The following is a 56,577-nucleotide window of genomic DNA, read 5'->3' on the forward strand; positions in this document are numbered from 1 at the left end:
CGGTAGGTCACATTCAGGAAAGGGAAGGGGATTGTAGTTACGACGTAAACAATACGCACATTACAATTCAGTTCAAGAGAAGTCCGAGTCTGATGTCAGAAGATGTAACCAAAGAAAATAAACAAAATGACAATAATACATAAATAACATCAGACTACTAGCAGTTAACTGACATGCCAGCTCCGGACTTCAATTAAACTGATTGAAAAATTATGTCTTCATTATATGAATATCAGGCACAATCCTCCCCGTGAGGGGTTTAGTATCACTAGAACGTACACACCCGCGAAATCGCGGGCATTCAGAGCGTAGTTTAAATATGTAAAGTGTTGTTGGAAGAATTTTGTAAAATACAGAATGACTGGAGAATTTCAGCAAAAGTATCATAAATCATAGGTTATTGGGGACAGGAAAATGTTTTTTTACCCTCCACCTTTATTTCCAAAGTTCCCAATTTTTGGTTTTCTATCAATTTCACTATGAACATACATTTAGTATTTTTCTCGTTTGCATTGTTTTACATTGTCATTTCGGGCCTTTTGAAGCTGAGTATGCAGTAGGGCTTTGCTCTTTGTTGAAGGCCGTACGGTGACCTATAGTTGTTAATATCTGTGTCATTTTGGTCTTTTGTGGAGAGTTGTCTTAACATGGCAATCATACCACATCTTCTTTTTTTTATGTAATCAATGAATTTTGTAAAAGATTTAATGACTGGAGAATTTCAGAAAAAGTATCAAAAGTTCACATGAATAATTTTAGCGCTTATCGTTTGCATTGTTTTACATTGTCATTTCGGGCCTTTTGAAGCTGAGTATGCGGTAGGGCTTTGCTCTTTGTTGAAGGCCGTACGGTGACCTATAGTTGTTAATATCTGTGTCATCAGTTTTGGTCTCTTGTGGAGAGTTGTCTTAACATGGCAATCATACCACATCTTCTTCTTTTTTTTATGTAATCAATGAATTTTGTAGAAGATTTAATGACAGAAAAAGTATCAAAAGTTCACATGAATAATTTTAGCGCTTATCTGTATATTATGAACATTCATTACTATATAAATAAAGCGTATTTACTTTCAATTCTAAGTTTACTAATCGATCCATGGTGATCATTGATATAGTATACAGACCCTCTCTATTTAATAAACTCTGTGACCGCCGTGGATAGTAAACTTGAAAATGATAGCAGATAAAATTCTGAAAATACACTTTATTCGTAGTATATAGATATAGGAAGATGTGGTGTGAGTGCCAATGAGACAACTCTCCATACAAATAACAATTTAAAAAGTAAACCATTATAGGTTAAAGTACGGCCTTCAACACGGAGCCTTGGCTCACACCGAACAACAAGCTATAAAGGGCCCCAAAATTACTAGTGTAAAACCATTCAAACGGGAAAACCAACGGTCTAATCTATATAAACAAAACGAGAAACGATGTATGTTCAAAGTATACAGAAAAACGCAAACTGGAAGTCTAATCTGACTTAAAATTTCGTACAATGACGGGACAATATCCGGATGCCTTTTTTCTCGTTTTTCTCCTAAAATAACTCAATCTGAATAATCATATGAATGGATGACAAATGCGACTTTATGTAATCAATGAATTTTGTAAAAGATTTAATGACTGAAGAATTTCAGAAAAAGTATCAAAAGTTCACATGAATAATTTTAGCGCTTATCTGTATATTATGAACATTCATTACTACTAGTATATAAATAAAGCGTATTTACTTTCAATTCTAAGTTTACTAATCGATCCATGGTGATCATTGATATAGTATACAGACCCTCTCTATTTAATAATCTCTGTGACCGCCGTGGATAGTAAACTTGAAAATGATAGCAGATAAAATTCTGAAAATACACTTTATTCGTAGTATATGTATGTTCAAAGTATACAGAAAAACGCAAACTGGAAGTCTAATCTGACTTAAAATTTCGTACAATGACGGGACAATATCCGGATGCCTTTTTCTCGTTTTTCTCCTAAAATAACTCAATCTGAATAATCATATGAATGGATGACAAATGCGACTATGCACTGTACCTATAGGACACAGAAGCGTGTTGATTAATTTATTCTGGAAAGAAGAGAAGCGACACCAAAAATGAGGTCTTCTCGTTTAATAGTATAGATCTGACTTAAAATTTCGTACAATGACGGGACAATATCCGGATGGCTTTTTGTCTCGTTTTTCTCCTAAAATAACTCAATCTGAATAATCATATGAATGGATGACAAATGCGACTATGCACTGTACCTATAGGACACAGAGGCGTGTTGATTAATTTATTCTGGAAAGAAGAGAAGCGACATCAAAAATGAGGTCTTCTCGTTTAATAGTATAGATACCATCATAACATATATGAGAAGAACATAACCCGTGTTATGCCAACAACTGGTTTATTAATAATAAATGTGTTTAGTTCCGATGCAAAGAAATATTAACGCCAAAATATGCAATCTTTAATGACCTGACAACAACAGTATCGTAACTATATTCCTTCTTAATTAGTCTAGTTAGAGGTTTTGTTAGCTTCTGAGGTGAATACTGACATTTTTGAGCTTTATAAAGAATATTTCCATAAAATATTGGATGTGAAATACCTGAACGTATAAGAAGTCTGCATGTTGAGCTATATTTACGAATGATGTCCTTATACCGATGATAAAATTTAGTAAATGTTTTGACTAGTTTGTAATATCGAAAACCCTGGTGTAATAATTTTTCAGTAATACATACATTTCTCTCGTTAAAATCTAAAACATTACACGAGCGAATCGTACAAGTTGAGATATATAAAACCGTAAGATGGTGACAAGGGAACGTCACCATCTAAAAATGGATAATTAACGACAGGAAATGAGAAGTGATCTCTTTTATCATAAATTTTAGTATTAAGCTTTCCGTTATTGCATTCATATAAAATTATTCTAATTGAAGTTGTCTAGTCACGTTTTTTTTTTATAAATTATTAAGAATGCATAACGTAAATATAATCGAGAAATCTTATTCGTGTTATTTAATTCGATGATTGTTGAAAGAAAACTTTGACTGCTAACTAACATGAAGGTCTTGATATACATTCAACACTTATATCATTGAGCAGGTGAACAATAAGTGATGATTAAGCGGCTTTGTTTTTTTTTTTAAATAATTTTCCTTGTGTTCCGATTTTGTTAATTAAACTTTGGCACAACAGTTGTTGGATTCTTTGCTGCATTCATTTTTTTCGTTCTGAAACGGTTAATAATTTCATTAATTTTTGTTTAATTTTGTTTAATTTTTCTTCTCCACAGTTTTTGCTGTGTCACGTGTTACTTGGGATTGCCGAATTTATATTAAGATATGTCATGGATAACGTCATTGTTAACTGAAAAAAATGTATCTGAATATGATTACAAAAAGATAATACTTCAACAGCAGTGCATTTTCTTTAAAACAAAAGTCTGTATAAAGGTGTTTTGTAATAAAACTACCCTTTCATCTACAGGTTTAAAACATATCAATCTTTTATTAAATTTGAAGGATCATCAGACTAATAAACCAGTCAAAATAGTTCTTGTTTGCTATACAAGTAGGATGTTCAGCTATCTATAAAGGCTGATTCAATTTCAACCCTTTATTTCCTTAGGATAATACATGTACCTAGTCAGGAGTCTGGCAGATGTTTTCCATTCTTCCCATGAATGATGATAGTTTAACGTTTTATTATTGCAGGTTTTATGGATATTCCCCTTTTTGAATTAACCTTGGAGTAAAAAAGCATGTTCTTACTAATTTTGAATATTTTAATATTAATTTTTTTTATTTATACAGACATATTGCCCGCCGATGATGATATTGGCCAAATACAATCGACCTTTACTTTTTTAAAGTTGCTACGTTTACCCTTTCCTGATCTTTTCATTGTTTGAAGAATGCTGTATTGGTGCAAACAGTTCATAATTTAATTAAATGATTTTTGATAGGAAGATATTTTGCTAAAAGACTGGAGTGAGCTACTGCCATTTGTATTCGTCTGTTAGCTATGGCTAAATATAGAAAACACAAAGGAGGAATGTAATTCGTCTTTTGCATTTTAGCTCATTATCTTGAAAACTCTTAATTCACTCATCAAATATTAACAGGATTGGAATTTGTTTTTGTGCCAAACGCGCGTTTCGTCTACAGAAGATTTTCAAAGTTGAAGACCATCGGGTACCAAACGGACCGAAACTATGTACAGCAAAATCAACTAGTAATACTAGATATGCAATCAAGTCAGAATAGTTGAAATAGCCAATCAACTTATGGAGTAGTCGGAAGATGGTCGCTAGTGTGGTTTTCAGAGCTGTCTAGTATATGATCAAAGTTCATTAGAATTAAAGAGGCGTGTTCGATTATATTTCTATATTGAAAGCGGTTTTTTGTGCTAGAGTTGTACTTTAACTTGTTGTCTTGTAAAAGGGGGAAACATATTCCAAAATCGAGTAAACGGAAGAAATCAAAGGCAACAGTAGTTAACCGATGTTTAAATCCCAAAAAATCCATTTAGAAAATCCAAATCAAGGTAATAAAACATTGACTGCATGAATCGCATAAACTCCAAAAGATGCAAGACTAGAAGCGTTGGCATTGTATACGTCTCCTACGAAACGTATGTATTCATTACCCGACATGCAACTTCACAATTAGTCAAATAGTTAACAAAGAACACAATGGGTAAATCTACAGATCAGACAACCATTTTGTTATCTGAAGATCTATAATCGCGAAAGCATGTAGATATCCAGTTAAGTTACAGACACTTGGTCATCCACTCGAAATGATGAACAAAAAATGCAGTTTTGATACCGTTGTCTTTCTTATTACTATGTTGTTGATATCAACAGCAACTCAATAACCAGTGAGTGCAGATCCGACCGATATAGAGCGGAGATATCAAGCCAGGAAACAACACTCTTCAGTCTTAGCATCTCACAGATCACAGTGAACATGTCATTCAAGCCAGTACCGACACTATATCTTAATTGATACGTAACCTCGTGAATACTTTTCAATAGGAGGAGCCGCTGGATAATAACACTGCCCCTACAGAGTTATGAGTAAGAACGACTGAAATCAACACACAGATGTTTAACAGTCAAAATCAATTATTGGCTGACCGATGCAGTATTGAAAATTACTCCATGCCAATCTTGATCATAATTACTGTTAACCATCTTATTTTCGCGGATACTTTATTTCGCGTTTAGCCTTATCTAGTCAACTTCGCGGCTATTTAATTTCGCGATATTCTTATTTACTACAGTTGTTTAAATAAGGTAAGATCCAAGTTATACATATTCGCGACGATTTAAATTCGCGTCATTTTTCTAATCGCGAAAGTCGCGAAAAATAAATCGCTCGCGAAATTAAGTTGGTTTACAGTATTAAGAGGAAAACGTTTAAAAAAGGCATATATCATTCAGCTAAAAAAAAGCAAGCCCCTAACTTGAGGTAGGAAATAAAGGTTCAACTTTTTGGAAAAGAAAACCTCGTACAACTAATGTGCATTGTCATTTTAGCAATGAATAAACTATATTACTATTAGAGATATGTTGTGTTGATAGTTAATCTTTCTTATTTTAAAATGTCTTGCATAATTAGCATAGAATTTATTTGGTATGAGGCTATTTTGACCATCTCAGTTTGGATTTTTCGAAAGAAAGTTTTCAAAGTTTATATCAATTTTTTTTTATTATTTTACTTTCAATATAATTTACGAGATAATTTCAAATTCATACGAATAAGATTAATAATTTATTCACTCAATTGATGATTAATATGTACAACAATTAATATCAAAATCTAACATATATATATATATAAGATTCTTATTCAGTGTCATTGTCCGTTCAATGTTTGTAATTTTAAGATATGTTTATTACTCTTTGATCCACTGGCTTTCGACACATTATATTTAGTCTTAGACTTCTCAATTTTCTGTGAATATCTTGTAACTATGGAAACTATAACAATACACAGTACAGAAGTTACAAAGGCAAATGTTCGAAATGGAAAGTTTTGTCCAGTTTCGACATCATAGTCAGGATAAAAAATAAATGCTGGCAAGTTGATGGTAGGTTCTCCTGCACCGATCCGCAATGTCACACTCACGAGGTATCCTACAATAGCACCATAACTGTTCGTCCATTTAAAATGTACAGCACATAATAACTGGGGCAGTACAATCACAAAAACAATGTCGGCTGCTAAGATAAATAATCCGTACACAATTGGAACAAATATAGATATGACTGTTGCCAAGGATCCAACAAATAAAATGGCTAACCTCTGTATCCACAGTAACTCACTGTCAGATGCCTGAGGAGCAAACAAAACCAAATAGGTTAAAAATTATATCATATTAATTTTCAATTGTTAATTGACAGCAACTGAAATATTATGTAACACCTAAATTTACATCAATCCTTATTTTGTTATGCAAGTCTAAAACATTTCAATTTCCCAAAATTATTTTCAATATCAATGTTCGGGTCCTTTTTCTGTTGCAACCTAGAATGGCTTCGAAGCAAACTATAAAACATATTTTATTTTTACATCTGCAATAAACCATTGTTTAAAAATTAAGCGTATAAACATATAAAAAAAATCATGGTGAATATCCTACCTTGGTTCTAAACAGTTGAGCATAAATATTGTATGTAAACATTGAACTTGATCCTAAAATGGAACTGTCCATAGATGACATTACTGCAGCAGAAATTGCTCCTAGACCTGTTAAATAATTTGGTAATTAGTTGAAACCTGGTAAACGATTTTTTCACAGACTCCACATATGCTTTATAACCCACGTATTAAAATCACTGTGTTTGTTTGTCGTATTTCCTTTTCATTTATTATCTTAGCATATATCGGACAGATGGTATCCTTATTTAAAGTGTTTCGCATTTTCTTATGCCCTGACTGATTCGGTATGGCCTTGTTGAAAGACGAACGTTGACTTATAGTTGCTTACTTCCACGTTATTTGGAATCTGGAGGAAAGGTGTCTCATTGTGCATTGGCAGTACTACCATATTGTTTTGTCAAGCAATTCTTATTCACTTTTTTTTTTAAGGTTGTGAACTATGTAGTTATATAACTAGAGGCTCTAAAGAGCCTGTGTCGCTCACCTTGGTCTATGTGAATATTAAACAAAGGAAGCAGATTGAAAAATGACTACAAAGGTCGATAACTCCTACAGGGGTCAATTGACCATTTCGTTCATGTTGACTTATTTGTAGATCTTACTTTGCTGAACATTATTACTGTTTACAGTTTACCTATATCTATAATAATATTCAATATAATAACCAAAAACAGCAAAATTTCCTTAAAATTACCAATTCAGGGGCCGCAACCCAAAAACAGGTTGTCCAATTCATCTGAAAATTTCAGGGCAGATAGATCTTGACCTGATCTACAATTTTACTTCATGTCAGATTTTCTCTAAATTATTTGGTTTTTGAGTTATAAGCCAAAAACTGCATTTTACCCCTATGTTCTATTTTTAGCCCTGACGGCCATCTTGGTTTGATGGCCAGGTCACCGGACACATTTTTTAAACAAGAAACCCCAAAGATGATTGTGGCCAAGTTTGGATCAATTTGGCACAGCAGTTTCAGAGAAGAAGATTTTAGTAAAAGATATATAAAATTTACGAAAAATGGTTAAAAATTGACTTTAAAGGGCAATAACTCCTAAAGAGGTCAACTGACCATTTTGGTCATGTTGACTTATTTGTAAATCTGACCTTGCTGAACATTATTGCTGTTTACAGTTTACCTATATCTATAATAATATTCAATAATATAACCAAAAACAGCAAAATTTCCTTAAAATTACCAATTCAGGGGCCGCAACCCAAAAACAGGTTGTCCAATTCATCTGAAAATTTCAGGGCAGATAGATCTTAGCCTGATTAACAGTATTACCCATGTCAGATTTGCTCTAAATGCTTTGGTTTTTGAGTTATAAGCCAAAAACTGCATTTTACCCCTATGTTCTATTTATAGCCATGGCAGTCATCTTGGTTAGTTGGCGGGGTCACCGGACACAATTTTTAAACTAGATACTCCAATGATGATTGTGGCCAAGTTTCAAATAATTTGGCCCAGCAGTTTCAGAGGAGAAGATTTTTCTAAAAGATTACTAAGATTTACGAAAAATGGTTAAAAATTGACTATAAAGGGCAATAACTCCTAAAGTGGTCAACTGATCACTTTGGTCATGTTGACTTATTTGTAGATCTTACTTTGCTGAACATTATTGCTTTATACAGTTTATCTCTATCTAAAATAATATTCAAGATAATAACCAAAAACAACAAAATTTCCTTAAAATTACCAATTCAGGGGCAGCAACCTAACAACGGAATGTCAGATTCATCTGAAAATTTCAGGGCAGATAGATCTTTACCTGATTAACAATATTACCCCTGTCAGATTTGCCCTAAATGCTTTGGTTTTTGAGTTATAAGCCAAAAACTGCATTTTACCCCTATGTTCTATTTATAGCCATGGCGGCCATCTTGGTTAGTTGGCGGGGTCACCGGACACAATTTTTAAACTAGATACCCCAATGATGATTGTGGCCAAGTTTGGTTAAATTTGGCCTAGTAGTTTCAGAGGAGAAGATTTTTGTAAAAGTTAACGCCGGACGCAGGACGACGACGGACGACGACGACGGACGACGACGGACGCCGGACGCCAAGTGATGAGAAAAGCTCACTTGGCCCTTTGGGCCAGGTGAGCTAAAAAGAGATGAGATCACCACAAAAGAAGCGGTTAATCTTTTCCGACAGTGGATTCTTTCTTTTTGGAAAAAATACAAAAGTATAAAAAATAAAGTATGAATCTTGCCTATAGTATCAAATGGTTAAAATTTGTGGGATGGAGAAATGCATTTCCCAACTTATTCGGTATACAAGAGCTTGGAGCCCCATACATAGACTGTGTACAACATTCCAGTGTGTGCACAGCATGTTGATGAATAAAGGCAACAGTAGTATACCGCTGTTCAAAACTCATAAATCCATGGACAAAAAACAAACTCGGAGTAACAAACTATAACTGAGGGAAACGCATTAAATGTAAAAGGAGAACAACGACACAACATTAAAATGTAACACACACAGAAACGGACTAAGCATTAGACAAAATCCTATGAGAATAACAAATATAACATCAAAACCAAGTACATGAATTTGGGATAGATAAGTACCGTGACACGTTTTATAGTAATGTGAATTTACACTAAAAAATAAGAGAAAACAAACGACACAACGGAAACACAACGTTTAAATGTAACACACACAGAAACGAACTATAATATAACAATGGCCATATTCCTGACTTGGTACAGGACATTTTTAAAGGAAAAAATGGTGGGTTGAACCTGGTTTTGTGGCATGCCAATTCTCCCTCTTTTATGGCCCTGTGAAATATAACATTAAAATGACACCATTGTTTAAAATTTAAGCGTATGTAGTGTAAAAAAAACCATATAAACATGAAAACATATAAACATTAACCAGGGGTTTGCCAACGAACTAATCATCCTTTTTTCTTTTTAAAATTCATCGGAAGGTACCAAGACCATGTTGATAAATATTTTGTATCAACTTCTCAAATAATACTCGATGGTCTTGAAGTATAGATTCTTGATACTGACGTATTGTATCACTTTAATAACGTGCTATTGTTTTCTTTTATTTGTCTTTACGAATATTCCTTTACCGTTTAGTCTGTTTTGGATGATATCTATTTAATGTGGCTCTGTACTTATACATCTCGTCATTGTTTTATTGTTCTATGGTAAAATTTTGTATTCTTGTCTTTCATTTTAGCCAAAGTGATTTGTCTAAATGTCTTTTTGTGTTTCTTTGAAACATGATGTGGCTCTGTACTTATACATCCCGCCATTGTGTTATTGCGCTATTATATTCGTGTCTTTCATTTTTTTTTAATAAGCTTTTATTATATGCCTTTTGTGCCTCTTTTTCACATATGTTTGTTTTTATAGTGGTTAAGAACATAACACGATGTTGACTGTTGTACCCTTATTTTGACATATTTGCCTATTATGTCTGTTTATTTTGTTCACACATCGTTGTCAATATAGTGGAATTTTATGCGACTCTCATACAAGTTAGAGGTTTAGCTAGCTATAAAAACAGGATTAACTAACCATTTTCGTCATATTTCGTCATATTACAGTTGTTACCCATTCGTTTGGTGTGTTTGAGTTTTTGATTTAACCATTTGATTAGGGACTTCCCGTTTTGAATTTTCCATAAAGTTCACCTTTTTCGTGCATTTACGTTTTAGTGTTAGTTTATGTTCGCTTTCTACGTCACATAATAAGTGCCAACTGTTGCCCTAAACGTTTGAAGGTTTGTATTCCTTTGAGTTCTATACATATTTATAATCCCAAAACATAAATGTAAGTGGTTTCTGTAATTAATACATACCAATCACTGCTACAACATTTGGTGTAAAATTCTGTAAAACTAGGGGAAGTACCATACTGCCCTGGTTCAGATCCATAGGTGACTGTCCAAGACTTGTTTTATTCCAATCTTTAAATAGATTTTTACTGATAGAGATTGAAATAGGTTGGAATTACATTTTAAAATATTGTGTAACACTGCCTCATATTCATTTAAAGTCAGGAAACTCGTCAAAGTTTATTTTATGCTACACCTTAATGCTTTTCTTGTTTTGTTTTGTGTTATGTGCGTATTTCACTAACAAGAGTTTGGTTTAATAAAGGCAACAGTATATACCGCTGTTCCAAATTCATATATCGATTGAAAAAAAAAAAATTCGGGTTACAAACTAAAACTGAGGGAAACATCAAATATAAGAGGAGAACTACGACACAACAGAAACACAACATTAATTGTTACACACACAGAAACGAATTATAATATAACAATGGCCATTTTCCTGACTTGGTACAGGACATTTTAATAAAAAAAACTAGAGGCTCTAAAGAGCCTGTGTCGCTCACCTTGGTCTATGTGCATATTAAACAAAGGACACAAATGGATTCATGACAAAATTGTATTTTGGTGATGGTGATGTGTTTGAAGTTCTTACTTTACTGAACGATTTTGCTTCTTACAATTATATCTATCATGAACTTTGCCCATTAGTAACAGAGAACTATATTTGGTAAAAATTTACATAAATTTACCAAATTAATGAAAATTGTTAAAAATTGACTATAAAGGGCAATAACTCCTTAAGGGGTCAATTGACCATTTCGGTCATGTTGACTTATTTGTAGATCTTACTTTGCTGAACATTATTGCTGTTTACAGTTTATCTCTAACTATAATAATATTCAAGATAATAACCAAAAACAGCAAAATTTCTTCAAAATTACCAATTCAGGGGCAGCAACCCAACAACCGATTGACCGATTCATCTGAAAATTTCAGGGCAGATAGTTCTTGACCTGATAAACATTTTTATCCCCTGTCAGATTTCCTCAAAATGCTTTGGTTTTTGAGTTATAAGCCAAAAACTGCATTTTACCCCTATGTTCTATTTTTAGCGGTGGCGGCCATCTTGGTTGGTTGACCAGGTCACGCCACACATTTTTTAAACTAGATACCCCAAAGATGATTGTGGCCAAGTTTGGATTAATTTGGCCAAGTAGTTTCAGAGGAGAAGATTTTTGTAAAAGATTACTTTAATTAACGAAAAATGGTTAAAAATTGACTATAAAGGGCAATAACTCCTAAACGGGTCAACTGACCATTTTGGTCATGTTGACTTATTTGTAGATCTTACTTTGCTGAACATTATTGCTGTTTACAGTTTATCTCTAACTATAATAATATTCAAGATAATAACCAAAAACAGCAAAATTTCTTCAAAATTACCAATTCAGGGGCAGCAACCCAACAACCGATTGACCGATTCATCTGAAAATTTCAGGGCAGATAGATCTTGACCTGATAAACATTTTTACCCCCATGTCAGATTTGCTCTAAATGCTTTGGTTTTTGAGTCATAAGCCAAAAACTGCATTTTACCCCTATGTTCTATTTTTAGCCGTGGCGGCCATCTTGGTTGGTTGACCGGGTCACGCCACACATTTTTTAAACTAGATACCCCAATGATGATTGTGGCCAAGTTTGGTTTGATTTGGCCTAGTAGTTTCAGAGGAGAAGATTTTTGTAAAAGTTAACGACGACGGACGACGGACGCCAAGTGATGAGAAAAGCTCACTTGGCCCTTCGGGCCAGGTGAGCTAAAAAATGGTGGGTTGAACCTGGTTTTGTGGCATGCCAAAACCTCCCGCTTTTATGGCAATGTTAAATATAACATTAAAATGACAACATTACATGACAGGACTGCAGTACAAATAAATGGGAGAACATATAGGACAGAGAAACATACGAATAATTTAATACGCGTATTTCATCCACACAAGACTAACCAGTGACGCTTAGATGAAAAAAGTTCGAAAGCCAAAACAAGTACAAAGTTGAAGAGCACTGAGGTAGCAATACACAGTTAGAAGTTTAGTTTCGCATTATGACCATAGTGAATTTTTTAAATATGAAAGTTTTTGCACGATAACATTGATTTTTAGATGATTGAAGAATAATATAGCCTTCTTAGTGGGTTTATATGAAGATTTAGATTGTTTTAGCATGTTCTATATGCCATTTATCTGTTTGACAGTCCGTATTATCTTATCTGTACCGCCCATAGGCCCATAAATTATTGTAGTGTTTATCGACAAAGATTTTCCGCTCGATCTTTTCAATTCAATTTTATGAAAAAACGAGCAGAAATTCATATGATTGTTTTGGACCTCTTGATAGATATAAACCTATGGTTTCAGGAAAGGTACCACTGTAATTGATTGAAACTTTCCTTTGGACAAAATTTTGGAGACTTTGTGACATGTTCAACCCCCCCCCCCTTTTTTTGCAATATTTTGTATCAAAGAAATGCAGATTGTTGCCATGGTTACATCCAAAAGTGATTATACTTCACCATTATGACCATTAGAAATCAAATCTATAGAAGATTCTCTTTCTATGAATATGTACATGCATAACACAAATATTAAGCCTTATTTGTTAGAAAGGAAAGGAAAGAGGGTGTTTAAAAATTTTGAGTGTCAATTTTAAGTTTTTTTCCTAACTGTGTATTGCTACCTGAGGACCAACAGTTCAAAAAAGTTGTGCCTAATACGGCTTGGGGTTTCCGCCTTGGATAAGAACATCCTTATTATTTAGAATAATTCTTACTTTTGTAAACAGTAAATTGTTATAAAATGACTTTATAATAGATATACATGATAAAAACTGAAGTGGTGACTACTAAGTCCTAAACCAGCTCATAAAAATTCACAGCCGAGTTAGCCAAAGCTATCAACGCACAAAGTGACGTCACATTTGAAAATTCCCCAAAATAGGATGGATCTAGGATCGAATTCAAGATTAGATTTGTAATATTGATATAACATTTATTAATAACAATGAAAATTACAATAATATCAAATTGTGGTAGTAATTAGATAACTGATTGTATTATCTAGCTTTGTCGGTGTTTCTTCTGAACCAAACTGTAAACCAAATATATCGTATAAACTTAGTTGACACAAACTAAAATCTAATAAATGAACTGAGTGATTAATGATATTTACCATAACACACGAAAACAACAGAAAAAAATAAGATTTACAACTACAAACGATAGTATTTAATAGATTTGACAAAATCCGATGAGAATAACAAATATAACTGGTATGTTGTTAGAATTTAATTCTCAAATTCTAGAGATATACTACCTGCATTTGTAGCCACAGCTCCTATAATCACAGATGGAATCACAAGAATAACTGCACTGCTAGCTCCAACCACAGACAAGATCTGGGCCTGCCTTCCTGACCTCACTGATAGTACTCTCTGGAAGTATGACTGCCATGGAATTGTTCCCAGTGTCTACAAAAAATATACTAGATTTTGAGAAAGTTCATCGTCACAGCTAACAAGGGCGACCCATCTGTAATCAGGTGAGACCGTGATGGGTGTTATCTTAACTGTTTTGATGCTGCCTTACTGATAAAGACATCATTTCGATTTTTCCCCCATACAGTTTCATTTATATATTCAGTGAAGATGAATAAAAACTTTACATACGGTATCTATTACTTTACATGGAATATCCTTATGGGCCAGTATTTTCTCATTTGCATAAGTGTTGATGTCTTTGTCTTATGAAAAGGAGTAGGTCCGGTAAAGGCCGATTTTGGCCTCAAATTACAGGTTCATCTAACGAAAGTGTTGGGACACTTTTTATATTTCAATTGATTCGATTAGTTTATGTGAACGATTTTAACTGACTTCGTCATTAAAAACGCTCAAGCTTAAATATGCAACATCTACCAAATATGCCAAAAAACGTCACTTTTCAGATGGTTTTTGTCAAAAATGAAAGTGGCCGCATCCGTGTTCATCCTTAACCTTTATATATATTATGTATTATCATCAAACACAACTTATATTTTCATATTATGAATGAACACGAATGCGGCCACTTTCATTTTAGACGGACACCGTCTAAAATTTAACTAAAATGCTAAAATTGTGAAGATTTCAGTAATTTAGCATGACTTAATGATGCTAGTACGCGTAAATTTTGATCTTGGTAAAAAATGCTGGAAGAAGATTACTTTTGAAAATCAACATACTGCTTACTTTTAAGCATTGACCAGTACTTGTTAGCATTATTGGAGAGTAATAAAACATGACTTTAACACTACTAAATAAACTCATCATAGATACCAGGGTTGAATTTAGTATTTACGTCAGACGCGCGTTTCGTCTACAAAAGACTCATCAGTGACGCCCGAATCCGAAAAAGTTTTAAAGGCCTAATAAAGTACGAAGTTGAAGAGCATTGTGGACCAAAATTCTTAAAAGTTTTGCCAAATACAGCTAAGGTAATCTATTCCTGAAATAGAAAAGCCTTAGTTAGTTTTTCAAAAAATTAAAGGTTTTGTAAACAGTTAATTTATAAATATGACCATATCAATGATAATTCATGTCAGCACAGAAGTGAAAAGTTTTAACCAATGATAAACTAACTATTGACATAAGACAATAAATATTGCGAATATCAATAAGCTTTTTAATGGATACATATTTTTTTGCATTCAAGAACTCTATGTAAAATGCTTCTAGTATTTAATCTTACCATGGCAACAAAGAGATCCCACCACTGACCAGCAAATGAAATATCAAAAGTTCCAACCCAGGTATCAGCAGATTTGCTTATGTCTCCAACATTCTCATTGGTCAGTATAAATGGCAAACTGAGAACCTTAAACGGAAATTTTGATATACATAATTTTATCAGATCATTCCTGTTATTAATGTATACGAAATCTTGCAATTGCAAATACTTTTCAAAAGAATTTCGCACATATATATTATGTTTAAACAATGTTTACATTTATTGGATATTTATTACACTATGGGACTGAAAACCTTCACGTTATATATAATATGAATAATAAATAGCAAAGATAACACATAATGGGTTGTTCCTACGTATTTTCAAAGCATGCAGAGTCTGTTCAAATGGTTTAAGAATGTTGAAGATAGGACATAATTAATTAAGTTGCTGAAAATGTTCTTACCAATCCAAATGTAATAAATAGTAGTTGCACTATATCGGTATACGCTACAGAAATCATCTGACCAATCATGGTGTAAATTATAGTTACTGCTGAAGATGTGACTATAGCAACAGTCAGAGGAATATTGACAATCACACTTAAGCTTGTCCCTAAAATTGCAAAGACAATACTATTTGAAAAAGTCATAATTCAAATGTGATTAATCTATCGTAAGCTAACTAAGGTCTTTCCTTTTTCTATAAAGAAAGACCTTACTGTATTTCTTCTGATTATTATTATTATTCTTTCCGCCAAACTTTAACGACTTTTCCCAAAAAAAGTACCCGACATGTTAAAATGATATTAGGTATCTAGTATCGGTTGACCAAAAGCTATCTTGTGGTTATGGCACAACCCCGTAACATTTCCTTTATAGCGGTTATCTCCCCTAACACCGAAAACCTTGTTATCATTCTAACTCCATAACCATAATAGGTAGAATCAAAGAGCTGATAGCTCTGAAGTGGAAGAAGGTGAATAAAAGGTAACTTGAATTACCATAAAAGCAGCCCCACTTATCCAGGCTGCTTTGTTCCATTATCGTTTTTCTTCAAAGAAGAAAAGGTCATAAGTACATGGATTTCCCATCCGTACAATCATTTTCTATGTTCAGTTGACTATGAAAATTAGGTAAAATCTTTAATTTGGCAGTAATTAAGAAGATCATATCAAGAGGAGCACATGTGTACTAAGTTTCAAGTTGATTGGATTTCAACTTCATCAAAAACTACCTCGACCATAAACTTTATAACCAGAAGCAGGACGGACGGACAGACTAGAAACATATTGCCCATAAATGGAGCATAAAAATAGTAAGACTTGTTACATACCTGCCAACTATTGAAAGTTCCCATATGGGTTTTTACTGCACAACAATTTTAAAGGTTACAATTTTTAGCGACGTATTTTGCAAGATCTGGATTGTCTAGAAAAAGTGTCATATTTGTATGATGAACTTACATGCCTTTTCCTTAAGTCTGTTTGCATGATTCTAGTTATATATTAAATCGGTAGAAAAAATATATATGAAGCTAGCAGACCAGGGTTTATTTTCCAGATTAAGAATATTAGATGCTTGTTGAAATTTCCAATTTTGAATTATGCACAAAGATGGACCTTTAACAGGTTGGGAACAACACTCCAAATGAGGGTAACCTAACTGGAAGATCATCACAACCCACTGTAAAAAATGAACACAAAATAGAATTTTTCAATAAAAAGCTGAAAATAGGCTTTAAAGTATTAAAATGCATTGCAAAAAACAAATATTTCATTAAATAAATTTAAGTAGAATATTCCTATGATATTCCTTTTCATATTGGATACAAATTTTATTGAGTCTACTGCAGACACTTTGTAGTCAAAGTGTTTCAACTGAGGTACTACACAGGCGTCAAAAGGCGTCATTATGGAGTAAAGGGGGTGGCGTCAAAAAGCGTCATTATGGAGGAAAGGGTTAAGTACTGAATGGTCAAAACATCATGTTTTTTTATCGACATAAATTTTGTCATAAATGTAACCAAATGATGTAGAAATTGTGTTTTTTCTTCAAATTTCCATCAAATTGTAATGTTTATAGTTCCATTATTGCCTCTCTATTTGAATAAAATAAAATGATAAGAAGAATCTGTTTCTTGTTTTGTTTTGTTTTGTTTTTGACAAATGATTGTTCACTGCTAGCAAATGAATCATTATATTTATATATCTTATCTGTATATATTTTTGTTCATGTCTTCATCTCCTTATCATTTGTAAATGTATAGACAAATAAGAAAGAAATAAGCTCCACATGTATATTTGCAACATCGTAAATTAATTAAAATACATTCTATTGTAAACAAAATTATGATATAAACTTCAATTTAATCCTTGAAAGGAGGTCTAGATTGCTAAAATAATTTATAAATTTTAATTTTTTTATTTGTCCAAAATCATTTAAATTCATTTAATCAACATCCTTTTATGATTATTTGATTAAAATATTAATCATTTATAGTCTTTTTACAATTTACATTTTTAAAAGCAAAATAACTGAAAACAGGATAAAACAAAGGGAAGTAACAAAAAAGTATTTCAATATTCCCAATACACATCGTTTTGATAACACAACGGCAGTTAGCCGGAGGTAAACATCGTTGATTACCAGTATGTTTGACACCCAAGCTGTCAAGTGAAGCCATATAATTATACATCTTCTTTGATGTTCAGGTAAAATTTAACACAGGTGTCAATTACACCCGTACAGTAGTAAGAAATGATCAAATATGGCGTCTGAAAAATTTCATACACGGGAGTTTTTTCTCCTAAACGGGAGGTTCACATGTATGTTACGAAGGGCATCTAATTCACATGACAAAGGAATACCATGAATAAAGACAACACTTTATATATCCTTTTTATTTATATAAAAACAAAATCTTCTTGTCTGCAGGATTGCAAATTCGTAACTTCAAGGGCGAACTTGTAAACAGGGCGAGTTGTCCCGATACCAAATTCACGCATGCGTAATACAAATATCTACAGTTAAAACATCCTGTTACAAGTAAACAAATAACGTTCATGTGGATGAGATGAAATCTAATAATTTACATAAATAAAAGGGTCATATTTACGATAGTGATTGTTTTACAATCATAATTTACAAATTAAATGATTCAGATGCCTAATCATGTGTAAAAATCGGTGTCAGGAATCTAAGTTGTTTTGAAATTGTAATACACGAAATGAATGCGGCATACGGAGACTCAATGCCAATGGTCAGCCCCTTAAGTCTTCAGAAGACTTGACGTCTTCTTCCACTAAAAAAACGAAGGGTGGAATTTGTTCAGGAGCAGACCCTGGTTCTTCGTTACATTGGATCGAGAAGATTTAACCACTAATTGGTAGGGTTATGCACCTTTGAAAATTAACAAATGTCGGTTGGCCACTCAAACTCAAAAACCGTAAGTTGTAGCCACCTAGGATCTTCACCAATGATCATCAATTCACGTGACCATGAAAATTGACCTAAGGTCAAAGGTCAAGGTCATGACCTAGATTTTGACCTAAGCTTGTTATCGAATTTACTCAATAACCGTAAAAGATGGCTGATAAAATGTAACGGAGAAAATGTGTATCTTGTCGAGATAAACATTTGTTATGCGAGTCCAAAATTATTGGACCAACTATCATGGACCTAGGGCACCAAAACTGTTTTTCGGGTGATGGTTTTTTGCTTATAACTCAAAAGAGGTTAGAGATAGAAAGACACTTTGAATTGCAAAAATGTTCAGCATAATAAGATCTATTAAGTTAGGTCAAGGTCAGAGTTCAAGGTCCCTAGCAACGACATAAAACACCTTACCAACCTTATATTTTTGAACTTAGAAGGCTATGAATAATATAAATATGTATTTTTTTTAATACTGGAAATGACATTTTTGTCCCTAGCAACGACATATAAGTCCTTAGCAATCACTTATTTTTTTAACTTTAAAGACTATGAATAGTGCATATCACATTCATAATACTTGAAGTAATATTTTTATCCTTTGGAATGATTTTTGTCCTTAACAACCACTTGTTATGAACATAAAAAGTCCTTAGCAACAATATTATTTTTTTAACTAACAAGACTATCAATAAAAGGGAAAAGGAAAGACCTTTCAATTGTTCATGAACAATTGACTTTTGATTGAAAGTTTGTTCTTGTTCTTTTAGTAACTAACTAACTAGCTCACTAATTTTATTCAGTATAAAATCCAGTACAAAAGGATCATACATAAATACAATACATAAAAAACATAGAAAAACAAAACAAAAATAAAACATAAAGAGACAACAATTGTGACACTTATAACAAACAGTTGTAGACAAAACACCCACTTCAATATTATGCAGTTATTCCCACTGAAGAATTTCTAATCAAAATAAATTGGATATGTTTATAAGAAATCTGCTGAGAACATCAGTTTCCAAACAGTTCATTAAATATATAAATTTATCAAAATTAACTAAATTACCAAAACATGGTACAATATTAACAATGTCATCATTAAATTTTTCCCTCTCGTATTGATAGAGATAACATTCACATATAAAATGAAACTTTTTCATAAAAAAGAAGCATGTGGAACATGTATAACAGTTAAAACAAAGTGCAATGAGTCTTCTGGTATATAATCAGTCGAAAGGTAGATGTCCTTGTTATAGTTTGAAAAGTGGAAAATAGAATAGAATAGAAATATATCTATACTCGTCCAAAAAGTTAAATTACACAACAACCAAACCCCAAAAAAAATTCAAATAGGAACGTCTCTTATTAAATGGTAAATTCAAAAGTTCAAAATACATCAAACGAATGGAAAACATTAATCATATTCCTGACATGCTAAGGCATTTGTTTATATAGGAAATGATGAATTTACCTGGTTTTATAGCTCTATGACAGTTACAAAGGAGGGATCGTAGCATTTATTAGCATGTCTCCTTATTTTCTTTAATATGCATTTAACAAAGATCATGGTGCCTTATAATAATTCTAGCTAAGTGAACAACTAAATCAGTAAAAGATTCATAAACTGTCATAATAGTCATAAATCAATTTCTGATGTGTCTGTATCATTAGTGAAATAGTTCTTAAACTACCTTACCTAACGCTGATAAAATGGATGCAGTCCAAAAAACATCTCCACATAAGGATGCAAGGTACACCATAAACACCAAAGTATTACCATATACCTCTTGACAAGGGTCCAACATGGTCAGGTAATTATGGTCCCTCATTTTCTTGGCAAACAACAAACCACCTATTGAAAAGTACTATACGAATAATAAAGATATGAAATAACTTAAATGAAACAGAAACTAAAAACAAAGATATACAAAATGTATGATCTAGATCGATATCGCAAGTTCTCCCAAATAGGGCATACGCTAGATTTGAGGTATTATAAGTGCAACCATCTAGAGTATCCAACTACTGTTGCCTCTTATTTACAAAACTATTTGCATAATAAGAATACTTTCTAAAGAAGAAATGGTTTTTAATTGATTAAGATGATTATTTGATAGACGTCCAATGAAGAAAAGAAGTCAAAGGCAAATTGAATATAATGTTTCATTAATCAAATTCAGAACAATATGTAATCCCGCACGGACATGTGTCTGACGTACTTGTTCGTAGATGTTCAAAAGCTGTTCGGCACATTTTTTTTTTATATATTTAAACAGCAGGAAAAGGGTGCATTATAAGATTGAAATTCTCCAATAGACAACCTTTCAGATGACAGTTACAAAAAACGACTGCAGGCAGTCGGGAGTAAATGTCCAACGACACCAGAAGGCCAACAGTTCTTGAAACAAAATCAATAAACTTGAAACATAAATATAAAATAATAATAACAGTTTCAGTTGAAGATGATTCCAGAAAATGGATTAAAAGCGAAAAAAGAAAGGTAGATTGCTTGGTTTGCCAAATGCTCTACGAAATCTATTCCTATAGTATTAGCAAATATGTTTTAGCAATGAAAACTTGGTTTTAGGAAGAGTTCATGCATGGCTCCACAAGAAAAAAATCAAAGAAATCTAATATTCATTTGCAATCTGTTATATCTATAATACTAAAATCACTGGGGTAAAGATGATGAACGTAACTGCATTCACGGTCATCCCAAGATGTCGGATGAAAAATTAGGTCAGTTTCAGTATTGTCTGTTAAAGTGTTTCTATATCATTTTCTTTACAAATCATACATTGAAACGATGTAAATTTATAAAAGAATCACTCGGAAATCACTAATTACTTCCGAGAAATGTGCATGAAACGGGAAATTCGATTTGAAAAAATCGCCAAGATGACCGTAAATCATAATCAAAATATTTTCAAGATGACCGTAACATAAAACAAGGATGACCGTGATTGGTAAAAAGATGACCGTAACTTGTAAAGAATGACCGTAATTTGTAAAGACTGAAGTTGTAATTTATATAGGACGACCGTAACTTTTATAGGATGACCATCAATTCTAAGAAATATCCGTATTGTGTTCAAAGCTTTTTTGTTGAGTTTGTCGATCTCAATAGGGGCTCGGTTAGCGGATATAAATATGTTTCATAAATTTCTTTTTTTAAACTATAATATAATTGGCCATATTTAGGATTTATAACAATGATAGTAAATTGCATATTTCTCGTAAACAATGAAATATTTATTGATATCGACGTTAAAATTTTAACACAAATTGACAGCGATACGGCGAAAATTTGTAGAAACATGAATGTGACCCTAGTACACGGATGCCTCATCTACACTATCATTTTCTATGTTTAGTGGACTATGAAAATGGGATAAAACTGTAATTTGGCATTAGAATTAAAAAAGAACATACCATAGGGAAAAAGTGTACTAAGTTTCAATTTTATTTAACTTGAAGCTGGACGAACGGACGAACGTACGCACAGACCAGAAAAACATAATGCCAATAAATGGAGCATTAAAAACATTAATAATACATACGAATATTTGGTAATCGAGCCCATGTGTATGGTTCCAGAGGAAGCAGATTAAAATCTTAATTTGTCTTGATATATGCAGGCGGAAACACTTTTGAAATAGAACAAAAGAATCGAAGCTCTGTGTTTATCGTGAAAGCGATAGATGTTAACTGTAATGTTTGATATAGTAACAAAATTTTAAAAAGTTAATAGAAACAAATAAAACGATAATTTTCTTATTTTAAAAACACCATTTGCATAAGTTTTCAATGTATCTATTACATAGTAATGCAAAACAATAAGATATCAAGTCGACGACATGGTTCTTATCGGGGCCTTTTATAGCTGACTATGCGGTATGGGCTTTGCTCATTCTTGAAGGCCTTACGGTTACCTATAGTTGTTAATGTTTGTGTCATTTTGGTCTTTTCTGGATATTTGTCTCATTGGCAATAATACCACATCTTCTGTTTTATATAAAGTATCTATAAGTTGGATGTAGAAAATGCATAACCTCCGAATTTTTTTTTATCACGGACGGAGAACACACCATTCTTTAGTTCAGAAATTTTCGTGTCTGCCCTTCCATTATGTGAATCAAGAAAAAATTCCCCAAAACAGGTAACGATTGTATCGAAAAGAGAAAAATCGAGTGCACCTTTTCATGTTAGGGCATGTTTGGGGTGTATATTTTGTCTTTAAAACGTACAAAGCAAGAGTATTTTATATAGCATCTCGCTTCAGATTCTATCATTATTATATATCAAAGCTACAGGTTGACTTTATAACGTAAACAAGAGTGCACACGCTGAAATGTCTCGCCTTCTATACTAATCATTGATATTATGTTGATAGTCCTAGGTGTAAAGCTAAGCTTTATTACAACTGTCACATAAACTTAACATTAACCAAGATAACTAAACAAAGACCAATGAACCTTGAAAATGAGGTCAAGGTCAGATGAAACATGCCAGGCAGACATGTTCAGCTAACAATGCTTCTATACAACATATATAGTTGACCCATTACTTATAGTTTAAGAAAAATAGACCAAAACACAAAAACTTAACACTGTGCAATGAACCGTGAAAATGAGGTCAGGGTCAAATAAAACCTGCAGGACTGACATAAAGATCATAAAATATTTCCATACACCAAATATAGTTGACCTATGGCATATAGTATTAGATAAAAAGACCAAAACTCAAAAACTTAACTTTGACCACTGAACCATGAAAATGAGGTCAGGGTCACATGACATCTGCCCGCTAGATATGTACACCTTACAATCATTCCATACAACAAATATAGTAGACCTATTGCATATAGTATGAGAAAAACAGACCAAAACACAAAAATTTAACTATAACCACTGAACCATGAAAATGAGGTCAAGGTCAGATGACACCTGCCAGTTGGGCATGTACACCTTACAGTCCTTCCATACACCGAATATACTAGCCCTATTGCTTATAGTATCTGAGATATGGACTTGACCACCAAAACTTAACCTTGTTCACTGATCCATGAAATGAGGTCGAGGTCAAGTGAAAACTGTCTGACAGACATGAGGACCTTGCAAGGTACGCACATATCAAATATAGTTATCCTATTACTTATAATAAGAGAGAATTCAACATTACAAAAAATTTGAACTTTTTTTTCAAGTGGTCACTGAACCATGAAAATGAGGTCAAGGACATTGAACATGTGACTGACGGAAACTTCGTAACATGAAGCATCTATATACGAAGTATGAAGTATCCAGGTCTTCTACCTTCTAAAATATAAAGCTTTTAAGAAGTGAGCTAACGCCGCCGCCGTAGCCGCCGCCGCCGTAGCCGCCGCCGCCGCCGGATCACTATCCCTATGTCGAGCTTTCTGCAACAAAAGTTGCAGGCTCGACAAAAAATGAGAGTACGAAAAGATGAAATATATGGGTAAAGTGAGATACCTACTAATGAATCACAAAAGCAGAGTAGGTGTGTTCGAATAGCTATTTTTTCTAAAAGTACTTGACGACAGTCTTTTAATTTAGATGATGAAAATGGATATCTTCGAAAAAATATGATTTTCTTGTGTGTGATAACTAGGGTTTATAATCTTCAACCACTGAAATGTTTAGTCTGCCCTTCCACGAAATATTTAATTAGATTTTTTTTAAATGCTTAAGAATTTTCAAAAATTCCATCTGACATCCGAACAGACAATATTTTTAAGTTGAATCAATGCAGACAAGATCATTAACTAATGCTCATTAGCTAGTAGATACATTTGTCTTTTAAAATATAACTGACATATAACGATCGATCGTAATGGTGCTATGTGGATAAATTTATCAGTTTTCAAGAGCAAAATTGGCAGAGCGTCATCCCTACAATGGCTTCTATTTCTACGATTGTGAGCATGAACTGGCGTAATGGGGAGATAATTTTGAAGAAATAGAATCCTGACTGTATGAATAACATTTCTGTATATATACAAATTGACAAAGTTCCGCCTTGTGATACGCTTTTCGTAAAATACGATTTTAAGGATCTACTTTGCTGGAGCTCACCTTCACTAGTTTATTCGAATGATATTTTCAAAATATTTCTGTTATTTTATTTGCACGACAAAATGAAAGACGATATAATATCAATGGGTGTACATGCAATTTTTTGGCATTTTTAAAAATGTGTATTTATTATATGTCATTAAAAGGAATCCCAGAAACAAAAAAAAAATCTTTTGTCGAGCAGTTGAAGGCTGTGCACCGCATTTTTTTCATTATGCTTGTAAGGTGTCATTTTATTGCGCTTTTGTAGCATGTTTTCCCTTCTTGTTCATTTGCATGTCTTTTTGGCAAATTCATTTTAAAAATTAAACTGTAAAAAAGATACATATGGTAATCTTTGCATTTGAAGCACGTCTTATTATCTTCTACCTATAGGATAAAACTCTCATATTAATATGTGTATACCAACACGATTAATCATTTGATACAAAAAGATAGTTATATAAAAACGGATATTTCTTAGAATTGAGGGTCATCCTTTAAAAGTTACGGTCATCATTTACAAATTACGGTCATCTTAAAAGCAGTTACGGTCAGCCTTGTTATGAATCGCTGATTCTGTTACGGTCATCTCGATTGTGATTTACGGTCATCTTGGCGATTTTTTCAAATCGAATTTCCCGTTTCATGCACATTTCTCGGAAGTAATTAGTGATTTCCGAGTGATTCTTTTATAAATTTACATCGTTTCAATGTATGATTTGTAAAGAAAATGATATAGAAACACTTTAACAGACAATACTGAAACTGACCTAATTTTTCATCCGACATCTTGGGATGACCGTGAATGCAGTTACGGTCATCAGCTTTACCCCAGTGAAAATAACGAGGTCCAATGTCAGCCGTCATGGGGTAAAAACGACAAATCAAAGAATTCAACTTTATATATAGCTAATATAGAACAATGGTGTTGATTAAAAATTACACCACTCCAGACCCTTTTGTTTTCTTCATAATTAATATTGCCAATAATAAACAAGTTCCGGGTCGAATCCGATACCGATACCAATAGTATATTTATTTGTTACCTATCAGCTTATATGTACGTTCCGCATCTGACAGGCGCACCACCAAACGGTTTTGCTATATACACGGGTCATAATCACAGGGTTGACACTACTAAATTCAATCATTGTCACATTGTTCTCGATTGTAGTATTTTAATCAGTATGAATTTCTAAGTTGACAATACGAATACTAAAAATCTGGATTAAAATAAGGCGTATAGGTACAGTTTTCAATTTGTTCGCCGGAATGACGTAAAACAGTGAATCAAAGAATTAAATTTTATTTATAACTCATATAGGACAATGCTGTTGGTTAACAAATATTCCTGTCCAGACCCTTTTGTTTTCCAAATAATTAATAATACCAATGATTGATAAGTTCAAGGTCGACGGGTTCAAACAGAAAGATTTTGAAAGCAGAGAAAACTGTGCGACTTTATCAGATGACAATACCAATACTAAAATAAGGCTTACGCATAGTTATATACCTTAATTCAGTCACCGACCCGCGATATCACGGGTGTGTTCTAGTAAATAATATTCGTTTACTGAACTATTCAGAGTTGTGTTACTTTGTTGACCGCATCTATCCCAATAATTTTGAAATACACGATACCACAGATATTGAAAGACTATATCACTAATGGACAGCTGAATACTAAAATTTATGATAAAAGGGATGATTTTTCATTTCCTATCGTTAATTATCCGTTTTTAGATGGTGACGTTCCCTTGTCACCATCTTACGGTGTTTATATATCTCAACTTGTACGATTCGCTCGTGTATGTAACAATGTTTTAGATTTTAACGAGAGAAATTTATGTATTACTGAAAAATTATTACACCAGGGTTTTCGATATCACAAACTAGTCAAAACATTTACTAAATTTTATCATCGGTATAAAGACATCATTCGTAAATATAGCTCAACATACAGACTTCTAATACGTTCAGGTATTTCACATCCAATTTTTTATGGAAATATTCTTTATAAAGCACAAAGGTGTCAGTATTCACCTCAGAAACTTACAAAACCTTTGAATAGACTTATTAAGAAGGGATAAAATTACGATACTGTTGTCAAGTCATTAAAGATTGCATATTTTGGCGTTGATATTGAGTCACTGATAAGGTCTTTGCATCGGAACTAAACACATTTATTCTAAAAACAGTTGTTGGCATGACACGGGTTATGTTCTTCTCATATATGTTATGATGGTATGATACTAAACCCCTAACGGGAAGGATTGTGCCTGATGTTCATATGATGAAATCATAATCTTTCAGTCAGTTTAATTGAAGTCTGGAGCTGGCATGTCAGTTAACTGCTAGTAGTCTGTCGTTATTTATGTATTATTGTCATTTTGTTTATTTTCTTTGGTTACATCTTCTGACATCAGACTCGGACTTCTCTTGAACTGAATTTTAATGTGCGTATTGTTATGCGCTTACTTTTCTACATTGGTTAGAGGTATAGGGGGAGGGTTGAGATCTCACAAACATGTTTAACCCCGCCGCATTTTTGCGCCTGTCCCAAGTCAGGAGCCTCTGGCCTTTGTTAGTCTTGTATTATTTTAATTTTAGTTTCTTGTGTACAATTTGGAAATTAGTATGGCGTTCATTATCACTGGACTAGTATATATTTGTTTAGGGGCCAGCTGAAGGACGCCTCCTTCGCTACATTGAAGACCTGTTGGTGACCCTCTGCTGTTGTTTTTTATTTGGTCGGGTTGTTGTCTCTTTGACACATTCCCCATTTCCATTCTCAATTTTATACTTCATATTTTGATTATATATCTCTTTGTTGAAATTCGAGTCATTTTCCGATATTTAGACGATTTCCTTACACACAATATTTTACACTTTGTTGATTATTTTTAAACAAATTATTCTGTTTAACTTAAAATGGATAAAAAAAACCAACAGATACAGCTAGGTCTCTTCATAATTTGACCTCTATTTAGAAATTGATATTGAGGAAGTCAGATGAGAACAGGTTGCCAAATAAACTTTACTACAAAATAGATTTCAATTACAAACTTTTCCATATCTTGTACCATCATTCAAATCACACCAGCAAGTTTTTATTGCCAATTGATACTGTATGACTTTGTTTCCTACCATTAGTTCCTTAATAGAATTGCATTGCTTTCAACGGAACTATTGCATCAACGGTTCCAAAAGGTATAGCTTAATCACATAAGCAACACGACGGGTGCCACATGTGGAGCAGGATCTGCTTACCCTTCCGGAGCACCTGAGATCACCCCTAGTTTTTGGTGGGGTTCGTGTTGTTTATTCTTTAGTTTTCTATGTTGTGTCGTGTGTACTATTGTTTTTCTGTTTGTCTTTTTCATTTTTAGCCATGGAGTTGTCAGTTTGTTTTAGATTTATGAGTTTGACTGTCCCTTTGGTATCTTTCGTCCCTCTTTTAAGTACTTTATCGAAATGTTACGGACGCCATCATGATATTGTTGAACGTTATGGAACATCTGTGCCACAAAACATCGCAACATTTTTCATTCTGTTAAAGATGTTGTTAAACAAAAATAAATATACTACCTAAAATGAGTCCAATAAATATACCAAATGGTGCTAAAGTCCATACAAGACCACTGGTAGCTATGGATTCTGCTGTTCCATTTATATAACCTCCACCCACTGTTGTAGCTATTAAATGAAAAGAAAACAATAAAACATATTTTAAATCTTGTTTTGATCGATGATAGTTTACTTTTTTCAATATTACACATGACCAGGGACGGTGCAGAGTCGTATAAAAAGATACCATCGGACGATCTAAAAATAATTAGCCAAAGGAAACAGAAAATAAACATAGTCAAAACAGAAAGTCGATACAGAAAAGAACAATCTACTAAAAACACTACACACAAAAGTAAAAACTGAGCCACACAAACGCAATGAAGAAACTTGGGCGTCTAAGAATGGTAGGCAGTTCCAACTCCACTTGTGGTATATTTTGTGTTGCCGATGACTAGTTCCAACCAAATGAGTCATATTCAGTGATGTTATAAACTCAGATATTTCATCATTGTTTATTAAATGACGATGATTTCCGTGAATCGTTCGCAGAATTGACTCAAATTTACTATTTTGACCTTTGGTTTAGCAGTTTATAAGAGCGCGTCGGACGCACGCAATTCTTAAACGTGTTGTTTTCAATTTTTTATAGATACAATTATAGTGCCGTCTGGTCTTTATTTTACTTATTATGTCATATTCCCGGTAATGACATATTGACTGAGTGTGAAAAAAGTGTAAAATCCCCAAAATTATGAACTCAAAACGGAAAGTTCCCTAGAAAATGGCAAAATCAAAATTTAAAACATATTAAACGAAGGGATAACAACTGTCATAATCCTGACTCGGTACAGGCATTTTTTTAAATAGAAAATGATGGATTAAACCTGGTTTTATAGCTAGCTAAATTTCTCACTTGTATGACAGTCCCATCAAATTCCATTATATTGACAACGATGTCTGACCAACAAACAGACGTAATAGGTAAAAATGTCAAAAATAGGGATACAGCATTGTGTAATAATCTGTTTCACTATGAAAACAAATGAATATGTATCAAAGAAACACAAAAAGACATATAGGTAAAGCACACTAGCAAATAAAAACACAAAATACAAAAAAATTAATATGGTGCAATAACACAATGACGGTATGTATTTGTACAGAGCCACGTCATGTAACAAAGAAACACAAAAGACTTATAGAAAATGATATTAGCAAAATCGAAAGAACACGAATACAAAAAATTTAACATAGAACAATAACACAATGGCGGGATGTTTCAGTACAGAGACACGTCAAATGGATATCACCAAAAACAGACTTAATAGTAAAAGTAATATTCATAAAGACAAATAAAAGAAAATTCTATTTCACGTTATTAAGGGCATACGATACAAGTTTGATCCCATAATTAAATTTTGATGAAAATTTCCAAATAGGCTTTTTCTGACAGCTTGAATCAAATATGTAATAAAAAATATACCTTCATGTAAATAAAGGCAACAATAGTATACCGCTGTTCAAAACTTATAAATCCATGGACAAAAAACAAAATCGGGGTAACAAACTAAAACTGAGGGAAACGCATTAAATATAAGAGGAGAAAAACGACAAAACATTAAAATGTAACACACACAAAAACAGAAACGGACTAAGCATTAGACAAAATCCTATGAGAATAACAAATATAACATCAAAACCAAAAACATGAATTTGAGATAGATAAGTACGGTGACATGTGCTACTTTTTGAGTTAAATGAGGTCGAAATTTCAGATATTTGCTCAAAATTCGGATTGTGGACGTATATTGTCTTTTCGACAGAAATGCATAACTTTTTTTTTTAAAAACACAAGCTGTTTTTTGTTAAATTATTTATAACTTCTCTTTTATATAAGTATCGTATAAATTCATGATATGGTTTGTTAAAAAATAACTAAAATTTATCAAATGTTCATGAATGTAGAAAAAAACTTCATTTTTGCTGTATGTTTATCAAATTGAAAAAATTGCATTATTGATTTTTTTTATGAAAATTGGTATAAATAATCTTCATATGTAATCAAACCGAATGTCATTCTGAAAAGAGGGTTCCATGAACTCGTTAAAAACTTAAAGCAGTTTAAATGATAAAAATCAGTCGAAAAATGCATCTTTTCCATATATGTCACAGTTTGACGTTCCAAAGGAACATAAAAATATAAAAATACTAAACTCCAAGGTAAATTCTAAATAGGGAAGTACGTACAAACTGACAAAATCCAAAGTTATTCACCAACGGATTGAGTGAAAAGAGTGGAAAACAACGGTATTCAATGAAAATTGGTATGATATAACATGGTTTTATAGCTAGTTAAACTCCTGCTTGTATGTGCAACTCGACTTTTGTAACATGCAAATCGATATTCTACAGAAAGTAGATATCTGTTACAACTCATCACTGTCAAGATGCTCACTTAATATGAGGTCATACTAGTTGGACATTACGAGAATAAAATAGAAAAAAATGTTCGTTGGACTAACCAACGACGGACAGACAAACGAATTAGGTAATTACAATATAGCCCCATATATTGTGTCCGGTGTAATGATAATATTTACCTGTTATAGTAAAAATTCCAACAACAGTATTTAGGTCTCTGCCTGCCACAATGGACGATTCCATTGCTGTTACTTTGGTGGACATATTCTTACGACGTGCGGCAACAACACCAACAACTAGAATCACAATGTAAAACAACAACAGCACAACTAGTCCAACAACATTTATTGCCATGGCGGAAAAAGTTGTCAGTTCTCTCCAGAAAAACTTTACACAATCTATGGTGTAATTCACATTACGTTATATCACTATTTTACCTTTACAAAACTCAGGTAAAAGGTAATAATTTGTAGAAGGCTGACATATATTTATAGACCAATATTGGAGTGATGTTTTCGCGGACGGAAATTTGAATGTTTGAATTGGTGCACTGAAATTCAACAGGATTAAGTTAGAAAAACTAAAATTAACCAAAGTAATTCATTGATATTTTTTTTTAGAAATCTTTAAGTTGACAAATAAGTGAAGATAAATCAATTACAATAAAGTCCTACATGAAGTAGTTTTACTGATGAGTCTTATGTAGACGAAACGCGCGTCTGGCGTATTAAATTATAATCCTGGTACTTTTGATAACTATTTACACCACTGGGTCGATGCCACTGCTGGTGGACGTTTCGTCCCCGAGGGTATCACCAGCCCAGTAGTCAACACTTCGGTGTTGACATGAATATCAATTATATGGTCATTTTTATATATTTCCCGTTTACAAAACTTTGAATTTTTCGAAAAACTAAGGATTTTCTTACCCCAGGAGTAGATTACCTTAGCCGTATTTGGCACAACTTTTTAGAATTTTGGGTCCTCAATGCTCTTCAACTTTGTATATGTTTGGCTTTTTAACTGTTTTGATATGAGCGTCACTGATGAGTCTTATGTAGACGAAACGCGCGTCTGGCGTATTAAATTATAATCCTGGTACTTTTGATAACTATTTACTCTCTAAATAACTTGTTATGAAGACTTTTATCGAAAATAATGACAAGTAGTGTGGTATTGACAGGATGTTTAAAATACAATTCACATACTATTTGTAACTTCGGAAGAAAGGACTACATACTAGATAACAAGAATAAATATCGTTGATTTATTATCATATTCTTATTTGCAGTAAACGTCATGATAAGCACTGTTAAGTTTGTTTTGGAGATAAAACGAACAGGACTTAATTTAAAAATTGTAATGACTCTTGAACAGCGGTATGCTACTGTTGCCTTTATTTCTGTTCAGTAAATAAAAACAAGAGTGCAGATGTCATACTGAAATTTCTCGTCTACGATTGATTATTCTTTTGAAATTCTTTAAGGTCAATGTTTTGCCATAGCTATAACAAAAACTTAACATTATTATTGTTCCATGAAAATAATGTGAAGATTAGTTAAGGCCTGTATACACCTTATATCATTCATATAAATGCAATTGACTTATTTCTTATCTTGTTTCTTTATCTGAGAAACGGACCTAATCATGGAAAAATGTGTCCATTGTCAAAATATTGAAATTTTATGCGAGTCATATAAGTGAGAACTTTAGCTAGCTATAAAACCAGGTTTAATCCACCATTTTTGACATAAGAGAATGCATGTAATGACAGTTCTTATCCAAATGTTTGATGTGCTTGAGCTTTTTATTTCCCTTTTGATAAGGAACTCTTTGTTTTAAATTTTCCTCGGAGTTTAATTTTTTTATTTTACTTTTCATAGGGTTCACCTGATCTTGATCTCATTCCAGAATATGTGTTTCAATTCCTTTCACTCTATAAATATATAATCTCCGTGAAGGTATGTAAAAATATTATAACACTTTACTTCTTCCTATTAAACTATATTAATGCATTAAATGTCAGTTTATTCACATTTACCTTAAGACGTGTGCAGTTATTTTTCCTTTGTATTCAAGGTCAAGTATTGTGTCTTGGGAGACAGCAACATTGCAGACAAAAAATTCCAGAGAAAATGGATAATGCAGTATATGGACATTGGAGGGTTTTGTAAAACTATGTGCGTCCTCTCAAAAATTAATTGGAATGTCCGTTAATAACTATGAAAATTATAAAGAAACTAAGGTTTCAACACCCTCAGGTAAAGTTGGCCGTCAATGGATTTGCCTATTTTGTCATGTTTTGGTTATATAGCTGTAAAACTGTTTTGGATCTTATAAATCCTTGGCTTTCAAATATTTGGCTTTGAGCATCCTGATGAAGGTATATACATTTTATTAACACTTCGGATGCATGAACCTATATAACCTGTTCTTTTCATTTTTTACAGAAGTTATTGCTATTAACTGACCAGTTTACCAATGATAAAATGTGTCAAAAAAGAAGACATTAAAGGCTAGAGGATTCAATGATATTAAAGGTCATAGACTGGCTACTTACCTCATGCCTACAAATAGCGTTTCTTCCTAAAAAAAAACAAAGGATCACAAACAGTGTAGTTCTCAGAAATATGTATTTAGGTCTATCCTCACACAATTCTTTGACACTTTACCTCTAGCTTTTAGTAACAGTTTGATCTTCAAAGCAACAAACTATTGTCTTCTAACCATGTCAACAATTGAAAACTGTGGCATTTCGTATGATAAATATTAGAATAGTAGAAATTCAATTGTTTTAGAGACAATGTAGGTATGTCCAAAGTAATAATTTTGATATCAAAGGTCCATTCTCAATTTTATTTATAAGATAAGAAGCCACCACTTAAAACCTAATACGATTCATATTTAACACAATAAAATGACAAATGTATCTTTATGAAAAATTAAAAGAAGGTTTCATTGGTGGCTTCTGATTGGAAATAATACCAAATTTCCTTCTATTTATATCAATATCAAACTGAAATTAGCAAAAAACAAGGAACAACAATGAGGATCCACAAAATGAAAATATCTAATTCTAATTTCTAATACACTCTGAACAACTTACAAGAATAATCTAATATGTCTTATTGTTCACCTGTATTGTAGGAAAGAAAACATTCATTATCTAATTTCAAATAAAATATTCAAAACATATCTTTCTCTCTGGCCATGGCAACATCAGTTTTATTTTCGATTTATGAGTTTAAATGTCCCTCTGGTATTTTGTGCCTCTCTCCGGTACATATTCCGCCAGTACAGGGATGCCCCATTCATTATCACTTTTTATATTTCAGCGAACTGTGAAAATGGGGTAAAAACTCTAATTTGGCATTAAAATTAGAAAGATCATATCATAAGGAACATGTGTACTAAGTTTCAAGTTGATTGGACTTCAACTTCATCAAAAACTACATCGTCTAAAAACTTGAACCTGAAGTGAGACAGACGAAAGAACGGAGGGTTGACTGACGCACAGACCAGAAAATATAATGCCCATAAATGGGTCATAAAAACCATATCAATGGTCATGTGTTCTGTAAAACCTTTTTAAATGACAACTTTATACACAAACAATTTTTATTGGCAATAATATTCAAATGTATACAACATCATATAAATTGCTTCCTGAGCTATGATTTGAACAGTACATCTTAATTGTTGAAGACATTTTCATCATGTGAATAAAAGGAGATGTGGAATATTTGTCGAATTGGCAATGTCCAAATCCACATTTAATTTCATACATTCATATATGATGTAGTAACATATATATATGAATGTACATCTATCGATACAACAGAACCACAGAAAAAAACAGGTTGGATCCATCTTATCATATTTAGTTTCAATACTAACAATGTTAACAATGTTTAGCATTAGCAACACCGTAACTAAATAATCACAATTCTTTGGGTTTTTTTTAACAATAGATTAAAATACACAATTAGCACTAGATTTGAGAAAATATATTGTAATGAGTGTTAAATAGTTTTGTTCCTTGGCAGTCATGATTCAATAAACATAAATAACATATGCATGATATTCAATTTTACAAATAACAAAAAATATGGTAACATAATATATGTCAAGACTTTGGCAATGCATTTACAAGTTTTATGCAAACTCCTTCCATTTTTAATAGCTTATATTAGTCTTGTATTATTTTAATTTTAGTTTCTTGTGTACAATTTGGAAATTAGTATGGCGTTCATTGTCACTGGACTAGTATATATTTGTTTAGGGGCCAGCTGAAGGACGCCTCCGGGTGCGGGAATTTCTCGCTACATTGAAGACCTGTTGGTGACCCTCTGCTGTTGTTTTTTATTTGGTCAGGTTGTTGTCTCTTTGACACATTCCCCATTTCCATTCTCAATTTTATATTGAAAAGTTAACATTTAGAGATGGAATGAATAATATGTGAACATAAAAGTTGCATAATATGTTAAAGTTAAATACAGACTAAAGATAAAATTATCATAATAAGGTGAGATTCTGTATCTTGTAAAAATATTAAATAAGGATTTTTGGAATTAATGATGTGGATTTATTATTTTCAGCATGAAATAGGATAAATACTTGATGAACAAGGGATGACATTACCATTTTGGTATCAAAGATGCAACATGTATAACGTAACGGTACCCAAATTGCAACGAGTACCCAAATTGCACCTATTTAGCAAAAATAGCAGCAGAAATCTTACAAGATCTCCTAGAGACTAAACAATTTGTATTTTTATGATTTGATACTATACATGTCTTTCAAAATAGGTTAATATATTTAGATATACACAAAACGTTCACAGTACTTATCAACAGATGAAGTGTTTACTGAAAAAGCAAAATGTTCAAAACGTCATCTTTTTAAAATTAGAAAATACAATATGTTTCAATTATTCATTTCTTAAAAAAAGAAGAGTAAGCATGGACAAACATCCAATTGTTCAAAATATTTGAAAAAAATCAACAAAAGCTCTGTTATTCGACTTTTGACGATGCGAATTTAAGCATGGATGCAATTTAAGTACTCCTCATTACAGAATCATTGATGGTTTGGAGGTTAGTTCAGACCAATTTTTCTATGATTCCATATGAAATGAAAATCAAATTGGTGTACCTATATAGTAAAGAAGGATACGGCTACAAAATAAACACAAAATGGAAACTTTTGTCTTAATCATAAAAAAACGTAGTTGAAAAAACTGTCAAAATAGGTGCAATTTGGGTACCGTCACGTTAAAAATTTCACATGAAATTTATAATAATGCTTTAAAATTTGTTTTGAAAATATAATAAATTAATAGTCATAAATTAAAAGACTACATGTATTTAGAGCTAATTCAGATCATTTCATTGGGTAAATGTGTGCAATTTGAGATCAGTTTAATTGTGTTAGACCACTAATGTATATTATATAACAATATCTGTCAGTATATATTGACAATGTTAAGTTTGGTAGCAAAACTAAGTCAAATATACAATTGTCTGTAAAAAGGCAAAGGTAGATCTGATCATCACATATGTGTTTGGATGATTTCCTATTCTAAAGAAGCTAAACCTGTTCAAAACAGCCAAAAGAACATATCTGTCATGTTTGGTTCAGCAGATAAGAGACTAGATTGAACAAATGCTATATGTACTATCATTTGTCAAATCTCAGACATTTCAAAATTTCACTAACACACTTCCATAAGAAGGTAAATATATCCAAACAAGATAGCTCTGACTAGATCAAATATATATACAGACATAAATGTCCTGTTATTTATGCTGTATATGTTCTATTTAAGAATGCCATCTAGAATGAGTACTTGAAGTCCTGATTTGATTCACTGAGACATATAAAGTTGGCGTAAACATGGTAAATGTGGTATACTTTGTACTTCAATTATAAAATAGTTGTACTGTAGCGAGTATGTTTTTGATGGTAAACAAGACATTTTAATTAAATTGGCTTATGTAAAATTATGTCATCAAAAAGTAACCTATAAAAGGCATTAGTCATGCATGTTAATTTTGAGTCTGATCTGCAAATTGCCATAGAAACATGACACAAGAGGCAATAAGTAGAAATAATCGCTACTCAAAATCAAATTGTTATGGTTATACATATATTGGCATTTTTGTAGTTCTTGTATTTCTAATTATTTTGCTCTTTAAAAAAAAATTATGACATTACCTAATAATACTGAATGACAACAGACTTCAAGTGATAGCAATAGCTTACATGATCCATTGGGCCAGTTGAGCTCAACATAAATGTTTAATATATTATAGGTTATCCTACTTTATCATAATAGACTATGAGACAGTAAAGAATAATTACAAATATAATGCCTCAACTTTGGTAAGGATTGAAAAACAGTACCAAATAAGTTAGTTTCATAATACACATCTAAGCTATCATATAAACAAAATTTACAACATTGTCATTGTCTTTATATTCCAAGCTGTAATGATCATGAAAGTTTTGGTTAGGAATATGGTCAAACACTAATGAAATGGTCTTCTGATATGTTTTGGCAAGATGATATTTCTAGATTTGGAAAATCACAATCTTTAGGCTATGCTTGAATTTCCATTCTCAAAATCTCTTCCTTCACTACATGCATAGGAGAAACATTGTAGAATCTAATAACTCTTAAGTTTTTTTTAGATTTTCAACCCTAATTTGATCTTTGGCTTATAAAACTTCCCAATAGATATGATATAAAGGTGCTGATCAACAGCATATTATATCCCTGAGATTACCCCTCAACTTGCAATGTCCATGGTCTGTAATTGTAACAACTGTTTACTACTTGCCGTTGATACATTGGCGTCTGCCAGTTTATACTCTGTCTTAGTCATCACATTTTTCTCTATATAAGTTGTTACTATGGAAACAATGATAATGCACAATAATGAAGTTACCATGGCAAATGTTCGGAATGGAAAATTTTGACCAGAATCCCCATCATAATCTGGATAATAAATAAAGGCTGGCAAGCTGATCGTAGGTTCTCCTGCTCCTACTCTTAATGTCACGCCCACTAGATATCCGACGATAGCACCATAACTGTTCGTCCATTTAAAGTATACAGCACATATCAACTGGGGCAGTACAATCACAAATACAATGTCAGCTGCTAAGATAAATAATCCATACACTATTGGAACAAATATCGATATAACTGTTGCCAATGATCCAACAAATAAAATGGCTAACCTCTGTATCCATAGCAACTCACTGTCAGATGCCTAAGAAGTAAAAAAAAATATCAAGCATGTGATAAATAAAAAAAATCATATTACCAAAGTTCAAAGGTCAAATTCAACACAGACAATGAAATAATAATGTTTTTATTTCAAATTTTTTTATCATATTTGAATCACATTTTTTTTTTATATATTTACATTTATTTATATTTCCCAGTGGTACCCTGTTTATCCAAAGATGCATATAACTGAAAGTGTGCAGAGTTGAATATTTGGAAAACTGCACACAAATAAACTGTTTAATTCTCAGTGTATAATATAATTTCTTGCAGAGTACAACTATAATACTTCAAAGCTAAAATTCCTACCTTGGTTCTAAACAGATGAGCATAAATATTGTTTGTGAACATAGAACTTGATCCCAAGATGGAACTATCCATTGATGACATTACTGCAGCTGAAATGGCTCCCAGGCCTGTAAAGTAAGAGGTAAATATTGAAAATGTCTTTTGACCTTACAACTTGTGAATATCGACCCCTCTGTTTCTGCAGATTTTGGTAAATCCCATATGTTTTTTTTTAATTTGAATTTTTGTCACAAAGAGCTTATCATGAAGCAAATCTATTTAGACTTTGCCAGTCCTACACAAGTGTCTTCCTTATCTAACCATTATATGAACTTAATTGACATCTTCGATAATAGGACTGCACATGCAACTTTGGGCAAAAACTTGACATTGGTGTTTTTTTTTTTTGTGCCAAAATTGTTTAGACCAGCAAAGTCCGTGAACTTGTCACAAAATTTGTCCATACTGTTATTTAGTGATAATATAAGGAAATATTTATCAATTCCTACACTGTATACCTACCAATCACTGCTACAACATTTGGTGTAAAGTTCTGTAATACAAGGGGAAGTACCATACTGCCCATGTTCAGTTCAATAGGGGACTGTCCAAGACTGGTCTTATTCCAATCTGTAAGAACACATACAATACTTTCAAAACCATTATCTTCCATACTTTAAAAGTGCTATTCAGGTTCATATTTCACTCTATTAAGCATGTGTTGTTTAAGTATTTTTTCAAAATATGAAAGTCTAAATAATTAGAAAATACACTCTTGTCTAGATCAATCTGTTGTGCAAAATTAAAATCATTATTTTTATGATGAACAATTAGTCCGTCCAATTCCATTTCATAATTTCAGCAAAATATTTCCACACATCCCAATGTCATCATGTCTGCCAGATGTTTAGCTCTAAAAGTTCTCTGGATAACAATGTGATCAACCATTATAACTGCGTCGGATAGAATGGACCTTATGCAAATGCATGCATGTACATGTATTATACTTTGATTGATTTGGAACATTTAAGGAATGACTAATATTTTTTCTGTCTATGAAGAAATAACATAAAAAATTTGGTGCACACTGTATAACCCGCGTAGCAGGTTATTTAACAGTGTGCACCCCGTTTTTTATGTTATTTCGAATAGACAGAAAAAATATTACAGTCATTTCTTATAATTCAATTCTAAATTCCATTTTAAACCGTAGAAAACCTTGAAAAAACGTTGATGATGTCACGGTCACATGACTAAATCATGTCTATAGTCTGGTTGATTTTTATATTACGCAGCTCATATGTTAAATGCAATCAATTACTTTCTAAAATCTTTTATTATATATGTTTTTTGTACAAGAGTAATCAATTGACTATTAAACAAATTTGATGCTTTATATGTTAACGTGAAATAGGGATTATGTATTTGTGTAGTTATTTTTTATCATGAACATTCTAAAAAGAGTCTGTCGATTTTTAATTTGAAATCTGACTTTTTCTTCACCAGGTCATAATTAAAGTTTAGAAGCATAAAATGATTTGTTTATATACAGCCATATTTTGCTCACACACTGCATTAGCTTTTATTTCAAACGATATTCACACAAAACTGTTAATATGTTTATATAAATCATTGCATTGATTAGTTTAGTATACTTCTATTTTCATTAAACAAAACATAATTAAAATTCCAATAGGCACTACAAGATCCATAGGGGTATCTGCAAAACTGAACTTTTTCAAATCTAAAAACAAGATCTGAATACTGTAAGACTCAGGATATACTTAAATAATCCCATATACAAATAAGATGTGGTATGATTGCCAATGAGACAACTATCACCTGAGTTAAAATGATGTGGATATAAGCAGTTACAGGTCAGCACATGGCCTTCAACAATGAGAAAAACTCATACCAAAGAGTCAGCTATAAAAGGCTGAAGTATAGGTCATAATCGACTGTCCCAAACAGGACCTGTACAAATATAGAACAAAGATCTAAAATACGGTAAATCTGGATGTTTTCAAATCAGTAAAGATCTAAAAATAATTTTATTTATAATGATTTGATTACCTTTGAGATCAAATAAACACTAAAACATTGACATTGTTTTCAAATCACATGCTTGTATTTTGTCATTAACCATATAGCTTTGTTTTTACATATAGTATTTGTCTCTAAAATATCATGTCTAAAAATACTAGATATACTACATTTTTTTCCGGTTATTTTGTACCTGCATTTGTCGCCACAGCTCCTATAATCACAGATGGAATCACAAGAATAACAGCACTACATGCCCCAACCACAGACAAGATCTGTGCCTGTCTTCCTGACCTCACTGATAGTACTCTCTGGAAATAAGCCTGCCATGGAATTGTTCCGAGTGTCTGGAGAAAAAAATAAACACAATCCATTTATCTTGAGGATAAGGGCATTAATACAGCAATATAAATAAGATGTGGTATGAGTGCCAATGAGACATCTTACCATTCAAGTCACAATGTTAACATAAGATAACAATGATAGGTCAAAGAATGGCCTTCAACACAGAGCCTTGGCTCATACATAATAGCAAGCTACTAAGGGCCCCAAATAACTGGTGTAAAATAATTTAAACAGGAAAACCAATGGTCTAATCTATATAATAAACAAGCATGGCATAGAAAATCAAAGTGATGGAAATCACTCATGGAAAGATAAGAAGAGTAGTTTGAATAATTTCATATTAAGGTATGGTGGGGGAAAATGAAATTGTTATTTGGATGGAGAGTTGTCTCATTGGCACTCACACCACATCTTCCTACATCTATTAATAAAGCACTTTTGCTGAAAATTGCATTAACAGCAGGTATTTAGAAGGAAAAGTGCTTTTCCAGTATGAGGAAAAAATGAGCTCAATTAAATAATATGGGTCTCTTAATTTGCGCAATTTTAGTTAAACTGCAGTTTATATCTTATCCAAATAATGTTGCCTGTTCTGTACATGTTGCAAAAAAAACCAAAAAATTGCAAATTAAAAATTCTTCTACTACAATGTAAGTAAATGTTACCAACTATCCTTGTAAGACATAAAATCTAGACCAACAGCTTAGAACGTTAAAGTGTCAACAAAAATAATCTAAAAATGTTGTTTTGGGCATTTTGTAAGTTGAAACATAGGTTATATGACATTGAAGATTAAAAGTTGTAGAGTGCATTTTGATCAATTTTTAAAGTATTTTTCAACACAGGGTATTGAAAATGTACTTTTTCAACGTAAACAAATTAAAAAACTTATTTCATTGAAATGTGGATTATTTCTTGATTGCAAAAATATATATTCACTTCTAATAAAAATTCAAATGACTAAAATAGCATTTTAATTGATTGGGAATAAACTAATAAACAATGGTTTGTTATAATTAAAAGTTTGAAATTTTAAAACTGTTTCAAGCCAAATCCTGATAAAAAAAGTGAACTAATCTAAATTATTGATTACATTTAATTACAGATGATTATTGGAAATTAATTAAGTAAATTATAGGCCTTACTTGAATACCTTTTATATATTCATATTTATATTCATATTTCATTTTTTTTAAAGATCTTGCAATTGTTAATCCATTAATCATTTATCTTTCAGACATAATTTACAGAATCACTTTATGTAATGTAGATCAAAAGAAACAGGCAATAAATATATCTATCACCCTTATATATATCAAACATCTAATATATATATTTGTGCATTCAATTATGAGGTCAAATATTTGTATATTGAATTGTATATTGAAGGATCTATATAATTATGTTAGACAGAGGTTGAAAGGTAATGTGGTCAATTTGATTGACAGTTTAGGAGGTGGGGCATTGTAGTTAAAGGTCTACCTTGTCTCTGATTGTTTGTTGATAATGACAGTTGTCAATCATACTATTGTATCAATACTCAATTATCTAATGGCTAATCAAAATGTTTTAAAAAAAGCCTGCACATCAACGCACCTTAATGACATACATTCTTAAATGAACTGCTCCAAAAATATACCCATTTTTTTCAGTTTATATGTGTATTATGTGCACATACATGAGAACTATAGGGAACTATATTTCAGTATGAATACATTTAGTAATAGTAGCTAACCTGTCGTGTTGTTAGGGAGGCTGGTGCCTAAGTAAAGATTTAGAACAAGTTCTAATCTTTCCAAAAACAGGTTTGGCAAGGACCATGAAGACTTTTTTTCAGATGATATATTTTTTTTCCTGGTCATAGAAGGAACATTTTCATGGAACTAACTGCTTTTTAGTTTCCTTGAACAGTTAATTCTTTTTTGCCTTTGAAAATAGGGGGCTGCAGAAGGGAACATGTTTTACATTTTACATTTGGCATTTCGGGGCCTGATATTTTTGTATCATTTGGTCTCTCGTGGAGAGTTGTCTCATTGGCAAACATATCACATTATCTTTTTTTATATAAGGTATCTGTTAAGCAAACTTACAGTTCTAAACTGATCTGAGTTTTGGTTTTGAACATTTTTAAGATGGTACGGAACACTTTGACTAAAATTAATTTGGCTAGTTTAATTTTCATCTTTAATTTTGATCTTTTGAAAAAAATAAAAAAATAAATAAAAAAAAATTGAATAACACACACATTATCCTATAAAATTTCATTGAATATATAGCAGTTTGACAATCACTAATTTAATTTTAATCAACAAAAAGCTTAATATTTTCTAAATAATAGAACCTGTTTAAAATGTTCTGTTGATTATTACAGAGTTATCTCCCTGTATTTTAAAGTACCACCTTAAAGGTCATAGATCCTTTTAAATGAGACATCAGGCCACACACCTAATGTGATTTAAGGAGGCTCGCGGGTACAAAAATTTCAGACAAAAATTAAACATTTGTTTTTTCATTACAAATTTTATTTATTACACTATTAATTATTACTTTATGATATGGTACAAAAATCAACCAAAAACTTCGATTTGGTTTGGCCCCAGATAACTTTTAAAATGTTTATATCATTGAAAAAGCTCATAATTATCTCCCTTTGGTGCAAAAATGCCACTTTTTGACAATAAGATTGAAATATCTTTTTTAAGTCATCGATGACCTATATTTTTTATTATTGTTTTCAAATAAGCTATACATAAACTAAATAATTGTAACATTTAAGCGATTTCTGTAATTTAGTTCCTTTTTTATTTTGATATTACCTATATTTCTCCTATTAGTTCAACAGAAAAAAAGGACATTAACAAAAATGTATGCTTCTTTCGGAGGCAGATTGTGAGCTTAAATGAACGGTTACCCCATTTTTTTATTTCATTTTTCTATTAAGTATTTGATAAAGTTCATTTATAGAAAAATATAGCAAAATCCTATATTAAAAAAAAAAATTATTTATACCTGCGAGTCCCCTTAAGAGTCTCCTTTTAAATGTCATTAAAAACTCACCATGGCAACAAAGAGATCCCACCATTGACCAGCAAATGAAATATCAAAAGTGCCAATCCAAGTTTCAGATGTTTGGCAGATGTCTCCAACATTTTCATTGGTCAGTATGAATGGCAAACTCAAAACCTGTAAAGGAATTCCCTATATCATCATTTAACATCATGTAGCATGCTGTAAATTCTTAACTTCATGAAAGAGTTTTCACTTTCTTGTGAGAGTTAGTTCGCTATGAGTATTTAACAATTGAAACTATGATAGAAACAAAAATATGTAAAAATACGTAAAACTGTAAAAGAATCATGGACACATCTGGTATGCCATAAAAATTTATAGTTAGCCTTTAATATACTATATAAATAGAAATATAGACAGATTTCTGTCAGATCTGTTGATTATATTCATAAAGCATCAAAAATATTTACTATTCAGATCACCAGCATGTAATAAAATCAATTGATAAATAACATGAATGCACAAGAAAATGTACTAACCAATCCAAATGTAATAAATATTAACTGCACTATGTCTGTATATGCTACAGAAACCATTTGACCAATCATAGTGTAAATAATAGTTACTGCTGATGATGTTACTATGGCAACAGTCAAAGGAATGTTCACAATCACACTCAAGCTTGTACCTAAAATCAGAGGATTTTACTATGGCAACAGTTAATTCAAACTTAATAATCACACTCACGCTTATCCCTAAAAATGACAAATGATGTTACTATGGCAACAGTCAATGGAATGTTATCATTCACACTCAAGCTTGTTCCTAAAGATTAACAAGAATTCAGAGATTGTTGTATGGCAAAACAAATTCCCCCTCTGGTTAAAAATTCATTGTACTGGAACAAAATGCTAACTCAATTGGTGATTTGAAATTTTTATATAGTTAGACCATGACAAGTATTATAGATCAAGCTATAATTTTGTAAGATTTCAATAATTTATGGTCCTCTAACTTAGAAAATTCATGCAAATAATCAGTTTCCCACACTTTGTTTTTTGTCATGCTAAAGGATCTTGATAAGAAATTTGTTACATAACTTAACCATGACAAGTTATAGATCAACTTCTAATTTTGTTTCCAACAATAATATTTTGCAGTGTTATATGGTCCCTGATCTTAGTAGCAACAATTATTTTATGCACTATTTGGTAATGTTTGAAACATTGATTTTTCTGGACCAGGGTGGAAAACATGAGGGGGGAGGGTCAATTGCATATAACAAGTTTGTATCCTCTTTCAAAAATTTTGTTGCAAAATGACCAAGTTCCAAACTCAGGAAGAATTGGAAAGTGTTGGAATTTGGTTGTGTCCAACACGTTCAAAATTTTAAGAGTTCAAAAAAAAAATATTAAGGAAACACCAATATGTTTTATCTTGAATGCTCTATGCCAATATTCTCCCTAATCTAATGCACATATTTCAATCATGTATCACGTTGCATGTTAAATTGTTCATTTCATGATAATTTATGTCCATCTTACCTAATGCTGATAAAATAGATGCAGTCCAGAAAATATCTCCACATAGTGATGCTAGGTAGACCATAAACACCAAAGTATTACCATAAACCTCTTGGAAAGGGTCCAACATTGTTAAGTAATTTTGGTCCCTCATTTTCTTGGCAAATACCAAACCACCTTAGGAAAAAATTATATAATATGACAACTAAGGAAAAACGGTACAATGTAACCTTCAATGAAACAAAAAGCGAACTAAAATTTGCATAAAAATGCACATCCTAATTCTCAAGACGGATGTAAATGAATGTAATAAGGATAAGAAAAGATCTGAAATAAGTTTTCTTTATTCATTTAGTAAGTGTTAGTATTGCATATCTATAAGCCATGTACAGATTACTGTACCTATACCTCTAATTTAACTATTTTTTTAATGAAAATCGTTAGAAATAACATTAATGGTTAATTTACTTTGTAACTTTGTCTCTTTCGTATATACAATGACATTAAACCTTGCATATCTTATGTCAATATGGGAAATTTTCTGTATAATGTTGTGATTTTTATAAGATGTGCATTTCTTCTAATACATAACTGTGCATCAGTCTTAGTTTTTGTAAAGCGAAAAACTTACAACAATGTTTTACATCTTTTGACAACCATTCACCTAGCATAAAGATGCAGGAGCTATTTAAATATAGTATATATATTTACATTAACTTACCCACAATAAGTCCAATGAATATACCAAATGGTGCTAAGGTCCATACAAGACCACTGGTTGCTATGGATTCTGCTGTTCCATTTATGTAACCTCCTCCAACTGTTGTTGCTATTGAAAACAAACAGAATAATAAATAAATTTAACACTTTTTATGTACAAATGTAACCAAGAATGTGTCCCCAGTACATGGATGCCCCATCCGCACTATCATTTTCTATGTTCAGTGGACCGTGAAAATGGGGGAAAATCTCTAATTTGGCATTAAAATTAGAAAGATCATATCATAGTGAACATGTGTACTAAGTTTCAAGTTGATTGGACTTCAACTTCATCAAAAACTACCTTGACCAAAAACTTTAACCTGAAGCAGGACAGATGGACGAACGGAAGGACGGACCAAATGTCTTTCCAAGACGCTGACATAAGATTTCTATTTACTTATACTTAAGTTATTGTCTGGAATCCAGATGTCTTCCATTGAAGCTGACGAGGATGACAACCACATGACAACATGATACAATTTTTTTGCAGACGTATTAAAATTAATATAATCTACTTTAATAAATTAGGTATTTTTTCTAAATCTATATGACTTTTAAGAACTTTTTTTAACAAGATTACCAGTAATAGTTTTGTAGTTTCTTCCAGAAAAAGGTTTCATATGAATAAAAAACAAGAATGTGTCCAAAGTACACGAATGCCCCACTCGCACTATCATTTTCCATGTTCAATGGACCGTGAAATTGGATAAAAAATATAATTAGGCATTAAAATTAGAAAGATAATATCATAGGGAACATGTGTACTAAGTTTCAAGTTGATTGGACTTCAACTTTATCAAAAACTACCTTGACCAAAAACTTTAACCTGAAACATGCACTTTCATTTTCTATGTTCAGTGGACCGTGAAATTGGGGTCAAAAGTTTAATTTGGCTTTAAAATTAGAAAGATCATATCATAAGGAACATGTGTACTAAGTTTCAAGTTGATTGGATTTCAACTTCATCAAAAACTACCTTGACCAAAACTTTAACCTGAAGCGGGACAGACGGACGAACGAACGGACAGACAGACAAACAGACAGACAGACGGACGAACGGACCCACAGACCACAAAACATAATGCCCATATATGGGACATAAAAATAATTGTTTTTTGTTAATTTGCACATGATCATACACTATAGTCACAATTGACAAAGGCTTGATTTTTGTTTGTTTTTTACTATAATAAAGCAATGACAATACACTGCTGGAAATTGTGCAGGATAACAATATGGTGAACAAAGCAAATTTGTTGAAATGGTATTGTTTACCTGTCATAGTAAATATTCCAACAGCTGTACTTATATCTCTTCCTGCCACAATGGACGACTCCATTGCCGTCATACTGGTGGACTTCTTTTTACGACGAGCTGCCACAATACCAACAACTAGAATCACAATGTAAAACAACAACAGCACAACTAGTCCAACAACATTTATTGTCATGGTGAAGAGTAGTGGTCAGTCCTCTGTAGCAAAACTTTCAGATATTATTTCAACTAGTCACAACTTGTGTTACACTGTATACCTATTACAAAGAAGAAATATCTGAAAATATTATTTGAAATTCTGTTTCAAGTACACCAATGCAAGTAAAAAAACAGAAAAGTAAAACAGAAAAAAATAACAGAAGGGAGTGAATAAGACCTGCTAAATAGCTGGCATGTCAGTAACTAAATAGTTCTTTGTTAATGTATGTATCATTGTCATTTTGTTTGGTTTCTTCTTTCATTGTCTGTTACCTACAATGTATTCTGACATCAGACTCCGACTTCTGAGTTTGAATGTGTGTATTGTTGTGTGTTTGTTTTTTCTACATTGGCTGGAGGTATAGGGGAGGATTGAGATATCAACAAACATGTTTTACCCTGCCACGTTTTGGCGCCTGTCCCAAGTCAGGAGCCTCTGGCCTTTGTTATTCTAGTATGATTTTTATTTTTTTTATTTTCTTTCATATATTTTGGAGTTTAGTATGACATCCATTATTGCTGAACTGATGTACATTTTTGGGCCAGCAGGTGCAGGATTTTCTGGCTGCATTGAAGACACATAGGTGGCCTTCGGCTGTTGTCTGCTCTTTGGTCGGGTTGTTTTCTCTTTCACACATTCCCCATTTCCATTCTCAATATTTCACTAATTTCATTTTAAAAATCTGAGTACACATAAATCTGTGTAACTGAAAAGTTTTATAGCATGATTGAATGATACCAGATCTCGCTTATTATTTTTTCAGAATCCTGAATCTCGCTTCTTGTTGCCATAATAGTGCATGTAGTTTCCCATGTCCTGTCCGACTTTATTTCCTGTTTTCACTCTACATGTACGTTATTTAACATTTTAAGTTTCATGTGTCAAGCTTTAAAAAAATCAGCCAAGCCCACCCTATAGGATAGAAGAAGGTTAAACTTGTCCACATCATAATATGGATAGTTGAAGTTCCCATGGATAGAAACCAGTGCATGTGATGTTACATATTTGTTTTTCGTTCATTTTTGTACATAAATTAGGTCGTTAGTTTTCTTGTTTGGATTGTCCTGCATTTGTCAAATCGGGACTTTTATAACTGACTATGTGGTATGGGCTTTGCTCATTGTTGAAGGCCGTACGGTGACCTATAGTTGTTAATTTCTGTGTCATTTGGTCTTTTGTGGAGAGTTGTCTCATTGACAATCATACCACATCTTCTTTTTTATATGGACACATAATTCAGATCATCTGTCTTTAAGCGCTGTTTTTCAAATATTCTTCAAAAGATTACATTTCTCTCATTACACCAGATTACATCAGTGTGATCAAACCCAAAATACACGTGTTGTTTTGTCTTCTATTTATTTTTATTCACCGTTGTTTTGATTCTTACCTTTCAAAAGTAAATAACCGGTTTCATTAAACACTTAAGCAACACTGATGATATAGAATATCCAATAACCACAAGTAATATTTGTTACAAAAACGTATAACAATGTACTTCTTCATTCATAAAGAAGGGTTCAAGTTTTAAACCCAAATAAGAAACTGTGAAAATTTGTAATGCATAACTTATAGTTTTTTTATCTATAAGTTAATAATAACAAATCACCCAAAGATAAAATCAAGGAAAATAACTGTCGCTGGTCAGTGGCGGATCCAGGGGAGGGTGCCGGGGCCATGAACCCCCCTTTTTTTTGGACGATCAATGCATTTGAATGGGGACATATAGTTGGAACCCCCCCCTTTTATCCTGGGTTGGGAACCCACCTTTTTAAAATGGCTGGATCCGCCCCTGCTCAGGTATGAAAAGAATAATATTCATTTTTGTAGAAGGATGATTAATGTATCATTTTGGGAAAAGTTGAAAAATTATATTTTGTTTTTAGGGTTTTGATTCTCATGAAGTTAAAAAAATAATTTGAGAGCTCAAGTTAGTGTGAACATTGGATGTGTGAACATGCAGGGAGGATAGTGATAAATTGGAGATTTGTATTCTCCAAGGGATGAATTTATCCCTCATTTGATCATCAAGGTGATTTCCCCCTTCCCCCTAATTATTTAGAGACAAGGAATGACAAGGATTCAAGAAGGTTGAGCAAGCATATGACTCCATAAGAATATATATGAAAATATAGAATTAACTTTCAATAACAAAAAATCAAGTTATATATAGAACATATGATTTTCCTCCAATTATTTCATTTTGGGGGTATTATTTTTTCCATTTGTACCTAATAATGTTATTTTTTTCATTTGGCTCATAAATTACAGTCATTTTTGTGTGTGTGTGTTTGTTTTTTAATCTTTTAACATAAATCAAAGACCTGCCTTCTAATTGGGTTACTCCCACTTACAAATTATATATCTAGAAAATTGTCACCTATAATCTTTTTACTAAGAAAAAAAAATTGCATCCTTGTCAGTTCTTAATTGTTAATCCCATACTTCCCCTTTGTGACATCAAATGTGCTGGACCTCAGGTCTTAATATTAACTTTGAATCAGATTTATCCTGATTTCTGGTATTGGAATTTATGTTTTTACTGTAGAAAAATAAATTCACATAATATGGAACTTTTTGGCCTATATTGTTTTGTTCTATCCCCACAATTTCATCATGTTTTTACTCATAGCTGAAATTTTACAAAATATGCAAAAAAAAACTGTTTTCAGCAATTAACAGGTGACCCTGAACTAATGAATACCTGGTAAATTGTGACAAGGGAGATAATTTGACTACTGAGTAAATTGTGACAAGGGAGATAATTTGAATACTGTGTAAATTGTGTCAAGGGAGATAATTTGAGTACTGGGTATATTGTGACAAGGGAGATAATTGAATACTGGGTAAATTGTGACAAGGGAGATAATTTTAGTACTGGGTATATTGTGGACAAGGGAGATAATTTGAGTACTGGGTATATTGTGACAAGGGAGATAATTGAATACCTGGTAAATTGTGACAAGGGAGATAATTTGAATATAGAACATTATGATTTTGGAGGATTTAGTATTTGTGTGATTCACATAGTAACATAATTTAAATGTTTTGAACTTCATTAAGTTACCATAAAATGTTTGAACTTAATGAATTTTGATTGTCGAAAGGGAAATATCTGACTAGTCAAAAATTGTATCTGCATGGAAACAATCATTAATGTCATTTGAAAACCATTAATGCTAACTCATATTTTCAACTGAAAAAGATGAACATGGAGAACTATAAGTAAAGTAAAATAAGATGACTTTACGATTTAAGGATATTGGGAAGTAGGACCTGTGGCCAAAGGGAAGTCAGTCGAAATGGTAGCCTTAAAAGTGTTGTCCAAAATTAGGAAAAAAATATTTAGAACTTTACACTGACATTATACTTTCACTTTACATTCATATTAGACATTGATTTATTTTAAAACATATTTATTTATACACTTACCATTAGAATAGTCTAAGATAAAAAAAAAATTAAGATAAAGAAGATTACAAAAATTACTGATTCACTCTGAATTTAATCATTTCATTTGCATTGTATATAGTTGGATCATTTTCTGTTCAAGATTACATTATTACATATATTTCTTATAGCAACGTCAACAATAAACAATGATGACTTCCCATACCAGATACAAATTTTTTTCCGTTAGAGATTCTAATTTTTTATACTTTGTCAAGAAGACATCTATCTAATTGTCTTAACATGTCAAGAGATGCACTTTACCTAAGCGTGTTTGTCAATTTAGCGTGATAGGAAAATGTTGTATCTGATAAAGCTTTTAAATGTCTTGGAAATAAAATATAAAATAAACAGCTGAAAAATGTAAGAAGGCACTAAAGGGACATTAAAAAAATAACACATCAGATAAAGGCAAACAATACCATATGGCCAAGAGTAAAATATGCATGCAACATTCCACAAAACACTAAATAGAAACTGAAGACCAAGCAATACAAACCCAATAAAATGGTGATGAAACCAGGCTCTTGGAAATATGATCCAGGAGTTTATGAGATAGTTCCATGAAGGTCATTTGAAATCATTTGATATTGGTGCATTACTTCCAATGAACCGTCTGTAAATATCAATTTCAAAACGAAACTTACAAATTACTTCAATGTTTTGCAAGTATTAATAAGACATCAAAAGTTTCTTAAATATTTATTTTATTACCTTTTTTTATGTAAAATTAAAGCATCTTTATAGACAAAATCAAACAATATCAAAACAAATATATGTCATGATTTACAGCTGATTTCCTAATGCTTGTAAAGAAAAACTTTCGCTGGCTTGCATGCTTTGTTTGTATAAAGGTTAGCTTAAGCATTGTTATTAAGATTAACATCTCCAAACAATATAGACAGGTATTATTAAACAAGTATATATTATATTTAAATTTGATTGAAAATTATCCCAATTACAATTGTCAATATACAAAGCAAGCAAGCTAACCAGAGCCTTACCCTGCATGCATTAGGAAATTAGCTGTAACACAAAAAGAATATAAATAATGTAAATAATCTACATCCATGATAAATATTGCAGTTTAAATAAAAACAAATATAAAATACACAAAATGGAATTACCTGTAAATATTTACAGCATTAAACATTCATCTGTCAAACTTGCTTCTATAAAGGTTTAAAATCCACTCCTGTATATTCAGAAATTATTGCCTGCATTTATTGTTGCAATTTTGTCATTTTAGACTATAATGCTATTTTAGTTTTTGTGATATAAAAAATTTCAATCTTAAATTATAGAGATTATAACCCTGTTGCATTTTTCGCAATAATAAAAACATTGCAATAATATTTGTCTGTTTATTTCTACAACTTTATGCAAAAAACATACTACATATTACAATCCACCTGTGTTGATGAAGGAAATACATGTGGCCAATCAATAAGTACCAGAACCCTCATGTTCACAAAGATAAATGTGGTCAATCAATAAGTACCAGAACCCTCATGTTCACAAAGATAAGTCAATGTGAATCAAATATAAGCAAAAAAACAGTTACACAGTCAAAACAATGATATAAAATTTTCTTTTTCTGCAGTTCTAAAAATACACTATCCATAAAAAATAACATAAAAATACCATACAAACATTTATAATAACTCTTCGCAATCACAAACTTCTATAATAATAAAATGGAATCCTGGTACCAAAGTTGGAATGATTTACTTTTAATATACAGCATGTTTAATCATATTGTCAATGCTATGAACCTTTCACAATCTGAATACTAGTATCATACAGTTCCCTTTTCAAAGCTTTGCTTTTAAGGATCTGTCAACACTCTGTTGTAGTTTCAGTTCTGGCAATAATTACATCAGCCAATAAAATTTCAGCCTTCTAAATTTTGAACAACAAAACAAGAGGTTTCAGAAAGGTCTTAAAAAACAGAACATGGAATGGAGAGTTTTTCAGATCCTTGTAAACAGTGCTTGGACACAGGATTGTATTCTAATCAGATTGTACATTTCATATCTTGATCAGTAAATAATATAAATTAAGAATCTATTGAAAACTTTATAATAAAGATTATTGACCAACAGACAAAACTGTTACTTCAGGAAATAATATGGCGTTCATTATCACTGGACTAGTATATATTTGTTTAGGGGCCAGCTGAAGGACGCCCCTGGGTGCGGGAATTTCTCGTTACATTGAAGCCCTGTTGGTGACCCTCTGCTGTTGTTTTTTATTTGGTCGGATTGTTGTCTCATTGACACATTCTCCATTTCCATTCTCAATTTTATTAAAATCTGATACCTCAGTCATCAATAAATAGGATTTATTCAAGCATGTAAAGGGGTATATTATTTCATCATATAAATTTTCCAGGATAATATCATTATTTGAGCAATATTTTATAAAAAAAATAATCTTGTAAGGTTATAGACAAAGCATTTGTGAAAGCGTTAAAATTATTTAAAATATAACATTAAGCCTAACCACAATAAAAATACATAACAATGAAAGACAGTTGTTTAATATATTGTAAACAGGAATGAAAAAAAGTGAAGGAATGTTATAAGACAGGTGTGTTAGCTAACTAAATTTAAATTAAAAAAAATATTTATGAATGTTCATTTTAAAAATAGACATATACTGCCTTCTCCTCTTTCCGGTGTATACCTGATTCCGGTGTAATTTTAAAATCCGGGTTTTTGTTGTCATAAAAGCACGTGCATGGCTCGGAGGTTACAGACAACTGGTTTCCCGCTGTATGTCAACGGATGTAAATACGTCAAACAGTCTTTATTACAGGTAAACAAATATTTATAAGCTCAACATAGTGTTTTTTCGTCCATTCTAAAACCATTGATATGTCATGAAATTTCAAGCGATCTAAAAATATTTAATATTCATCCAAAATCAATCTACTGTTATTGATTTATCGTCTGCCATGTGCAAATCGTCCCAAACAACAGTCACGTGATAATAAAACGTTCTAATGACTCTGGAAAAATCTATGGAAAGCTTGCTTAACAAAAATGAACAATTTTACAATGCTTTTAGAAAAAGTTATTTATCATTTTTTATGTTATTGAAAACAATTTCTGTTGATTGAATATTCAATTGAAATTTTTATAAATGGACACGAAAAGAACATTTACCATAGATTACTGTGCTGAAAAGACAAAATATTGCACAATGATATATAACAAATGCTGCTATACAGTACAAGTTAAATTATTGCAGCTATATATGAAAAAAAAAAACATTTTGCTAACAATTTGATTCAAAGCAGATTTTAGTTTTTACTGGTCATTTTTTCATGTTGTAAGTGTTTATGAGTGTTAATTTTTATTACAGATATCTTCAATTCTGCAGTGATGATTATGAACATTAGTGTTTTGAGAAGACGGAATAGTTCTTTACGAACGTAAACTGCAACACAGAACAATATTTTTTCCATTATTCTGATTCAAACAAACACATAATAGTTTTAAAACTGTTTTAAAAATTATCTTTTTTTATGTATTCAGGTAATTTTTCAAATATTGAAAATTTGTGAAATCCTTGTTTCCTTGTAGACATCCAAATAAATTTATCTTTATGGATTTTTCACAATAAAAGTAAAAAAATAAGATATAAAAAATTCTTACAATATTTTTTTTTTTTAATTCTTGCACATTTATTTGACTGTCAGCTCTTTTCATCTTGCAAATGTAAATTGTCCTGAATAAAACAACGTTTTGCTCATTTGTGTTTCTTTACTAGAATATTAAGGTTATTTGATGCACAAAATAGGGTGCATTAGTGTTCTAGTTGTCCTCCATACTATATTTTATCTTTGCACCGGAAAGAGGTTAATAAACAAAACAATGGCGGATGGTGATCGCCGATTTTCAATCATTTATTGAACTGAATAAACTAGACAATTGGGTAACATTTTATGCATCATTGTGAAGCTAAATATCTGAATTTTATTTATTTGAATCATATTTGTTCCGTCTAGCTAGACCGCCAGTTGGATTTGAAGAATAACATTATGACCACCGGAATGGGGTTAAACCAGTATATGTTTTACTTGTATATTGTATTACAACTTCATATATCAGAAAAGATAAATAAACTAGAAAATTTGTTTCTATTTTTGTATCAATGATCTAAATTTGAATACTAGAACAATCACATTTAACTTACTTTAGAAAAAGGGTATCACTAAGGTATATTGTAGTCTAAATCACTTTTGAAATAGGATTATACAATCTATTCAATCTTTGTTGTGACTTTCAGACATTGTTCTCCTCAGAAATTTCTTATCTCATCCTGGTAAACAGGAAATTATGAAATACCATTTTGTTTCTAGAGATTATAACATCACATCTAGAACACACATCTGTAAGAAATTACATCACAATCTAGCAATATAACATCAAATTAGCATGATGCTAAAAGTCCTGAGGAGAACATTGTTTTCATAACTTTCAAATCTTTGTAAAGATAATCTTCTACATACATGTATGATAAAATGCATAGTTGTCTAGACATTGCATGAGAACTTTCAGTCTACCACTTCAGGAAACAGGAAATTATGAAATACCATTTTGTTTTACTAAAAATTATGGCATTACATCCAGAACACTATCCATAAGAAACTAATTTCAGATTGCATCACATTCTAGCAATATAGTATTATATTACAATGATGCTAAAAGGCCCTTGAGAGAACACTGTTCATAACTTTCAAATATAATCTTCTATTCATGAGAAAATGTACAGTTGTCTAGATATTGCATGAGAACTTTCAGTCCACTACATGTATTTACATAATATTTATACAGTTAAAAAAAATCACCATTTACATTTTATTACACAGTTCATTTCTATACAAAATATACAAAATTAAAATGTACCCATAATTTTGTTACATGGGACTGTAGTTAAAACAATATAGACAGTAAAAGTATGCAGTAAAAAGTTGGAAAAAAGATTCTATCAATGTCTGAGCATTTAAATCAAAACCCTCTTTTTTACAAATACTGTTTTTAATTTTTAATGATTTTGAATATTTGAGGTACATATCACAGTTTAAAGAAGTCAATACATGTTATTAACAATACTAAAAATAATTCCAAGAGTTAAAGGTAAGGTAAGTCACAAATTAACAAATAAAATTACAATCATCTTTTCCTTTCATGAAAGGCACAGTTATTCATTGGAATATCTATTCAAAAGATATCTCAATTATTCATTGAAAATTTCAATTATTCAATTTTTTTGAAGTCCCAATTATTCATTTGACGTTTGAATTATTCATTGGAAGTCACAATTATTCATTTGACATTTGAATTGTTCATTTGAAGTCTCAACTATTCATTTGAAGTTTCAATTTTTCATTTGAAGTTTCAATTTTTCATTTGAAGTCTCAATAATTCATTGGAAATTTCAATTATTCATTTCAACTCTCAACTATTCATTTGAAGTCTCAATTATTCATTTGAAGTCTCAATTTTTCATTTGAAGTCTCAAATATTCAAGAAAAGTCTCAATTATTGATTTGAATTCTCAATTATTCATTGGAAGTTTCAATTATTCATTTGAAGTCTCATTATTCATTGGAAGTTTCAATTATTCATT

General features: G+C 31.8%; 2 protein-coding genes across 3 annotated transcripts; both read right to left on the bottom strand.

Moving 5' to 3' along the window:
- Positions 1 to 5,799: 5,799 nt before the first annotated feature.
- On the bottom strand, positions 5,800 to 31,223 carry LOC143079049 (high-affinity choline transporter 1-like). The gene is made up of 9 exons (XM_076254186.1): positions 30,926 to 31,223; positions 28,344 to 28,451; positions 20,375 to 20,530; positions 15,705 to 15,853; positions 15,260 to 15,385; positions 13,851 to 14,004; positions 10,504 to 10,611; positions 6,662 to 6,768; positions 5,800 to 6,354 (listed from the first exon to the last, which is right to left on the bottom strand). The coding sequence occupies exons 1-9, from the start codon at positions 31,098 to 31,100 to the stop codon at positions 5,875 to 5,877; spliced, it is 1,563 nt and encodes a 520-aa protein (XP_076110301.1). The 5' UTR covers positions 31,101 to 31,223; the 3' UTR covers positions 5,800 to 5,874.
- A 5,930-nt stretch (positions 31,224 to 37,153) lies between these two features.
- On the bottom strand, positions 37,154 to 48,847 carry LOC143079050 (high-affinity choline transporter 1-like). Of its 2 annotated transcripts, none has more exons than XM_076254187.1 (10): positions 48,776 to 48,847; positions 47,289 to 47,565; positions 45,973 to 46,080; positions 45,273 to 45,428; positions 44,268 to 44,416; positions 43,777 to 43,902; positions 40,568 to 40,721; positions 38,854 to 38,961; positions 38,353 to 38,459; positions 37,154 to 38,026 (listed from the first exon to the last, which is right to left on the bottom strand). In XM_076254187.1, the coding sequence occupies exons 2-10, from the start codon at positions 47,461 to 47,463 to the stop codon at positions 37,541 to 37,543; spliced, it is 1,569 nt and encodes a 522-aa protein (XP_076110302.1). In that variant the 5' UTR covers positions 47,464 to 47,565; positions 48,776 to 48,847; the 3' UTR covers positions 37,154 to 37,540. The 2 variants fall into 2 exon arrangements, with proteins under 2 accessions (XP_076110302.1, XP_076110303.1); XM_076254188.1 differs by having other exon boundaries at positions 47,289 to 47,545; positions 48,776 to 48,840.
- Between the last annotated feature and the right edge of the window lie 7,730 nt (positions 48,848 to 56,577).

Source organism: Mytilus galloprovincialis, chromosome 6 (assembly GCF_965363235.1).
Source record: "Mytilus galloprovincialis chromosome 6, xbMytGall1.hap1.1, whole genome shotgun sequence".
NCBI lineage: Eukaryota > Metazoa > Mollusca > Bivalvia > Mytilida > Mytilidae > Mytilus > Mytilus galloprovincialis.

Bases quoted from the DNA above. Each gene is read 5' to 3' on its own strand.
- LOC143079049 (XM_076254186.1), bottom strand. From the start codon at position 31,100: ATGGCAATAAATGTTGTTGGACTAGTTGTGCTGTTGTTGTTTTACATT. The intron at 28,452-30,925 runs GTAAATATTATC...TTCATTTAATAG, and splicing joins TGGAATTTTTACTATAACAG to CTACAACAGTGGGTGGAGGT. The intron at 6,769-10,503 runs GTATGTATTAAT...ATTATTTAACAG, and splicing joins AAATGTTGTAGCAGTGATTG to GTCTAGGAGCAATTTCTGCT.
- LOC143079050 (XM_076254187.1), bottom strand. From the start codon at position 47,463: ATGACAATAAATGTTGTTGGACTAGTTGTGCTGTTGTTGTTTTACATT. The intron at 40,722-43,776 runs GTGAGTTTTTAA...TTTTTTCTCCAG, and splicing joins GGGATCTCTTTGTTGCCATG to ACACTCGGAACAATTCCATG. The intron at 38,962-40,567 runs GTACAAAATAAC...GTGTTCTTACAG, and splicing joins AGCTGTGGCGACAAATGCAG to ATTGGAATAAGACCAGTCTT.